General features: G+C 50.2%; 3 protein-coding genes across 19 annotated transcripts in view; 2 read left to right on the top strand and 1 right to left on the bottom strand.

Moving 5' to 3' along the window:
- Nucleotides 1-3,271, top strand: part of LYPD3 (LY6/PLAUR domain containing 3) — a 4,179-nt gene extending 908 nt beyond the window's left edge. Inside the window, exons 3-5 of the mRNA XM_015070779.3 lie at nucleotides 776-946; nucleotides 1,236-1,397; nucleotides 2,211-3,271. Coding sequence (XP_014926265.1) covers nucleotides 776-946; nucleotides 1,236-1,397; nucleotides 2,211-2,692 — 815 coding nt within the window. The 3' untranslated portion in view covers nucleotides 2,693-3,271. The remainder of the gene's footprint in view (nucleotides 1-775; nucleotides 947-1,235; nucleotides 1,398-2,210) is intronic.
- Nucleotides 3,272-28,268: 24,997 nt separating this feature from the next.
- Nucleotides 28,269-63,257, top strand: CD177 (CD177 molecule). Of its 16 annotated transcripts, none has more exons than XM_027037691.2 (12): nucleotides 44,449-44,589; nucleotides 44,920-45,175; nucleotides 51,713-51,899; nucleotides 56,699-56,812; nucleotides 57,421-57,561; nucleotides 58,012-58,197; nucleotides 59,130-59,249; nucleotides 59,448-59,564; nucleotides 61,275-61,412; nucleotides 62,080-62,265; nucleotides 62,399-62,533; nucleotides 62,787-63,257. In XM_027037691.2, the coding sequence occupies exons 4-12, from the start codon at nucleotides 56,776-56,778 to the stop codon at nucleotides 63,005-63,007; spliced, it is 1,281 nt and encodes a 426-aa protein (XP_026893492.1). In that variant the 5' UTR covers nucleotides 44,449-44,589; nucleotides 44,920-45,175; nucleotides 51,713-51,899; nucleotides 56,699-56,775; the 3' UTR covers nucleotides 63,008-63,257. The 16 variants fall into 16 exon arrangements, with proteins under 16 accessions (XP_053066709.1, XP_053066710.1, XP_053066711.1 ...); XM_053210737.1 differs by having other exon boundaries at nucleotides 44,920-45,249; XM_027037688.2 differs by having other exon boundaries at nucleotides 44,920-45,253.
- TEX101 (testis expressed 101) lies at nucleotides 41,181-43,856 on the bottom strand. Of its 2 annotated transcripts, none has more exons than XM_053210744.1 (5): nucleotides 43,724-43,856; nucleotides 43,456-43,599; nucleotides 43,144-43,338; nucleotides 41,724-41,852; nucleotides 41,181-41,565 (listed from the first exon to the last, which is right to left on the bottom strand). In XM_053210744.1, exons 1-5 carry the CDS (start codon nucleotides 43,785-43,787, stop codon nucleotides 41,354-41,356), a joined length of 744 nt encoding a protein of 247 aa, XP_053066719.1. In that variant the 5' UTR covers nucleotides 43,788-43,856; the 3' UTR covers nucleotides 41,181-41,353. The 2 variants fall into 2 exon arrangements, with proteins under 2 accessions (XP_053066719.1, XP_014926267.1); XM_015070781.3 differs by having other exon boundaries at nucleotides 41,181-41,484.
- Nucleotides 63,258-66,445: the final 3,188 nt, after the last annotated feature.

Genomic DNA, 66,445 nt, shown 5'->3' with positions numbered 1-66,445 from the left:
ATTCGTACCCCTTCGAAGCTCCTCCAGCCAGGCCCCGCCTCCTTTTGCCCCGCCCCTTCTTTTGAATTTGTCCGCACCCATTCAACGCCCTCCAGGACTCCCTTTCATCCTGGCTGGAGCCCTTTAACACCACTACCGTTAGGGCTTAGATGGGTGAAGGGGCTGCCGAGTAACTGACTGGGGTGAACTGGGAGATCCGGGATCGGGCACTTGGTCCCCTTCGAGGGCACACCCTATCCATTTCTGCTCCACCCCTGAGACCTCCCTACCCACTCTGTCCCTGCCAGAATCCTCTATCCAGGCAGGCCCGTGGTGTTGCAGACCTTTCTAGGGCTCTCCTCCTAGGTTCCCTAGACTGAGGCTCCGCCCCGCTGGCCCACCCCCGGGGGAAGCCCGCCCTTCTCTGAGGCTACAGTTCCCGGAGACCCCACCTCGGTCTGACCCGGTGCCCTTTCTGTCAGTCTCCCAGTTCCTTTATAGGATGCTTTCTGCGGTTCCGCCCCTCTGCCGCCGAGCCCCGTCCTAGCTCCACTCTTGGCCCTCCTCCTCGATTTTGTCCAGAGTCTGTCAGCCTGTCTGTTCCCTCGGACTCAGCTCTTTGAGGTTCTGCCCCTCCGTCTGTCGTCCTTCCCCCGGCGATCGGCTTTCTGAGGCCCCTGCCCTTCGACTCTGGCCTGGCTACCGTCTGGCCGTGGCGGGGGGAGGGGGAGGAGGAGGAGTCCACTCGAGGCCCCGCCCCCCCGCCTCCGCTCACCCCGCCCCTTCCTCCCCGCAGTCCACGGGCAGTTCTCGGTGGCAGTGCGGGGCTGCGGGTCCGGACTCCCGGGCAAGAATGACCGCGGACTGGATCTTCACGGGCTTCTGGCCTTTATGCAGCTGCAGCAATGCGCCCAGGACCGCTGCAACGCCAAACTCAACCTCACGTCGCGAGCGCTCAACCCCGCAGGTCGGTGGAGGCGGGCCCTAGGCCCGAGGGCGGAGCCACACCGCGGCTGAGCCACTGGGGTGATCCCCAGCTGGAGGCGGGAGAACTGCGCACGGGCCGGGGGCGGGGCCACGCGGCGGCAGGCGGGGCCTCGTCGCTGTAGGCAACGTAGCGGGGACGCTAAGCGCGGGGCCAGGCGCTGGGGCCCGGCTAGAGGCCGAGCTCGGTGTACTAGGCTGGAGGGACTTTGGGCGAAGCCGTGCTGCCTGAACCTTCTCGACCCCTTCCTTCCGTCGCGCTCCCCTCGCAGGCAATGAGAGTGCGTACCCGTCCAACGGTGCCGAGTGTTACAGCTGCGTGGGGCTGAGCCACGAGGCGTGCCGGGGCACGGCTCCACCTGTCGTGAGCTGCTACAACGCCAGCGAGCGCGTCTACAAGGGCTGTTTCGACGGTAACGTCACCCTGACGGCAGGTGAGCGAGCCGGGAGGAGGGGGCCTACAGTTGTGCCCTCTCTGGTCTCATGGGCGGTGGGTAGTCCCTTTACCCAGAGGGACCCATCTCCAATGCATTCTGGAAAATTGTAGGCCAAAGTTCTCGTCTCACCCTAGAGCGTCGTGAGAAATGCAGGCCTATCCCCAACGTAGCGTGGGGCTACGGTTGCTTTTGTCCTAGAGGTTTTTTTGGGAAATACATTTCCATAGAGGTCTGCCTGGTGCAGAGTGGGACGACGTGCTTTCGGAAATGGAAGCCTCCAAGCTTCTAGAATCCAGGGAGCCTAGTTGTGACTCCTCAAAACTCAAGGGGTCAGGGTCCCCACCCAGCCACCTAGGAGAGAGGCCACCTCCTGGCCTCTGTCTCAGGCAACCCTGGGAGACGTCCTTCAAACGCCTCTTCTGCCAGGTGTATTATGGGAGATGTAGTTCTGATTCTTAAGACTAAATTTTGGCAGGTGCAGGGAGATGGGAAATATGATGAGAGGGATGTTTGTTTTGCTGTTTGGTCTCATGAGAGGTGTATCTCTGTCCAAAGTCTCCAGACTTTCTTCCAAGGCATTGTGGGACTTGTAGTTCATCCTACACACCTTTCCTCTCTAAAATGGAAAATGTGGTCCACCAAGTGCCAAAGACAGTGGGACAGTGTTTCTCAAAGTGGCGCTTTTTGGATTAATGGATGTAGAGCCCCCTGTCCCCTGTTTTGGGGGTTCTTGCCCTGGTCTTGCCTTTAAGTTTCCTTCTGGCTCTGCAACCCTCCAACCACCGACCTCCCTGTGTCTCCCTCCTGCAGCTAATGTGACTGTATCCTTGCCTGTGCGGGGTTGTGTCCAGGACGAGTTCTGCACGCGGGATGCGGTGACAGGCCCAGGGTTCACACTCAGTGGCTCCTGCTGCCAGGGGTCCCGCTGTAACTCGGACCTCCACAACAAGACCTTTTTCTCCCCTCGGATCCCACCCCTTGTCCTGCTGCCCCCTCCTAAGCCCACCACTCAGGCCCCAACCACCTCTGTCACAACCTCTACTCCAGCCCCAACCACTCTTGTCTCTGCCACTAAACCCACCACGGCCAGCCAGACTTCCCCACGGGAAGTACATCCTGAGACCTCTCAGAAAGAGGAATCTAGCTTGGCTGGAGGTGCCGCTGGCCACCAGGACCGCAGGAATATGGGACAGCACCCTACAGGAGGGGGGGCCCATAATAAAGGCTCTTCAACTTCCTCGGCTGGGTTGGCAGCTCTAGTGTTGGCCTTGGCTGCTGGCACCCTACCATGAATTTTGCCATCTAGAAACTTCCGTCTTGCCTTATTCCCCAGCCCTGGGTACCCTCTCTTCCCATGACTTCCCTTTCTCCTCACTGGACTGGGCTGGCCCAGCCCCTCTTCTTCCAATCTCCCCCCCCCCGCCCACTATCCCCAGCTTCTGCTGCACTGGTTTGCGGCTTTGGGAAATAAATTTACCGTTGTATATATATCCTGCCAGGGTGTTGTAGCTTCTGGAAGGCAACAGGTGTATCTCCCTCTTCTTTGTCTCTCCCTGGTCTCCTCATGGTGTCTCTGGGCAGAGAAAAGTCAGGGCTGTCACAGGGAAGATGGGAGAAACACTGATAAGCTTTCTATTCACCTTCTTATAGCCAGTCCGGAATTTGGGGGGGGGGTGCGGAGCAGGATAATGGTTCCCTCCTCTGCTGGCTGGTGTCCCTGCTCCCCATCCCCTCTCTGTGGGAATCGGTTCAGCATCTGACTTCCTTATTAGACTGTGAGCTCCTCAAGGGCAGGGACCGCGCCTCAGGCCTCCATGTGGTCAGTTTCTGGCACATGAAGGTCTCAATAAAAGTTTAATTCCTTTGTATAAGCGTTTCGAAGGACTCATTTCTTATACTGACCTCTTAGTGTCGCCTCTTAGCTGAGCTAGGGCGGGAGTGTCAAGACCGGTCGCAGAGAAGCTGAGACCTGGAGCCACAGCCCAGGGGGGAGGTTGGGGTTGGAATTCCTGTGCTCTCCTGGGGTTTAGCCAGCTTGTGGGCGATCCCACCACTGGTGAAGGGGATGCCAGGTGACAGCGTTACGCAGTGGCGAGGGTGCCTGGGGCTTTTAGCAAGGTTTGGGCTCAGAGGGGAACTCTGCTTAATGGGTTGTCCTCCATTGCCAGGCCCCACCCACCTTGTCATCTGTTTGGTTTCCCAAGGATTGTGTGGTGGGCTTAGCCACTGCATCGCACCTGTCTAGAGGTCTCACTGGTGCCTCTGTCAGTCTGTGTTCGTCTAAGCTCCACCTCCTTCTCCTCCAATCAGATGAAGGTGTAGGGGCCCCAGGGAGGAAAAGCCTGGCTTGAGCCTGAGGCCCCGGCAGGCTTTGCAACTGCTTGATGGAAGGGGGACCAGATGTGGGCAGGAGCGAGATAGTAATAGTGATATTTCCGACATCACTATTTTAATTTTTTTTTTTAACGTTTATTTATTTTTGAGACAGAGAGAGACAGAGCATGAACGGGGGAGGGGCAGAGAGAGAGGGAGACACAGAATCGGAAACAGGCTCCAGGCTCTGAGCCATCAGCACAGAGCCCGACGCGGGGCTCGAACTCACATACCGCGAGATCGTGACCTGAGCCGAAGTGGGACACTTCACCGACTGAGCCACCCAGGCGCCCCTGATGGGGAGTAGTAGTATGACAAAACAATAGTAAATAATGATTACAGGGACAAAATAGAAAATAAGAGCACGAGCAACAGCAATAATAACTAGTTATGGAATGTTAATCATTTACTTTTTTAAAAGATTTTTAACGATTATTTTATTTATTTTTGAGAGACAAGAGCATGAGCGGGGGAGGGACAGGGAGAGAGGGAGACCCAGAATCCGAAGCAGGCTCCAGGCTCCGAGCTGACCGCACAGAGCCCGATGCGGGGCTTGAACCCATAAACCGTGAGATCCTGACCTGAGCCGAAATCGGACGCTTAACCGACGGAGCCACCCAGGTGCCCCAATTTTTTAAAAAGTCTTACCACGTGCCAGGCCTGTACCAAGGATGTTTGCGTCCACAGTCTTACTTTCCATTTACATTCTCAGAAGGGATGGCTGGGGAGACCAAAGCTCACAATTGGTAAAGTGATTTAGCACCACAGCAGACCATCCATGTATCTGGTACTGTGTTAAGTGCTGTACTTGCATTAACACACTTAATTTGTACAACCATTCTGTGAGGTAAGTATTAATCATCTGCATTTTACAAGATGAAGAGACGAGACCCAGAGAGGTTGAGACACTTGCCCCAGGTCACCCAGCTAAAAGTCACTGGAACCCAGATGTGAACCCAAGAGGTGTGGTTTGGCTTTACTGAGCGTGACCAAGATAGCTGTGACTTTTCCCTCAGCTCGACTAAACTTTAGATAGTCTTCTCTCTGTTTTTATTTTATTTAAAAGTTTTTTTTTTTTTTTTTTAGGGGCGCCTGGGTGGCTCAGTCGGTTAAGCGTCCGACTTCAGCTCAGGTCACGATCTCACAGACCGTGAGTTCGAGCCCCGTGTCGGGCTCTGGGCTGATGGCTCAGAGCTTGGAGCCTACTTCCGATTCTGTGTCTCCCTCTCTCTCTGCCCCTCCCCCATTCATGCTCTGTCTCTCTCTGTCCCTAAAATAAATAAACGTTAAAAAAAAAATTAAAAAAAAAATAAAAGTTTTTTTTTAACGTTTATTATTTTTGAGACAGAGAGAGACAGAGCATGAATGGGGGAGGGTCAGAGAGAGGAAGACACAGAATCCGAAGCAGCCTCCAGGCTCCGAGCTGTCAGCACAGAGCCCGACGCGGGGCTCGAACTCACCGAGTGTGAGATCATGACCTGAGCCGAAGTTGGATGCTCCACCAACTGAGCCACCCAGGCACCCCTACTTCTCTCTGTTTTTAAACCGCTGACCTCCCTCTCACCCAGGCCCTTCCCGAATCCACATGGCCTAGCCACAGGGGTCCCAGACCTCGCTTTTCTTAGAGCATTGACTTTAGAAAACTTGTCATTATAAATTCTTGCTCCATCCCTTTGAGAGATATGTAAATATCTTTCAAAGCCGCTTGCTTGCCAGTTTTACAATCCAGGAAATGTCGTCTCAGGGGACCTGGGAACCATCTCTTTGGAATGTAAACATCTAAGGAGATTGCCCCCCTAACTCCCAGTTTCCCTAAGGGGGTGAGAGCCTAACTTCTGTGGGCACCTTTTGCCCAGTTGTAAAACTGCCTCCTGTCACAGAGACACAAGCACATTTCCTTTTCCTTTGGGGAAAGCCAGTTAGCAAATGCAGGTTATCTAAGATCTCCCCTTAACTCCAGCTCTTAAAAACCCACCTTCTCGGGGCGCCTGGGTGGCGCAGTCAGTTGAGCGTCCGACTTCAGCCAGGTCACGATCTTGCGGTCCGTGAGTTTGAGCCCCGCGTCAGGCTCTGGGCTGATGGCTCAGAGCCTGGAGCCTGTTTCCGATTCTGTGTCTCCCTCTCTCTCTGCCCCTCCCCCATTCATGCTCTGTCTCTCTCTGTCCCAAAAATAAATAAACGTTGAAAAAAAAAATAAAAAAAAACCCCACCTTCTCTTTGTTTCAGTTGAGTTCAGACTGAGCGCTGGCTTCTTTTCCCTCCTGCAGTACCCCCCCCCCCCCCCCCCCCCGCAATAGAGTCCTCCTTCCCTGTTTAACGCAGTCAGGTGCACTTTTGTTGGGCAGAAATCATTTACATCCAAAATCCTTTGTGGCTTACCGAGAAAAATAGTCTGCAGTGTATCAATCTCCTTATCATTAGCAAAAATCATTTGCAGAGTTAAATCTAAACTTTACAGAGTCTGGGCCCTAATCAACAATAAATAGGACATCCAGGGGCGCCTGGGTGGCTCAGTCGGTTGAGTGTCCGACTTCAGCTCAGGTCATGATCTCATGGTTTGTGAGTTCGAGCTTCGCATTGGGCTCTGTGCTGACAGCTCAGAGCCTGGAGCCCGCTTCGGATTCTGTGTCTCCCTCTCTCTGCTCCTCCCCTACTCACGCTCTGTCTCTCTCTCCTACAAAAATAAATAAACATTCAAAAAAATTAAATAAATAAATACAAAGCTACATTAACCAGATAATCCTTGAGTGGTTCTGTGAGACAGCGCTCCAGTAAGATGTGAAAAATTTTTAAGGTTCTGCTTTTGTCTAATTTATACATTTTAGATCAAGCATTGCCCCACAGAAATACATTGCAAGACACACATAAGCTACATGTAATCTGGGGAGTTAAGCATCAGACTTCAGCTCAGTTCACGATCTCACCGTTTGTGAGTTCGAGCCCCGCATCGGGCTGTCTGCTGTTAGCGAAGAGCCTGCTTCAGATCCTCTGTCTCACTTTCTCTCTGCTCCTCCCCTGCTTGCTCTCTTTCTCTCTCTCAAAAATAAAATAAACATTAAAAAAATACACGTAATTAAACATTTTTCTAGTATCCACATTAAAGAAGTAAAAAGATGTGGTCAATTTTCGTAATTCATTCAACCTCATATATATGAACATTATCACTTACAAAGTTAATCAATATAAGACCATTATTAATGAGATATTTTGTGGGGTTTTTTATACTAAGCCTCTGGAATCCCGTGTGCATTTTATGCTTATATTACGTTTCAATTCACACTAGCCACATTTCAAGTGCTCAATATCAAAAGCTTTGGAACTTTGTATATAAGTGTAAGGCTTCACTTACTCAACGTGCTGTATATCATGGTTTGTTTATTCTTCTATTGATGGATACCTGTGCCGTGTCCAGTGTGGGGCTATTATGAATAAAGCTGCTAGGAATATTCTTGTGCACTTGCTTTTACAGACAGAAGCTGTCATTCTTCATGCATAACTTCTTAGGAGTAGACCTGCTACATTAGAGGATGTGGGTATGTTCAGCTATTAAGAAACTGCCAGAGGGTCACCTGGGTGGCTCAGTCGGTTAAGTGTCCAACTTGGCACAGGTCATGATCTCGCGGTTCGTGGGTTCGAGTCCCGCGTCAGGCTCTGTGCTGACAGCTCAGAGCCCGGAGCCTGCTTCAGATCCTATGTCTCCCTCTCTCTCTGCCCCTCCCCTGCTTGTGTGCACGCTCTTTCTCTCTTTCAAAATAAATAAATAAACATTAAAAAAAAAAAAAAAAAAAAGGATAGGGTTTGGAGAACTTCCGGGTTGGTGATCTCATGGCGATGTGGAGGGAGTGGTGCTCTCAGAGATTACGGGAGCTCCCCCTTACCTTGCCCTATGCCTCTCCTCCATCTGGCTGTTCTGAGTTATATCTTTTTATTATAAACCAGCGGTGCAGTAAGTAAAATGTAATCTTTGGGTTCTGTGAGCCATTCCAGCAAATTAATTGAACCCAAGGAGGGGTTTGTGGGAGCCGCCATCATAGCCAGTTGTGAGAAGCCCAGGTGACAGCCTGGACTTGTGACTGGCGTCTGAACTGGGGTTGTGTGGGGTTGTGGGACTGAGTCCGTCACCTGTGGGATCCGCTCTCCAGGTAGTTGGTGTCGAAATTGAGGTCATTGCTTGGTGATGTTGAAAAAAACAAATGATTGGGGCGCCTGGGTGGCTCAGTAGGTTAAACGTCCGACTTCGGCTCAGGTCACGATCTCACGGTCCGTGAGTTCCAGCCCTGCGTCGGCTCTGGGCTGATGGCTCAGAGCCTGGAGCCTGCTTCCGATTCTGTGTCTCCCTCTCTCTCTGCCCCTCCCCCGTTCATGCTCATGCTCTGTCTCTCTCTGTCTCAAAAATAAATAAACGTTAAAAAAAAAAAAAAAAGTAAAAAACAAGAAAAAAACAAATGATTGGGGCGCCTGGGTGGCTCAGTTGGTTAAGCGTCCGACTTCGGCTCAGGTCATGATCTTGCGGTCCGTCGGTTCGAGCCCCGCCTCAGGCTCGGTGCTGACAGCTCAGAGCCTGGAGCCTGTTTCAGATTCTGTGTCTCCCTCTTTCTCTGACCCTCCTCTGTTGATGCTCTCTCTCTGTCTCAAAAATAAATAAATGTTAAAAAAAAAATTAAAGGAAAAAAACAAACGATTGATGCTGACCTTAGTGGGTTTATGTTGGAGAAGTAACAGGATGTTTACATGGTCACAAATGATCTCCCTGTGAGATCTCCCTCACAGGAGGGAATATTGACATAAAAAGAAAATACCCTAGGGCACCTGGCCAGCTCAGTTGAGGAGCAGTGCGACTCTTGATCTCAGGGTTGTGAGTTCGAGCCCTGTGCTGGATGTAGAGATTACTTAAAGATAAAATCTGTAAAAAAAAGGGTTGGGGGGTGCCCCCGGTGGCTCTGTCGGCTGACCGTCCAACTCTTGATTTTGGCTCTGGTCATGATCCAGGGTCATGGGATCAAGCCCCGCATTGGGCTCCACGCTGAGTATAGAACCTGCTTAAGATTCTCTCTCTTGGGGTGCCTGGGTGGCTCAGTTGGTTAAGCGTCCAACTTCGGCTCAGGTTGTGAGCTCGTGGTTTGTGGGTTCGAGCCCCACATCGGGCTGTGTGCTGACAGCTCAGAGCCTGGGGCCTGCTTCAGATTCTGAGTCTCCCTCTCTCTCTGCCCCTCCCCTCCCCTCTCTTAAAAATAAACATTAAAAAAAAAAAAGATTCCCTCTCTCTCTCTTTCTCTCTCTCTCTCTCTCTCCCTCTGCCCCTCTCCTCAGCTCAAGTGCTCTCTCTGTCTAAAAATTAAAAAAAGAAAAGAAAAGAAAAGAAACGAAACCCCGGAAGGACCACTTTAACCGAATGATCAGAGTTAACATCACTAATAATGGGACGGACACACAGCTTGGACCTCCTGATACGATACCCGAGAAAGGACAGGCCTCACTTCTGTGCTATTAGGCAAAACGTGCCCAGCCTGAATCTAACCATGTAGAGGCATCAGACGAGCCCAAACTGAGGAACATTTGACAAAGTGGCTGACCTCTGCTCCTCAAAAATATCCCTGGCAGGAAACAAAGAATGACAGAGGCCCTGTTGTACATGCAAGGGGGATAAAGAGGCCTGACAACAGAGTGTGTGTATGAGTCAGGATTTTCTTTTGCTACAAGAGACATTATTTAAGCAATTGAAAAGAATCTCAAGGAAGTCCACAAATGAGATCATTTGTGTTCCGTGTTAATTGCCTGATTTAGATAGATACCCTATGCTTATGTAGGAGGAATGTCCTTGTTTTTAGGAAATCCACATCAACCTGTATTTAGAGGTCAAGGGGCAACATGTCTACCACTTACTGTCAGGCTGTTCAGGAAAAAAAATATTTATACAGAGATAGTGAAAGTGATAAAATAAATGTGGTAAAATGCTAACTCAGGGTAATGTGGTTGAAGGGTAGGTGGAAATTCTTTGTTGCATTGTTATAGTTTTTCCTGTAAGTCTGAAATTATGTCAAACACTTAAAAAAATTAAGAGGGAACCATAGTACCCCAGTAAAGCAAATAATAATAATGTACCTGCCTCAGAGAGTTGTGAGGATTAAAATAAGTTCATATATATAAACGGCTAGGACAGTACCTGGCATCTAGAAGGTGCTGGCTACGTGTTATTATTTCTTTGAAAAAAAATTTTTTTAACGTTTATTTACTTTTCAGAGACAGAGAGAGACAGCATGAGCAGGGGAGGGGCAGAGAGAGAGGGAGACACAGAATCCGAAGCAGGCTCCAGGCTCCGAGCTGTCAGCGCAGAGCCTGACGCGGGGCCTGACGCGGGGCTCGAACCCACAAACTGCAAGATCATGACCTGAGCCGAAGTCAGACGCTTAACCAACTGAGCCACCCAGGCGCCCCTATTATTTATTTTATCTTTATGCCTCTGGAACATTACAGAAAGTAGATGTTTGCCAGGTAAATGCTTGCTCCTTAAGGCATCCATTGTTTCTACGTGCCGGGCACTGAGGTAAGCATTTTATAGGCACCACTGAATGCCCTGCGCGGTCTTGTAGAATAGAGCTAGCATTGGTTTTCCAATTTTATTATAAAAAAAAAATCTCACCCAGACCAGTTAGAATGATCATGCAATGCACATTCCTTTGCGCTTCACTTAGATTCAGTAACTTCTAACATTTTTTCAGGCCCACTTAATGATGCTCCATTTTATAGATGCAAACACTGAGGTGCAAACAAGATTAAGTCGCTTCCTGAAGGTTTTCCTGAGCTGGGATTTGGACCCAGGGAATCTGACCCCAGAGGGTGCCCCCCAGATATATTTGACATTGCGGGACACAAATGGGGAGGCCCTGCCCTGACCTTCTACAGCTCCCTGTTTAGCGCAGCACCATTCAGTATGGTGGCCACTAGCCACGGGCAGTGTATGCTTTTAAGTCTAAATTCATTAAAGTTAAATACAATTTAAAATTCAGTTCCTCAGGGCGCCTGGGTGGCTCAGCCAGTTGAGTGTCTGACTCTTGATTTTGGCTCAGGTCATGATCATAGGGTCGTGAGGTCAAGTCCCGCTTCAGGTTCCACACTGAACCTGGAATGTGCTTGAGATTCTTTCTCTCTCTCCCTCTGCCCCTGTCCCCGACTCTCACGTGCACTCTCTCTCTCAAATAAAATAAAATAAAATAATAACTGGGGGTGCCTGGGTGGCTCAGTCAGTTAAGCGTCCGACTTCAGCTCAGGTCATGATCTCGTGGATTGTGAGTTCGAGCCCCACCGTATGGATGGCACAGATATCAAAATTCTCATTATTAGCACACTGGACTCCAGTGGAAAAGACCTGTGATTTCAACCCATGTGACAGTGGTAATGGCAGTGAGCGTCGGTTAGAGAATATAGTAGCACCAGACTGGGGGGAAATCTAACCAGCTGGACATTTCCTCCCCTCACTCTTCACTCTATTTTTAAACCTTCCATCTGCCCTCATATGCCTATTACTTTTTCCTAGTTTCCACCCTACCTCTGACCTATCATTAGTATGAATTCAGTCGTTAGCACGCTGTAATCCTTTCTTTTTTAAATGTGTATTTATTTTTGAGAGAGAGAGAGAGAGAGAGAGAGAGAGCAGGGGAGGAGCAGAGAGAGAGGGAGACACAGAATCCGAAGCAGGCTCCAGGCTCTGAGCCGTAAGCACAGAGCCTGATGTGGGGCTCGAACTCACAGACCGCGAGGTCATGACCTGAGCCGAAGTTGGACGCTTAACCGACTGAGTCCCCCGCCCCGGGGGGGCCCCAAGTGTGTTCTGTGCCAATGGTCGTGACTGAACTTTCCCAGCCTTCCTGTGGGCTGAGTCAGAATTGCTTTTGTGGCGGAATCCGTGTCTCTCCTGGGCTTGCTTTAGATTAGGTAACTCTATTCATGGGAAGAAGCAGGATGTGGAATTTGAGGTGGGACCGATCCAAGCTCATATTCTCTGTTTATTACCTGTGTGAATTTGGGCAGTGACTTCACTTCTGCGAGCCACCTGTCGTATCTGTAACACGGCTGTGATCACGCGTGCTTCCTAGGGGTAGCGTGAGAATGATGCTTAGGTCTGTGAACAGCCCTGGCTGGAAAGAGCGATTAGTTATCGGTCGCTGCTGAAACTCTGTTTCTGTTTTCTCCACTTGGAGTTCTTCAAGGCAATAGGTACCTTGTGTGACACACAATGTCAAATGCCAGAGCAAGATCCCGGGTTTCAGTGCAATGGATTAGAAATCTCCCAGGAGTGGGGGGCGGGGGGGGAGGGGGCGCCTGAGTGGCTCAGTCGGTTGAGCGTCCGACTTCGGCTCAGGTCATGATCTCATGGTGTCATGGGTCCGAGCCCCGAATCGGGTCTCTGCTGTCAGCACGGAGCCCGCTTCAGATCCTCTGTCCCCCTCTCTCTCTGCCCCTCCCCCCCACTCTCCTTCTCTCAAAAATAAAGAAACATTAAAAAAAAAAATCTACAAAGTGAGTGTTCATAGGTACCATCAGGTGTCATGACCATGGTTTGAAACCCACTGGGGGTTTGTGAGCCAGTGGGCATTGTCCCCTGACTTAACTCGTTTATGTGAAAAATCTGACAGTGTTACCTCAGTGCAAACACGATGGAATGTGGTTGTTAACCCCCCAGCCTGATAGAATGTGCTCTTGCATTTGTCATTTCATCAAATTTGTCATTTAATTAATCTGGAATACTCCATCCCCCTGCCCCCCTTTAGAAAGAATCATTGTTGAGCCCTTGAAAAGTAATCTCTAAAAAAAAAACAAAAACAAAAAACAAAAAACGACAAGAAAAGTAATTTCTAGATTCCACCCTAATAGAACTTCCTGTGGTGACAGAGATGTCCTGGAGTCTGTGATGTGCAGCCCAGTGGCTGTGAGCGCATGTTGAAAAGCAGTGAGAGGCGCCTGGCTGGCTCAGTCAGTGGACTGTGCAACTCTTGACCTCGGGGTGGTGAGTTTGAGCCCCACGTTAGGTGTAGAGATTACTTAAAAAAACAACAACAACGTGTTTTTATTTGAGAGAGAGAGAGAGAGCAGGAGTGGAGAAGAGTGGCAGAGGGAGAGAGAATCCCAAGCAGGCTCCATGCCCAGCGGGGAGCTCAATGCGGGGCTCGATCCCGTGACCCTGGGAGTATGCCCTGAGCCCAAATCAAGAGTGGGTTGCTTAACCGATTGAGTCACCCAGGTGCCCTGGGTATAGAGATTACTTTAATTTTTTTTTTGATGTTTATGTATTTTTGAGAGAGACAGAGACAGAATGAGAGTGGGTTGGGGCAGAGAGAGAGGGAGACACAGAATCCGAAGCGGACTCCAGGCTCCGAGCTGTCAGCACAGAGCCCGACGCGGGGCTCGAACTCACGAGCTGTGCGATCATGACCTGAGCCGAAGTCGGACGCTCAACCGACTGAGTCACCCAGGCGCCCCGTATAGAGATTACTTTAAAAAATAAAATAAAATCTTTAAAAAGAAAAGCAGGGCGCCTGGGTGGCTCAGTCAGTTAAGTGTCCAACTTTGACTCAGGTCCTGATCTCACCGTTCATGAGTTTGAGCTCTGTGCTGACAGCTCAGAGTCTGGGGCCTGCTTCCGATTCTGTGTCTCCCTCCCTGCCCCTCTCCCGTTCATGCTCTGTCTCTCTCAAAAATAAATAAACATTTTTTTTAATTTTAATTTTAATTGAAAGTTTTAATTTTAATTAATTAGAATTACATAGCCACATATGGCTAGTGGCTACTGTTTTGGATGGCAAAGCTCTAAACTGACCTCCTGGGTATTGGTGAAACTGACGTACTCTCTTCTCATAATTGGGTTCGATGAACAAATAGAGGTTCCTGAGCTGGGGTTTAACATGCACATCCTGTCTCCCTGACTCTGCCAGACTGTTCCTGGGGACTAGTCTATGCTTTTCAAAATCAGCATGGCTCTGGGCTGGCCATTTAGTTGCTCCGAAACTCAGTTACCCAGTCTGTCAAGTGGGGGATGACGTCCCTTCTGCAGGGTATTGTGAAGTCAGGCTAAAATTCTAAGCCAACCCCACCTTTTCCTAGTAATGTGAGTTTGGGCAAGTTGCTTAACCTTTCTGCAGCTTTGGTTTCATTAAGTTGGGAGTAAGACAGTCCCGAGGAGTAAGCAGTAGCTACAAAGTACTTACAACAGTGCCCGGGGCCTGAAGCAACCTATATACGTGTATGTCCTTATTATAATGTCCTTGCAAAAAGACTGGACAAAAATTGTAGGTCATGAAGTCAACTTAGTCTCCACCAGTGTTTTGGGGGTTTGTTTCTTCACTGGTTTCTCTTGGAGTTATTTTCCTGTGTTATGTTAATAATTTATAAAAAAAAAAAACCAACAACCCATATTTGATATTATCTTTCGAAGCAAGGATATGTTTCATTTTGTGACATTTTTATTTCAGTGTTGCAAATGTGTTTCACAGTAGTCTTGATGTCGGATCTATTTCTGACTCCCAGTGTGCTCAAACAAGTTTTAAAAGCACTGCTGTAATATTTTTTTTTTCAGTGGCAAGATCTCAAAATTACAGAAAAGTTGCAATTGTGTGGTACAAAGAAATGATCTTTCCTAAACTGTCCAAGAGTGAGTTGCCGGTGTTATGCCCCCATCACCCCTGGATAGGTTGTTCAATGTGTGTTTCCTACGAACCCAGACCTTCTCCTGTATAACCAAACTAGAGCCTCAAAAATGAAAAGTGTTAGCATCATTAAATTACTGCCACTCAATTTTTATACTCTAGTTTTTTCCACTTCTTATACTCCAGTTTTTGCTGGCTATCCCAATAATGGCTTCCGTGGCAAAGATTCTGATCTAGACTCTTGTATTTCCATTTCCCTGTCGTGACTCTCTTTAAAAAATTTTTGTAAGTTTATTTTGAGAGAGAGAGAGAGAGAGAGAGAGACCATGGAGGGGGGTCAGAGAGAGAGGGAGAGAGAGAGAATCCCAGGCAGGTTCCATGCTGTCAGCGCAGAGCCCGACGTGGGGCTCGATCTCATGAACCATGAAATCATGACCTGAGCTGAAACCAAGAGTCGGATGCTCAACCAACAGAGCCACCCAGGCGCCCCTCCTCCCTTGTCGTGGTCTGTATCTTCCTTTAGTCTGGAAACATTCTGCATTCTTTCCTTGACCTTCATGACTCCCGTGAACAACATTAAAGGCCAGTTTGGGGGTTGGTTGTCCATGAAATGTGTGTTCGCCTGGTATCTTCCCACAACCAGAGTCTGGTCAAGCGTCTTTGGCAGGAGTGGCACAGAAGCGATGTGGGGTCTTCTTATACCCCTATCGGGACTTGTGCTTTGCTACTTCAGGAAGGTGGCGTCTTCCAGGCCTCCCCACTGTAAAGTTACTCTTTCTCCCTTGGGAATTCGTGTGTGCTCTAGGGAGATATTTTCGGGCTATGCAAATATCCCATTCCTCATGCAAACTTTTGATTTATTCATTTAGTCCCCTCAAAAGAGACTCAGCATCAACGGATTCCAATGTATTATAACCATTGTTTACTTTGATGTTCAAAGTGTCCCCACTTGGACCAGAGGGAGCCCCTTGGAGCTGACTTTTGTGTCCTTTTGGCCTGACCCCCTCATTCTTGGAGCATTTCTTTGCTTCCTGGTGCAACAAGATGTGCTTTCCCACCCGGCCCAGTCCCGGAAGTAGCCTTCACCCCAAGAAGCCTTGCTATATTTTGCTGGAGACTGAGATTCAGAAACCTGAATTTGGCTGCTACGTGGGGTTGTTGCCATGGGCTCTTGCTGCACCCAGGCTCTCTCAGTGGACAGAGGTAGGGAATATATACTCATACACCTACATATATACATGTACCCAGACTTACGTCTATGTTTATTTCTGCATCTGTTTTTACACATCGAAAGCCATGAGCGTCCCCTGCTCTCTCCAATCCCACCCCCACACTGCACAGTCCATTCCCCTTTTCTCTGTTTGCATAATTGTAGCTCATGTCTCCATCGGTGAGAAATCTTTTTTCTTAAGTTTTATTTATTTTGAGAGAGAGAGAGAGAGAGAGGGAGAGAGAATGTGAACAGAAGAGGGGCAGAGAGAGAGAGAATCCCCAAGCAGGCTCCGCACTGTCAGCGCAGAGCCTGATGTGGGGTTTGAACTCACGAACCGTGAGATCACGACCCGAGCCAAAATCCAGAGTCGGATCCTTCACCGACTGAGTCACCCAGGCACCCCTCCATCAGTGAGAAATCTTAATACGTTTACTTATTTGCTTGATCCCCCTGAATGTAGCTAATCTCTTGTGGTTGCCATCCGCCCACGCCACCAGCCCCTGGGAGGTACGCCCTGCTGATCCCACTTGTCTCTGACACCCAATTCTGAACCCTGTGCCCCCTTGCTCTGATCTCTCTTCCAGACCTGCTTGCTTGGGTGCAGGAAGGGAAGGGAAAGGAAGAGATTAAAGTATTTAAAATAGAATAGATGATTGTTTTTGCTCTTTGATTTCTACTTCTAAGCTCCTAGCTCTGCTTTTCTTTCCTCTTTCTGGTGAAAAAAGGCCAGATTCTGCCTAACTTAAGGCTTCTTTTATTGAACTGGACATAGCTTCAAAACGTCTTCAGTCCAGTCCTCACCAAAACAGAGGTTTGAGCGAGAAGAAGAGGGAGGAGAAGGAAGAAGAACATAAGCAGAAGAATCTAGCTCAGATGAAAAGCAACAGAGGGTCACCTGGTGGCTCAGTTGGTTAAATGGCCGACTTCGGCTCAGGTCATGATCTCGCGGTTCATGGGTTCAAGCCCCGCATCGGGCTCTGTGCTGACAGCTCAGAGCCTGGAACCTGCTTCGATTTCTGTGTCTTCCTCTCTCTCTGCCCCTTCCCCTGCTCATGCTCTGTGTCTCTCTCTCAAAAATAAATAAACATTAAAAAAATTTTTTTTTAATTAAAAAAAAAAAAAGCAACAGAGGCAAAAATGGCGTCATCTCATCCCCGCATTTTCCCCAAGGTCTTTGAGGCCCATGTTTGTGCTTGAGAAATGGATTTCGCCATCAGGCAGGTCTTGCTGGAGACAAGGCAGGTGTGACAGGGGACAGGGTGGGAGGCTCTGAAGGGACTGGCCCTTCTGGTTTCTCTCCTTCCCAGGTTTGTGTTTTTAATGAAGGGCTTATTTAATTTTAATTACATAAGCAGTACGTGGATACCTTCTCCACGTGAAACATTTAAACAACACAGAGAGAGCCAAAGGCCCTTTTGAGAGACCGGCAGTCAACCAGCAGCAGAGGGGAGAATTTGGAGCGTAGCCAGCAAACCTTGTTCAAAATGACAAATGCACATCCCTTTGACTTGGCCGTCTTCCTCCAGGGAATCTGTTTTACAGGTGCGGCCTCGTGGCTGGCGGCTGGCGGAAGGTCTGCCCAAGTGACACTGATTCTAGCTCGGCTTCTAATGGCAGAAAACTAGGGATAGCCTCAATGTTTATTAACAGCGCGCCTGTTGGGGCTCTGGGGTGGCTCACTTGGTTAAGCGTCCAGCTCTTGATTTCGGCTCAGTTCATGATCTCGAGGTTCGTGAGTTCGAGGCCCACGTCCAGCTCTGTGCTGACAGCTCAGAGCCTGGAGCTTGTTTCTCTGCCCCTCCACCCCCCTCTCAAAAATATATACACATTAAAAAAAGAGGAGACTCTTTCATGTCTACGGGCATTAAGAAAACGCACATCTAGATGTATTAATCTGGAGAGATCGTGAAGATAATATCGCTCAGTGACAAATAAGGAAGATGCCGAGTAGGGTTCCACTTCTGTGTAAAAGCGATGATCCAGGCGTGAATGTTTATATAGCCTAAAATATTTCAGGAGATACCCCCAACGCAGTGAGTACCCTTGCCTCCGGAAAGGGAAAATTGGGTGGCCATGGGATTCATCCTTCCTGATGCATCCTTTCCGTTCTTCCTGTGTGATCTTGGACGGGTGGTGGGGCTTTTCTGAGCCTCAGTTTCCCCGTTTGGAAAGAGACGGTCATTAAAATGAGAGACCCGGGCTCTCGCTGGGGAGTTGTACACCAGGTGGGCCAATGAAGAGACAGGCCTTCCCACCCTGACCCTCCTGGATCTGGGCCTTCGTGGGGACTCCCTCCAACTTTCTGCTTCATCCCCCACAGTCCGTGGCACCATAGCCCGTGGTCTGCAGCCAGATGCACAGGGGATTTTCCTAAGTCCTGGGCGGTCTGGGGCAAGTGAGGGGGCAGGTGATCCAGTCCTTCCCCACGGCTCTTCATCCCACCCACTCCCCCATGCTTGGGTCCAGTGCAGTTTCTTCCGTTTCTCCAGGATCATCCTCTTCCTCTGCGGGGCCCTCCGGTGAGCGTGGGTGGGGGGTGCTTCCGGGGCTCTCGTTCACCCAGCCTGTGTACCAGCCCATCTGGGCTCCACATACAAGGAGCTCCATTGCCTGGGTCCAAAGCCCTCCTCCTCCCCCAGTTTGTGACTTTGAGCAAGTCGCTGCGTTTTCTGTGCCTCAGTTTCTTCATCTGTAAAATGGAAGCAGGAACTACTTTTTGGGCCGTCGTGAAGACACAGTAATTGGCGAATGTGTCTACATCTGCACTGTGCAATACGGTGGCCGCATGTGGCTACTGAGCCCTTGAAGAGTGACTGGTCGGAATAGAGATGTGCTGTGAATGTAAAATACCCTGCAGGTTGGTTGTTTTTTTTTTTTTTTTAAGTTTATTTATTTATTTTGAGAGAGACAAAGACAGTGTGAGTGGGGGAGGGACAGAGAGAGGGAGAGGGAGAGAGAGAATCCCAAGCAGGATCTGTCCCATCAACACAGAGCCCGATGCGTGGCTTGAACCCACGAACCACGAGATCGCGACCTGAGCCGAAACCAAGAGTCAGACGTTTAACTGACTGAGCCCCACCCCCACCCCGCCCCGGCGCGCCCCCACATTTCATTTTGAAGACTTAGCAGGAAAAATGAAAGAATGTAAAAGACTTCATTAATACTTTTTATATTGTTCACATTCTACAATGATAATGTTTTGGCCATGTTGGGTTGAACTGTGAGTAATCTCATCTGTTTCTTTGCTTTTTCTAACATGGTTACTAGAAAACTTAGAATTATACATGTGGCTCACATTATATTTCTCTTGGATGGTGATGGTCTATTTATTTTTTAAAGTTTATTGGGGCGCCAGGGTGGCTCAGTCGGTTAAGCGTCCGACTTCGGCTCAGGTCATGATCTCACGGTCAGTGGGTTTGAGCCCCACGTCGGGCTCTGTGCTGACAGCTCAGAGCCTGGAGCCTGCTTCAGATTCTGTGTCTCCCTCTCTCTCTGATCCTCCCCCATTCATGCTCTGTCTCTCTCTGTCTCAAAAATAAATAAACATTAAACAAAATTAAAAAAAATAATAAAGTTTATTTATTTATTTTGAGAGAGAGCGAGCGAGCACGAATAGGGGTGGGGCAGAGAGAGAGGGGAGGGGAGAGAGGGAATCCTAAGCAGGCCCTGCACCATCAGTGCAGAGGCTGACAGTGGGGCTCAGACCCACGAACTGTGAGATCATGACCTGAGCCAAAGTCAAAAGTCAGACACTCAACCGACTGAGCCATCCAGGTCCCCCCACCCCTCTTTTATTATTTATTTTTTTATTTTTTAAAGTTGGTTTCGGGTGGTGCTGGTTTAGACAAGTGCTGGGTGTACCAATTTTAGCTCCTGTCATGGGCAGCACTAGTCCATTTTTGTTTCAACAGCCACCTGATTGGCTTTTCCAGCTTTATTTAGGTATAGTTGATGATTAAAACTTGTATAGATTTCAGGTGCACAAAAGGATGATTTGACACACGTGTGCCTTGAAATGTACCACGTTCAAGTTAATTAACACGTCCGTCACCTCACATGGTTAACCACGTTTTGTATGTGTACTGAGAACGTTTAGGATTTACTCTCGTTGGGGCACCTGGGTGGCTCAGGCGGTTGAGCACCGGCTTCAGCTCAGGTCACGATCTCACCGTTCGTGAGTTCGAGCCCCGCGTCAGGCTCTGTGCTGACAGCTCAGAGCCTGGAACCTGTTTCGGATTCTGTGTCTCCCTCTCTCTCTGACCCTCCCCCATTCATGCTCTGTCTCTCTCTGTCTCAAAAATAAGTAAACGTTAAAAAAAAATTAAAAAAAAGATTTACTCTCGTTGACAAACAAAAAGCAGAGGCTCTTAAATACAGAGAACAAACTGGTGGTTTCCAGAGGGGAAGGGGGGGTGATGGGTGAAATAGGTGATGAGCACCAGGTGTGTATAGAAATCTTGAATCACTATATTACACACCTGAAACTAATATAACATTGAATGTTAATTATACTTCAGTTAAAAAAAGAAAAAAAGGGGGGCACCTGGGTGGCTCAGTTGGTGAAGCATCTGACTCTTGATCTTGGCTCAGGTCATGATCTCACGGTTCATGAGTTTTGAGCCTCGCATCGGGCTCTTTGCCGATAGCTTGGAGCCTGCTTCAGATTCTGTCTCCATCTCTCTCTCTGCCCCTCCCCCATGCGTACTCTGTCTCTCTCAAAAATAAATAAACATTAAAAAAAAATTTAAGACCTAGACACATAGTTCACTGTGAGCATCATGCCCTTCGGCACCCTCCTGCTTTCCCGTGTGCCGTTCCTTCTGCCCAGGATGCTTTTCCCTTGTCCTCCCCTCTCTCTACCTGGCCGATACCCCCTCCTTCTTCAAGACTCAGCTCTGACGTCCTCTCCAGCAAGAAGCCCTCTCTGACCTCCGTCTGGATCGGGCGCCTCCTCTGGGGCTCCCACAGTCCCTGGGCTTCCCCCATAGGTGTTCTGACACTCTAGATGGTCAGAGGAGTGAGTCTGGCTCTGCCACTGGACCCTGAGTCTCCTGAGGGCAGTGCCGGGCTGTGTTTTTAACACTGCCCAGCTCAGGACCAGGCACAGAGGAAGGTTTCAGTAAATGTTTGTTGAACGGGAAACAAATGAGCTCAGAAGTGAGACGGACCTCAGGACGTGATGGCGGGACTCCTGAGAAGTGGGAGCATTGTCTTCGCCCCTTCTCTTCGTTTTTCCTGCCATCAGGCTTCCTCAGGAGCCGAGGCTTGATGGTTGGCCTAATTCATCCCTGAACGCTGCAGGCTGTGGTTTCTGTGGAAAGTCCCAGTGAAATTCTTTTTTTCTTGGCTTCTCTCACCAATTCCGTCCACATTTCTTTGCTGACTCAACATCCTCCCCAGCTTTTATTTTTACATTTTCCCCAAACTCTTTTAATGAAAAATTTCAAACGTACAGAGGAGTCGGAATAATTTTACAGTGAAGTCTTGCATATCCGTTACTTAGATTCTACAGTTAACATTGTACTCTGCTCGCTGTATCACATCCACCCCTCTTTCCATCCCTCTGTCCACCACTCCTTCCCAGCCCCGGGGCTTCGGAGCCACCTTTTGTGGTTTCCCTGCTCACTGCCTCTGCTCTTGTGTTAGCCTCTAACTCTCCCCAGTCGCTCAACTTGAGTCTGCTGTTTGCTGCTGAAAAATAGTATATAACTAATAAATAAAAATAGTATAGCTAAAATAGTTAGTATAACTAAAAAATATTAGCATATAGCTAATAACTAAAAACAGTAAATAACTTAGGGATGCAGAAGCCAGCATGTGCTGAGAACGTCCTACGTGTCTGACACTTTTCCAAGTGCTTTATAGGAAACCATCCACTTAACCCACCTGACGACACTGTGTAGAACAGAGGCCTGGACAGGTGATGCCACTAGCTCAGAGTTTCAGAATAAGTGGCCCGCCCAGGATTTGAACCCAGCAGGTGTCTTAACTGGTAACCGGAAGAGCACCTGGGAGACACTGGGGGTTTTGAAACCAAGAGGGCCGGTTGGTGTTTTGAAAGCGCCCTCTGGTGGCTGCGAGGAGCATTGTCCGCTCCTGCCTTCTCTGGCTGACGCGGGGAAGACATTCAACTAAATCCTGGGGCAGAGACACTGTGTCCACTCGAGAGTGGCCCTGCCTGGGCTCTGGGATGTCTTCTTGGAGGAGGCGACGTTGGAACAGGGCCTTACCCCACACGTAGCAAAGGCGCGGGAGAACCCGCCTTGTTCTGGGAAGAGTGTGCAGCTTGGCGTGGGAGGGAGTCACCAGATGCGGCTGCAGAAATAGGCCACGGCCCATTTAGCTAAAGAACCTTGGCCTTGGGATTTTGTTCCGTCACCCAGTTTGGAGCTTGGGAGCCGGCAAATTGCGAAGACAAGATTGGAGGGTCATACATGGGATTGTCAGCTTTTTATGCTGCCAGTACAGACTTTAAAAAAGAAAGAGACTATTTCTGTTCATTCTAAAAGCTGTTATGGAGCACCTTCTGTTTGTTTCTTTTTAATTAATGTATTTATTTTGAGAGAGAGAATGAGTGGAGGAGGGGCAGAGAGAGGGAGAGAGAGAATCCCAAGCGCCCCGTGCTGTTAGCGCAGACCCCGATGCGGGGCTCGATCCCACGAACCGTGAGATGGTGACCTGAGCCAAAATCAAGAGTTGGGCACTTAATCGATTGAGTCACCTGGGTGCCCCATTTTGTTATTTTTTAAATCTCATAAATAATACATGGACTCAGTCTTTCTTAAAGGATTTTATTTTATTTACTTAAAAAAATGTTTATTTTTGAGAGAGAGACAGAGAGAAAGAGCATGAGCAGGGGAGGGGCAGAGAGAGGGGAGCGGGAAAGAGGATCGGAAGCGGGCTCTGTGCTGACAGCAGAGAGCCCCATGTGGGGCTCAAACTCACGAACCGAGAGATCATGACCTGAGCGGAAGTCACATGCTCAACCGACTAAGCCACCCAGGTTCCCTGACTCCTTATTTACTTTTTGCTTTATTTTAATTTATTTTAATTTATTTTTTATTTTTTTAATGTTTATTTTTGACAGAGAGAGAGAGACAGAGCGTGAGCGGGGGAGGGGCAGAGAGAGAGGGAGACAGAATCCGAAGCAGGCTCCAGGCTCTGAGTTGTCAGCACAGAACCCGATGCAGGTCTCCAACCCACAGACCGCAAGATCAGGACCTGAGCTGAAGTCGGACGCTCAACCGACTGAGCCACCCAGGCGCTCCTCCTTATTTACTTTTTAAAGTAGGCTCCATGCCCAACGTGGGGCTTGAACTCATGACTCAGAGATCAAGAGTCATAGGCTCTACTGACTGCGCCAGCCAGGCACCCCTGGACTCAGTCTTACAGGAACTCAAGCGTCACCAACTCAGAGTCAAAAGTGCATTTCCCTTGTCAGGATTCCCTCAGTGAGCCTCTTTCTCCTTAGTTCCAGGAAAGGGCAACCATCCCACAGGGATTTTCCTCTTAGGACCCCCGAGCAGGGAGACACCACATTTTGTGGATAAGGTGTGGATAGGAAAGTAAAGGCCGTCACTTCCTGGACACTCACCACGACCCAGGCCCTGTCCTGAGCGCTTCCCACATATTAACTGGTTTCACTTTCGCAACGACAATGTGCAAGCTCCTGGTTCCTCATGATCCCATCACTGCGGGCGCTCGGACACTCACTTCCTCCTGCCTCTCTGCTCCGTGCCCACCCCACCCCAGCCTTCTTCCGTCTCACCACCTGCACGCCCCCCTCCCGGCCTTTGCACTGGCTGTGTGCTCTGCTGGACAGCTCTCCCTCTCCAGCTGCACGTCGCTTCCTCTCCCTCTTCTTCCCGTGTCTGCTGGCAGGTCACCTCCTCCGAGTGGGCTTCCCTGACCACCTTATCAAAAGCAGCCTGCCTCCCTCACCCCCAGCCCCCCATCCCTTCGCTCGGCTGTACTTGTCTACACAGCAGTTCGCTCCACCTGACGTTTTCATGCACGTGCCCCGCTTGGGTGTCCCTTCGCGAGGGCCTTGTCTCCTACTCCTGACACGGTGCGGTAGGAACACCTCCTGAATGCCAAAACAACCCTTAGAACCACTACCACCCCATTTTACAGATGAGAACATCGTTTATTTATGCATGTATTTTGAGGGGGGGGGAGAGAGAGAAAACCCACGAGGGTGGGGGAGGGGCAGAGAGAGGGAGAGAGAGAGAACCCTACGCAGGCTCTGTGCTCAGCGCAGAGCCCGATGCAGGGCTCGATGCGGGGCTCGAACTCACGAGCTGCAAGATGATGATCTGAGCCGAAGTCGGACGCTCAACCGATTGAGCCACCCAGGCGCCCCTGGAGATGAAGAATCTTAAGACAACTCAGCTAAGAGTTAACTTGTGGAGATGAGATTCCCATCCGAGCAGCCCGGCCTAAAGGTTTGACCAGGGTCTGCAGGTTTCCCGCCGCAGGCTCTGTTGCTACGGTAAAATGCTCTGTAACAAACCGCCCCCACACTCGGTAGCCTTTATTTAAGCTCACAAGGTCACGGGTGGCCAGTTTCAGCGGGGACTGGATGGAGAGGTCTCCTGGACGCTCGTATGTCTGCGGGTCAGCTGCTCGCTGATCTAGCTTGGTCTCGGCTGGGGTGGCCGGGAGACTTGGTTTTACTCCAAGTGTCTGTCACCTTCCAATAGGCTAGCCTGGGCTTGTCCTCCCGGAGGTGGAGTGGAACCACCCAAGGCCCCTCACATGACACCTACAATTGTAAGCGGCGGTCTGTTACTTCCCCCTCGTGCTGTTGGCAAAGGCAAGTCACAAGGCCAAGCCAGGGTCCTGTAACCGTGGCGTTGGCGTTACATGGGGACCGACCGGGGCCAGCCGTGCAATCTACAGAGTTGGTCATCAGCTCAGGGTCTCTGGGGCGGAAGAGGTGGGAGGCCATTTGAGAGAAGACCCCAGGAGCTCCCGTGCAGGGCTTCTTTGAAGGGAACTCCCAGGCTCCAGGCGGACAGGCTTTGGGTGGGGGAAGGGAACCAAGCAGGAGAGGATGGCCGGGCAAAGAGGCTGTTGTGTGTGCATTTCTTACTTGGGTGTGGTTGTCTACAGGAAGTTGGCAGGAAGCTTTGAGAACATCCATGTTTGCTGGTTGATGAGTGACTGCCTTGATATTTAATTGTGGTCACTTCATTACCTGTTTTTGTGTTTTTCTTTTTAAGATTTTATTTTTTCAAGTAATCTCTGTACCCATTGTGGGGCTCGAACTCTCAACCCCGAGATCAAGAGTCACATGCTCCACCGACTGAGCCAGCCAGGCGCTCCTGGGATTTTTCTTTTTAATGTTCTTACTTACTTTTGAGAGGGAGAGAGAGAGAGAGCAGGGGAGGGGGCAGAGATAGAGGGAGACAGAGAATCCAAAGTGGGCTCTGTGCTGACAGCACAAAGCCCGATGTGGGGCTCAAACTTAAGAGCCGTGAGATCATGGCCTCAGCCAAAGTCAGATGCTTAATCCACTGAACTACCCAGGCACCCCGCCCCTGGGAGTTTTAATCTAGATTAATTTATATCTATCAAATATACATCAATCTAGGTTTTCCTGCATTCCTGTATTTCCTGTACTCCCGCCTGGTTCCGTGCACACGACGTGAGGAGGCCGCTTAATTGTCACAGAAGCTCTGTAGAGCCAGAACTATGATTAACTCCAGTTTACAAGTGAGAGATATTTAGAGGCTTGCACAAGAGTTTCCCAGGACTTTTGCCGCTTGTAAAAATAACTGGACCCAGATGGTCCTGGAATGTCTGTGGGTAAAGTGAGGCTGGCCGGGCTGTCACCAGCAGATTAGAGATGGCCTGAGGCCAGGCCCATGTCTTCAGCAACATGCAGAATAGAGCTGTCATTTTTTTTTCTTTTGAGAGAGGGAATGCGTGTGTGTGCACAAGTGGGGGAGGGGCAGAGAGAGAGAGAGAGAGAGAGAGAGAGAGAGAGAATCTCAAGCAGGCTCCATGCAGAGCCCAGCGCGGGGCTCCTTCTCACCAATCATGAGATCATGACTGAGCTGAAATCAAGAGTCAGACGCTCAACGGACTGAGCCACCCAGGCACCCCCTAGCTGTCATTCTTACAGTAACTCTGGGTGTGGGTTTTCCCCGGTTCCTGGTCTCCTGGAGTGGCCTCCCTATCCTCAAGGCTCATGCCTGTAATAACAGTGAAGCTTTTACAGCTGATGTGGCAAACCCAAACCCGGTCTTCCACATTTGGAAGATTTATCGTTCCTCCCGATGCATTTGGAGTGCTAATTAATTTCCCTGTGTTTTACCCATCGGAACTCGATTTTTCTGCTATGTCCTGGCCACTGAGGGATGGTATTCTGCCCCAGCGCTAACCACCTGGCTCAAGTGTTAGGCTTTTGCAATATTGAAGATACTCCTGGCTACCCCTTGCTCCATGGTGCCCATCACTGTGTCCCTAAGGGCGTCCCCAGCACTGACCATCGGACCGGGAACAAAGGTCCTGCACCCAGTCTGGAGCTGGGATGGACATTATGAGTTCTGACTCTGGCACCCTCAGCGTATGCCCACCAGCCTCCTGGGAAGGCTGCCGATTTGTAGGGACAGCCCACGGATTAGAAAGTGCTTCCAGACAGGGTCTTGAGGTAGCTGGCCTCTTGTGGTTTGGGCCCTGAATGTTCTACATTTCCCAGCTGTCAGGGGACAAGCTTCCGGCTCCCGGGCTGCATCTGCTGTGACTTTCCATGTCTCCTACAGTAGAGCCACACTGCTTGGGTCCAAATACCCGTTCGGCCCTCGTAAGCATGCCTTGGCATCTTGTTTAGATGACCCGTGCCTCAGTTTCCCCATCTGTGAAATGGGGATAATAAAGGCACTGACCTTATAGTGTTGCTGTGAAGATGAGATCAGGTGACATCCGGAAAGTGCTTCAAACCTCCCCCTCCGCCCTGCTCGTAACCACCCTAAATACTGAATGTTGATATTATAAGTGATTACTAAGGGTCATAGCCTTCCAGGCACCCCTCCCTGCTGTGAGCACCGAGAAGGGCAGATTCGGGGCCCAAGGTGGCCGCGTATTAAATGACGAGTGTGTTTCTTTATTCCACTGCCGACAGGCATTTGAGTCACTTCCAAATTTTGGCAACAACAAATAGCGGTGCTAGGAACGTTCTTGTAGAGGTCCTTTGGTGGACACACCTGTGCATTTCTGCCGAGAACGTAGGCAGAACGGGCAGTGCAGGGTCCAGGGGTATGCAGATGGTCAGCCAAGGTGGCTTACGTACTTACTGAATGTTGAACCATGTGATTGCATGTGCCGTTTTAATAAATGAAGGAAATTCAGATGTACAACTATAGATGCCACCGGGTTGCCCAGACATTGCTTGGACTCGAGTGTATTAGTTCCCAGTTGCTGCGTAACAAGCTGACCACAAGCTTAGCGGCTTAAACGAACACAGCTGTGCTACCTTATGGTTCCGGAGGTCCCAAATCTGAAATAGGTCTTACGGGGCTAATGTCAAAGGCTGTGTTTTGCCAGGGAGCAAGAATTCCTGTCCCTTTCTAGCTCCTTCTAGCTGGACTAAGAGTCAAATTGACATGAGACAGGCTAACAGGAGAAAATCAAATTTAACAGGTGTACATACAGGAAAGCCACACAGACATGGAGATTCCAGACACTCAGGCAAAAATGAGGTCTGTGTGTCCTTTTTTGTTTTGAATATTTACTCAGTTTTGAGAGAGAGACAGAGACAGAGTGTGAGTAGGGGAAGGGCAGAGAGAGAGAGAGAGAGGGAGACACAGAATCCAAAGCAGGCTCCAGGCTCTGAGCTGACAGCACAGAGTCTGACGTGGGACTTGAACCCACGAACCGTGAGATCATGACCTGAGCTGAAATCAGTCGCCCAACAAACTGAGCCACCCGGGCCCACCTCTATGTGTCCTTTTGAATGGAGGAGAAGGGAGCAGGCATGTCTGGGATTTCAGAGGAAAGGGATGCAATTCACACAACGATGAAACAAACAGTAATGTTTGGGAAACAAATGTTTGCTGGGCCACCCAGAAACAATGGGACAGAGAGAGGGCTTTGATCAGAGTGGCCTTGCCAGTAAGTTCCTGCCCACCATACCTAGTTCATATCATAATGTAATTATCTATTCTGATGTCTCTCTTCCTGCATCAGGTCCTTGATCTAAATTCTTTTTAGTCCACTGAGGGAAAATTACAGAGCCTGAATCTTCTGGGTTTCCATTGCTTTATTTTTTTTTAAGTTTTTATTTATTTATTTTGAGAGAGAGAGAGAGAGAGAGAGAGAGAGAAAGCAAGTGTGCGAGCTATGGGAGGAGGGGCAGAGAGAGAGAGAGAGAATCCCTTGGCACTTTCAGCGCAGAGCCCGATGCGGGGCTTGACCTCACGAACCGCGAGATCGTGACCGGAGTGGAAATCAAGAGTTAGACACTCAACCGACTGAACCACCCAGGCGCAGCCCCTCCATTGCTTTTTAATTCAAAAAGTCTCCATGGCAAAGATCTCGGGGCGGCCTGGCCCCCACAGTTCTTACAGAGGCTCTAGGGGAGAATCCGCTCCTTGTGTTTTCCAGCATCCAGCATCGGCCTGTGTTCCCTGGCTCCTAGCCGTATCACTCTGACTTCTGCGTCTGTTCTCGTTTCCACTTTTCTGATTCTGATCCTCCTGCCTCCCTCCTATAAGGACCCAGGTGATTACCTTGGATCTTTCTAGGTAATCCAGGGTAACTTCCACGTCTCAAGGTACTTAACGACACTGACAATGTCGCTTTTGCCCTGTCAGGTACCATATTCACAGGTCCGGAGGGGATGGGGGTGTAGAAATCTCTGGCGGGGACCGTTATTCTGCTTCCCACACTGAGGTACAGAGCTCTGAGAGCTACAGAAAGACCAGCCAAACCCCCTGAGCCACAGATCTGGACCGGTACTCGCTGGGGCCACCGTGAGTAGGTCATCAGGTTCTAGAAAAGACCATAGAAGCCAGAACAGACTCTCTTCATCTCCAGCTCAGCCGGGCCTCCAGTACCTGCTTGGTCCCCGAGGAAGTGAGATACCAGGTGTTCCCCTATCCGTTACTGACATTTTGTCTCTTAATATTAACTCAGGTAATGACATTGACCTCTTCCGTGCCGGGTGAGGTTCTGAGAGTTCCGTGAGGGTGAACCCGCTTCATGCCAACAACAGTAACAGCACCACCACCACCAACCACGCCACAAGGTACGCACTATTATTATTTCGACTGTACCAATGAGGAAACTGAGGCATAGAGACGTTAAGGAACATTCCCAAGGCCACAGAGCTAGAAAATGGCGGAACTGGGATTCGAGGCTTTGCTTTGAAAGGGCAATACTCTTCTGTAGTGAGGCCGCCGGCGTCATTACACAGCATTCTTGTCCCAGGTCGTCCCACACTGTGGTTTCCAGAGCACACACTCCTCCTCTTCCTGGGAGATTTCCTGAGTTTTCCCCAGAGGATCGGGAAGGAGACTTGAGGGGAGAGAGCCACCTTGTGGAGAGAGAGGGGATCCTAGAACCTGGCCCTGTTCTCCACGGGTACCTCACCAGGCCAGCCCTGCATTCTGGCGCTTCAGGTCTTGAAGGTACTAACAGTAGCAGCCATTATTCTATTTTCTTTATAATTTTTAAGAATTTTAACTTTTTTATTGGGGTATGACTTAAAGCACAAAGCTGAGGTGTGCAGCTCAAGGAATTTAGGTAATTGTATACATGTACATACATATGTGTATATATATATGTAATTACCACCTGGGTCAAGATATAGAATCTTCCTTTTCTTTAATTTTGTTTATTTATTTTGAGAGAGAGCAAGTGTGAGTGGGGGAGGAGCAGAGAGAGGGAGAGAGAGGGACTCAGAAGCAGGCTCCACACTGCTGTGGGGCTCGATCTCACAAACCATGAGATCGTGACCTGAGCTGAAATCCAGAGTGGAAAACCCACTGAGCCACCCGGGCACCACTAGAATATTCTAATATTCTAGAAGGTTCCCTCGTGCCCCCTCCTAGTCAACACCATCCAGAGCTAGCCACTTTCTGATTTCTCTCACCATGAATTGGGTTTGCTTGTTTCTGACATTTATATAAAAGGAATCATACAATTATGTATTCTTCTGTCTCTGGCTTCTTTCAACATTATGTCGTGAGGGTCCACCATGTTGTTGCATACGGCAGTATTGTTATTTTTAAAAAAATGCTGGGAAGCGTTTCATTTTACGAATATACCACATTTATTTCCCAAGTCTGTTGGTGGTGGACATTTGGGCTGTTTCTAGTTTTTAGCTATTATGAATAGAACTGCCGTGGGCATTCTTGTATGTGGATATACGCAATCACTTTTCTTGGGGATATACCCAGATGTGGAATTGGTAGGTCATAAGGCACCCATATGTATAGTCTTGGTAGGTCCTGCCAAACGGTCGTTCCAAAGTGCACACTGGTATTTTTGATTTCGTGATGTTAAGTATGTCGGTATTTTAAAAAGAGGTAGAAATCGGAGGCATCTGTCTGAAGACGTGCCCAGAAAATCAAACGCTGCTTTAAAAGTGTGCCTTGAACAAAGTTTGCTCATTTCTGCCCATCGCCTTCCCTTGTTTGTAAAGCTGCCAAAGTAACTTATTGTTTCGTTTGCATTTTGTGCGTTCCTAGGAGGAGAAAGTGCACACTTTTTCCAGTCTCCCAGCACACTGGACGATTTATGGGTGATGCCACGGTCCAAGGGCCTGGCCCCAGCGGCACCCTTCACAGACTCTGGCTCCCAGAGAGCGTCATTTACACAGACTGCTGGGCTAGGACCCTACCTCTCTTCCCTTAGGATATATATTTATACATATATATATATATATATATATATATATATATATATATGTATATATGTATATATACACACACACATATATATACATATACATATATATACATATACATATATGTACATATGTATATGTGTGTATATATATTATTATTATTATTATTATTATTTATTTATTATTATTTTTTTTTAATAAAGACTTTCGGGATGCCTGGGTGGCTCAGTTGGTTAAGTGTCTGACTCCAGCTCAGGTCATGATCTCACAGTTGAGCTTGAGCCCTGCATCGGGCTCTCTGCTTTTAGTGCAGAGCTCACTTAGGATCCTCTGTCCCCCTCTCTGCCCCTCCCTCACTTGTGCTCTCTCTCTCTCAAAAATAAACATTAAAAAAAAAAATCAAGGCTTTTTTCCCCCTAATTATCCCATCAGGACCTAACAGCTAACTTTTAACCCCGGAGGAATAGTGCAGTGGCCGAGGACACTGTACAGAAGACACTAGTGACCACAGTCATTGGATAAATATTGACTGGGCACTTATTCTGTTCCAGGCCCTTTCTAGTCACTGGGGCTACAGGAGGGAACAGAACAGACAGAAATCCCTGCTCTCGTGGGGCTTGTTTTAAGGAAAGAGACAGTACTGTAGACAAGCATGATGTATAATGGCAATGAGTACAAAAGAAAAAAAAAAAAAGATGGGGAAGAGGGAGTGTCTGGGTGGGGAGACAGGATGTTTGCAATTTTAAATGAGGGGCGGGGGTCAGAAAAGGCCTCATTGAGAAGGGGACATTTGTGTAAAGACCTGAAGGAGGTGGCATCATAGACCAGAAGGAGCGGTAAGTGCAAATGTCCTGAGGGGGGAGCATGCCTGGTGCATTGGTGGAACAGGACGGCTGCCAGTGTGACTGAAGTGGCCCAAAGGGTGTGACTTAGGAGATGAAGTCAGAGAGACAAAGGGTGGGAGGACAGAGAGTGTAGGACCTTGTAGGCCATTGTAAGAACTTTGAGTGAGAGGGAGAGCCATTGCAATGTTTTGAGAAGAAGTTTTAAAAATTGTTTTAATGGTTATTGATTTTTGAGAGACAGAGCACAAGTGGGGGAGGGGCAGAGAGAGGGAGACACAGAATCCGAAGCAGGCTCCAGGCTCTGAGCTATCAGCACAGAGCCCGATGCGGGGCTCGAACCCACGAACCGTGAGATCGTGACCTGAGCCGACGGACGCTCAACCGACTGAGCCATCCAGGCGCCCCTAGACTTATTTTTTAAAAGGATCACTCTGGCTGCTGTGTTGAGAACAGAATGGGGTTGAGGGAGGGCAAGGGCTAAAGCATGGAGACCATTAACTATTGCAATAATCAAGGGGGGAAATGGTGGTGCTTGGGTGGGGAAGCAGAGGTAATGCGAAATGGTCAGGTTCTAGAGGAATTCTGAATATCTGTAGGATATGCTAATGGGTTGGCCACATCATAGGAGAAGAAGAGATGATTAAGCGTAACTCCAATGTTGTGGTCTGAGTAGCACACTGAATAAACCTTTTTATTACAGACAATTTCAAACATGTACATAAGTAGACAAAAGGAGTGTAGGAGACCCCATGTAGCTACCAACAAGCTTCAATAATGATCACCTTATGGTCAATTTCATTTTCTCTATGCTCCACCCGTTCTCGCTCCCATATGGTACTGAAGCAAGTCTCAGTCTTATTTTCATTAAATATGTAAATCCTTCAATATATGCCTTCAAGGAGATAAACTTCCCCTTTTTAAAATAAACGTGGCACAAAAAACTATTATACCGGTTCACAGTTGACCCTCTTACAAAGACCACCAGAGTCACAGTGGTGCCACAGAAGGCAAAGTCAAGTAAGGCTGTTTGAGGCAGGCTCTTCATAGCAAGAAACTGGCTAGGATTAGGCAAGGATTGGGACAGAATAGTTTAGGATTAGGGGCACCTGGGTGGTGCGGTCAGTTAAGCATCTTGATCTCGACTCAGGTCATGATCTCACGGTTCGTGGGTTCGAGCCCCCCCATCGGGCTCTGTGCCGGCAGCTCAGAGCCCAGAGCCTGCTTTGGATTCTGTGTCTGTCTCTCTCTCTGCCCCTCCCCCTCTCACACTCTGTCTCTCTCAAAAATAAACGTTAAACATTAAAAAAAAAAGTTTAGGATTAGTGAACACAACAAATGGGGGTCTTGAAACAGTCTTGATAAACAAGCTGTTGTCTGATAAGTGAGTTTTTACAGCCTTTTCCTTCTAGGCAAGACTTTCAAGGAAAAAACCATTGTCATGTTGAAATACGTGGTTTTAGTTCTTATATCTAATAGAATTTAAAATATCTAAGATGGTTAAATAACCAGTCAATTAATAGATTTCCTTTTTGGTCTCATAAAAATATTTTTCCTGGTTTTTCAAGTCAGGCTCCAAATGAGGTCCACACATTGCACTTGGTTTTGTGTGTTTAAGTCTCTTTTAAGTTATAGCTTCCCATCTTTTTTTTTTTTTCTCTCCTGTAAACATAATTTTTTACAAAGCCAAGTCATTGTCTTGCAGAGTCCCCACAGTCTGGATTTTGCTGACTGTATACATTTGGTGTCACTTAACACATTCCTCTGCCCCACGAATGCCCTTTAACGTGGTAGTTAGGACTGTTGATCTAAGCTTACAAAAATATGACAAACCGGGGCGCCTGGGTGGCTCAGTCGGTTAAGTGACTGACTCTTGATTTTGGCTCAGGTCATGATCCCATGGTTTGTGAGATCGAGCCCACCTCAGGCTCCCGCTGACAGTGCCCAGTGCCCAGCCGGCTTGGGATTCTCTCTCTCTGCCCCTCCCCTGAGCACATGCTCAGGCCCTCTCTTTCTCTCAAATAAATAAAACTTAAAAAACATAAGACTAACAGTGGGAAGATGGAAGAATAGGAAGCACCAGGAATCTGTCTCTCCACCTAGACTACAATTGCACCGGCAGAATCTGTCTGATACGATTTTGGAACTCTGCAGAGTCCGTTGAAGGCTTTCAACTTCCAGGGGAGGGCTTGGAGGGTAAATTGTGGTTAAGTTTGGCCAGTTTTAGTTCTCAGCACAGTCGCGGCTACCCATCCACCACTCCCAGCCATGTGACAGGCTGTTGTGCGTGTGTTTCTGGAGCAACTTGTATGCAGCTGTGGGAGCCAGCGTGGGCAATAAGGGCTCTGTTCTCCAAATATTGGGGGTCTGTGCTCTGATCGCTGATTGCTGCTTCTGATAATGTGGTGGTCAAAGGAGAAAAAATAAACCAACAGAAACTGTCTTCAAAAAAGACCTAATGGCAGATATGTTAGGCAAAGACTTTAACTGTCTTAAAGATGCTCAGGGAATGTGGAGGAAGTCAGGAAGAGAGCGTGTGAACAAAATGAAAATTGCAGACAAAAGAGATGGGCAGTCATCGTTGTTGCACCTCCCTTTTGTCGTAAGCCCCTTTCTCTCCCACTGAAGTGACTTCTGGGGGATGTGAAGGGCTGACACCTTTCCTCCTCCCTTCATTTTCACTTTTTCTCCTTTGGGAGCTTGACATTAGACTAGGATATTCAGGGGCACCTGGGTGGCTCAGATGGTTAAGTGTTTGACTCTTGGTTTTGGCTCAGGTCATGATCTCATGGTTCACGAGTTCAAGCCCCACATCGGGCCCTGAGCTGACAGTGTGGAGCCAGCTTTGGATTCTCTCTCCCTCTCTCTGTCTCCATCTCTGTTCCTCCCTTGTTCATTCTCTCTCTCTCTCTCTCTCTCTCTCAAAATAAATAAATAAACTTAAAAAAAAGAAGACTAGGATATTCAAAAAATAACTACATATATGGGGAATATTACATGCACAAAGAAAGCCTCAGAAAAGACCCAAGAGGACCTAGAGTTTATACCTCAGGCTGACCCTCAGCAAAGAGACCATCTGCAACAATAAAAATATATATAAACAAAAACAATAAAAACAACAAACCCTACGAAAGGGGAGAATCTGATATCCAGAGTTACCATATTATTAGACTCAAATGTCCAGTGTTGAACAACAACAACGAACCATCACAGGGCATACAAAAAAACAGGATAATGTGGTACTCAAAGGAGAAACAATAAACCAACAGAAACTGTCTTCAAAAAGGACCTAATGGCAGATATGTTAGACAAAGACTTTAACTGTCTTAAAGATGCTCAAGGAATTAAAGGAGGATGTGGAGGAAGTCAAGAAGAGAGCATGGGAACAAAATGAAAATATCAATAAAGAGATAGAAAACCTAAAAAGAAACCAAAAAGAAATTCTGCAGCTGGAAGTTACAATAACTAAAATGAGAAATTCAGTAGAGGGATTTAAAGGCAAATTTGAGTAGGCAGAAGAAAGAACCAATGAACTTGAGTGTAGGATAATGGAAATTTTCAAGTCTGAGACAGGAAAAAAAAAAAGGTTGAAGAAAGGTAAACAGAACCTAAGAGTCCTGTGGGATACCAGCAAGTGAATAAATACACATGTTGTGGGAGTCCCAAAAGAAGGAGAGAGAGAGAAAGTAGTAAGAATATTTGAAGAAATACTGATGGACATTTGGGTTGTTTCCAAGTTGTGGCTGAAAACTTTCCAAATTTTGATGAAAGACATGAATATAAACATCCCAGAAGCTCAATAAACTCCAAATACAATGGACTTAAAGAGCCCCTCACTGAGACACATTATAACCAAGCATTCAGAAGTCAAAGACAAAGAGAAAATCTTGAAAGCACCAAGAGAAGCAAATCACCAATGCAAAGGATTCTCAATAAGATTACCAGTAGATCAGGGCGCCTGGGTGGCTCAGTCAGTTAAGCATCTGACTTCGACTCAGGTCATGATCTCACAGTTCGTGGTTTCAAGCCCCAAGTCAGGATCTGTGCTGACAGCTCAGAACCTGGAGTCTGCTTCGGATTCTGTGTCTCCCTCTCTGTCTGACCCTCCCCCCCTAGTGCTCTGTCCCTCCCTCCCTCAAAAATAAACAAACATTAAAAAATAAAATAAAACAAGCACCACGGTAAAGAATGGGCAACAGATTTGAATGGGTATTTCCTGTTGTTTAGACCTTTGTTGTCCATTGTGGTAGCCACTAGTTACCTGCAGATAGTGCGCTTGAAATGTGGGCAAATCCAAATTAGGATGAATGTAAAAGACTGCATTTTTAAGACTTAGTATGACAAGGATGCAAAACATCTCATTAAATTTTTATATGACACGTAGAAATGGCAATATTTTGGATATATTCAGTGAAATAAAATAGACCTCTTCTCAACAATTTTGCCATTTCAAGAATGTTACATAAGCATAGTTGTATAACATGTGACCTTTTGAGATTGACTTTTTCCATTCCGCCTAATGCCTTTGGGATCCACCCAAGTTGTTGTGTGTATCTTTAGTTCCTTAAAAAAAATTTTTTTTTAACGTTTATTTATTTTTGAGACAGAGAGAGACAGAGCATGAATGGGGGAGGGTCAGAGAGAGGGAGACACAGAATCCGAAACAGGCTCCAGGCTCTGAGCTGTCAGCACAGAGCCCGACGCGGGGCTCCAACTCACGGACCGTGAGATCATGACCTGAGCCGAAGTCGGCCGCCCAACCGACCGAGCCACCCAGATGCCCCTCTGTAGTTCCTTTTTAATTACTGAGGTTGTTTAACATCTACCTATTAGAAGGTGTTTTGACTATTACAAGCAAAGCTTCTATGATCAATCACGTACAGGATTTGGGAGGGACATAAATTTTCCTTTCTCTGGGATAAGTGCCTGGCGATTCTTTCAGTTTTTGTTTCATGGATTTAAAACTCTATTACCGAGGACATACATCTTTAATAGTTATGTCCTTGTGATGAATTGACTTGTTTGTCGTATGAGATGACCTTCTTTATCCTTGATGGTGTTCTCTGGTGTGAAATACACTTTGCTAATAGTAAAATAGCCACTCCAGCTTTCTTATAACTAATAGTAGCATGGACATTGTGAATTTTACCTTTGTTTGGTGCTCAATATTTTTGTGTACCTGTAAGTCTTCTTGACCCTTGTTCTAGAATTCGGTTTAGCTATTTGGAAACAGTTTGATACTTTTGGGTCTTGCTTTTATGATTTGTTAGGCAGGTCTGGAACACTGCTTGCCTGGGGCTAATTATTTCTATTACTGAGGCAAGAGGTTCCTGAGTCCAGTGCCCCAGGGGTTATGAATATTTCAATTCTGGCAAATCAGGGGTTATGAATCAATTCAATTCAATACTCTGGCAACAGTCATTATTCCCTGCCCTACGTGAGTGCCAGGACTCATGTCTGATCCTTTCAGGTTGTTTTTACCCCAGTCCTGCTAGTTTTCTCACACATATGTGATGATTAGCACTCAGCTGCACGGTCAAGGGGGACCCTCTGCGGATCTCCAGAGTTCTCTCTCTACATTGTTCTCTCCGCAGTGGCATTCTGTCCTGCAAACTCTAGCTGCCTCGATTTCCTTAGATTCTGAGTTCTGGATTATCCTCAACTCAGACAGGGAGCCAGGCACCCCCTGAGTTCTCGCTCCCTGTACCATGGTCTGGAAACTCTCAAGACAGAAAGTTGATGTAATTGATAGGGTTTGCCTTGTTTCCTTTCCCATTTCTCAAGGATTACTGTCCTTTGTTGTTTTTAAATTGTTATTTCAGGGTGCCTGGGTGGCTCAGTCAGTTAAGCATCCAACTTCAGCTCAGGTCATGATCTCATGGCTTGTGGGTTCGAGCCCCGCATCAGGCTCTGTGCCGACAGCTCAGAGCCTGGAGCCTGCTTCGGATTCTGTGTCTCCATTTCTCTCTTGTCTCTCTCTCTCTCAAAAATAAACACTAAAAAAATGTTTTAAAAGAAAATTATTATTTCATGTATTTTCTCTGCTTTTTTGGCTGTTTTATGTAGGAAAATAAATCCAGTCCCTGTTACTCCATTTGAGGTAGAAGTACAAGTGTAGCATTTTATCATTTTGCTTCTCTCCTACCTGCATCATTGTATTTGCAATGATTTCTTATAGACAGTTTATGGTTGGCTCATGTTTTTAATCTATTCTGATTATTGATCTTTTAATAATAGGTCTCTTGTAATTTTAACTTACTGGTCTTTTATAATAATTGGTCATTAATAATTACCCTTGTGTCATATTTCTAGTGATTGCTCAAGGGAGTATAATATTCATACTTAACTTTTCACAATCTCTTTAGAATCAGAATTTTACCATTTCAAGCATAATGTAGAAATTTTACCACTATACAGATCCTATTACTCTCTTCCTTTATATTATAGTTGTTCAATGTGGGAGGCATTTAATTGACATTTCAAGGTTGGTACATTCTTTTCTTTTCTTTCTGCTTTAATAGCCCCTTCCATATTTATTTTTATTTTTATTTTTTTAATATAATTTATTGTCAGACTGGCTAACATACAGTGTGTGAAGTGTGCTTTTGGTTTTTGGGGTAGATTCCTGTGGTTTGTCACCCACATACAACACCCAGTGCTCATCCCAACAAGCGCCCTCCTCAATGCCCATCACCCATTCCTCCCCTCCCCATCCACTCTCAGTTTGTTCTCTGTATTTAAGAGTCTCTTGTGATTTGCCTCCCTCCCTCTCTGTTTGTAACTATTTTTTCCCCTTCCCTTCCCCCATGGTCTTCTGTTAAGTGTCTCAAGATCCACATATGAGTGAAAACATATGACATCTGTCTTTCTCCGACTGACTTATTTCACTCAGCCTAATACTTTCCAGTTCCATCCACGTTGCTGCAAATGGCAGGATTTCATTCTTTCTCATTGCCAAGTAGTATTCCATGGTACAGTATTTTCAATGGACTTGTGATGACAATGAGGAAGAGGACAGAAAGAAAAAGGTCAGTAGAGGGGAGGTGGTTAAGGAGAGAGAGCCAGGTACTGAGTAGTAACAGTAAATAATGGAGAAGAAGGCAGTGGGCAAGTGTGAAGTTATAAACTGATGAAAGGACTTCTATTTTTTTTTTTAATTAAAAAAATTGTTTAATGTTTATTTTTGAGAGAGAGAGAGAGTGTGTGTGCACACACGAGAGCGGGAGAAGGGCAGAGAGAGGAAGACAGAGGATCTGAAATGGGCTCCACCCCTGACAGCAGAGGACCCGATGTGGGGCTCAAACTCAGGAGCCATGAGATAATGACCTGAGCCAAAATCGCGCTTAACAGACCGAGCCACCCAGGCGCCCCTGATGAAGGGGCTTTTAAAGGAGATTGGTTGGTGCTGACGACAAGGAAACGTAGCATGTGATCGCGTGATGCTGAAGGCACAGAAGCAAAACACCGGCGAGTGATATTTGATTAGGACCAGAGACTCCACGTTCTCAGGCTAGACACACGCTGAGATTATGGTTTTGGCCTAGGATGTGGGAGCACATGGAGGACCTTCAGTTCTGGGATGGCACCAAGAAATGCCGAGATACCGCGCAGTGTTGTTCCACACGGCCGACGGAAGGTTAAGGAGGAATGGACGCAAGGAAGTGCTGCCGATTCACAGAAGGGAGCCCTTCGGTCGCCTCCCGAGGCCAGGCCGACGCTGGCTTTGAGAGCAGAGAAGTGGAGGGGAACATCCCGGAGATTTTCCTGTGTTGAGAAGAAGCCAGTTGACTCACTGGGGACAGTAGGAAGGAACGGGATGGCTTGGCATCTGGCAGGCCAGCGAACACAGAGTTAATTTTCTTGGTGTAACAGCCCTCTCCTCCATCTCTGCTCTCACTCGTCAAGAAATGGTAATTTAAGGAAGGACTGAGAAACAAACTGTTACCGTGTGACGGTTGGTGCTCGCTTTCTTTTTGGTTTTTACAACTTTATGGAGGCGTGATGGCCAAGCAGTGTACTGCATATATTCAGAGCATAACACTTGATGACTTTTGACCTGTGTATACCTTGAGAAGCTTCACTCTTACCACAGTCAAGATTAGGGACATACCCACCACTCCGAAAGTTTCCTATGCTCCTGAAGCACCGCGGTGGCACTCGAAAGCCATTGGGAGAGACCCCGATGTAGCCGAAAGGGATGACAGAGCCGAGGGGACCCGCGTGGGTGCCCATTGGTGCCCAGACAGGTTTGGAGGTTCCCGGTGGGCACCAACAGGAACGGGAGCCAGCTGCCAGGCAACCGCAGGCACTTGGACATGAGCAGCAGAGAGGCGAAAACCAGACCCTCACCTCCTTCCCACCAGTCCTGTAGCCACGCCCCGAGTGAGGAGGGTAGAAAAGGAGAAAGCCCTGAACTGACGGAGCTGAAATTGGAAGTGACTGGAGAAAACCCCGGGGCGGCTGAGTTTATTCAAACTGGTTGAGTTTCTGCCTACCACTGGGTTGGATGAGGGATCGTGATAAACAAAGGTATCCTAAAAATAAATAATATATTGTAATATTCTTACATTATGTATATTTACCTAAATATGTTATTGGAAAGTTTACACACTTGGGTTTGTGCCCTGAGAAATTTGCCCATGCTGCCTGAAGTTCTGTGGCATATGATACATAGGATTTGCAAGATACCAGAATAATCCACAGGCCAGCTTTTAGAAAATGGTGTCATTCTTCCATCCACTCAGGGATTTCTCCTGTCACTGTCTTCAGTGCCATCAGAAAGCCATTGTCCTATGGGAAACGTCTACTTGGCTTTTTTGTTTTTTGTTTTCTTTATTTTTATTTTTTTGCTCTAGATGGCGTTTGCCAGCCATGGCTCTGAATACTTATCGTTCAGAAACTCTTAAGTCCCCTCATGAACAAATCTGAGTTGTTTGTGATTTCTTCTGCAAACTGGCAAACTGACACAATGGGGAGCTGGAGGCCTAGTGACAAAGATGAAGAATTAGCTGGAGTGGGGTTCTAACTCAAAAAGAGTTGGTTTAGAACCAGAGAACTTTCTAGAAAGAACTTGGCTGGACTATACTATGGCCAGACTCCCCTGTCCTTTGTGGGAGGGGTCAATCGTTCACATTAAGTCTCCTTCCACCCCTGGTGCAATTGACTATGTCAATTAAGCCTCGATAAAGCTATTCAAAGAAAACAATAAATATCTGTTCCTCCTTACCCTTACCCCACCTTTTTATTTTACTTTTCTCTATAAGCTCCTATGTCATTGGAGTCTTTTCTAAGATGGGTTTTATGTGTTCTTGAGTAATAAATAAACAAGCATGAGAAGCTCAAAACAAGTCTTAAGAGTCCCAGGCCCCCAGTCCTCATACCCTGCTAGGCCCCAGCTGCCTCCTGCGTTCCCTCTGCCCACTGAAGATGATGATGTAGGCAGCAGAGAAGGGAAGGGATGATGTAAAGGGGCAAGAGACAGGACATAGGAGAGGGGGCCCGTTATGTAACGGAAGAGTTTGGAGTCTGATTTTTCAAACTCTGCTATACCTCCCAGGGAAATGTTAGAACCAAAACAGCCAACTGTGGCCGTAAGGTTGGGCCGGGAGTGCTCTGGAGGAGTCTGATGCCGATCTCTTGCCCAGCCAGCAAGAGAAGGTGACCAATAAAGCGAAAGCAAAACCAGACTTTAGGTCGAAGTATCAAAGTTCTGGTCTTGCTCTGCCCAGAGCTACATCCGTGTGAGAAACTCACTAAAGTTTTCCAGATCTCTGCCTCCCTTTCTGCAAAACGTGTGGGTTGGATACGATGAATTTTAAGGGCCCTTTCAGCACTAAAATTCCACTTCTAGTCTTGAGGTATACACAAATTACAGTAGAAACTTTATTAGAAATATAAAACACAACCACAAGAACGCTCCTTTCTTCAAACCTCAACTTGTTGGTGACCAGCAGTCAGAAGGCTCCCGGTCAAAAGAGGTGTCCTGTGATCCAGGACCAGAAGTGTCTCCACAGGAACAATGGACAAGTTAGTTATTGCAGTAACAGCAGCAGCAGCAGCTCGAACCTCCAAACTGAAACAGGAAGCCTGGTGGCCCCATTTTCAGTCTTTCGGGGTTGAGGGAGAGACTGGTACGGACAAACTTCCTTCACCCACATGGGTCCTATGGTAAAGAACCCAGCCATCAGCCTGCAACCAGTTATGGATGTACAACCTTTCACCTCCAAAAAAGAATTGATGCCTCCTGTGGAAGAAGAAAGGTCGGGGAGACACATAGATGTTTTGGGAAATCAGAGAGGAATCATTCCTCCCTCATTCCTAGAACCCTGAGTATCAGAACCTCTTGGATCCACTCAGATGTCTGGGTTTCCAGCCTCTGAAACCACCAGATGTTCAGTTTACCTCCAGTGATCTGAAGTCTTCCTTGGTAGCACTGAGTTGTATCATTGGGACAGGGAAGGGAAGGAGCAGTCACACAGGTCCCCAAAGCCACACAGGTTGGGCAGTAGAAGGGTACTGATGTACTGGGAGCTGGAGGGGAAACAGAGGGACAATCAGGGTGTGTCTGGCCTCTGGAGTTGTCTCTTCTTGCTTCCCTTCCTTTCCCAAGTCTTTGCTGCTGACACCACAGCAGTCACGACCTATCACTGCCACCTCCCCCCACCCTGTACCCCCCCCCCCCCCCGCCCCGCCGCTGGCTTCTCCAGCTGTTTTTCTTCGCTGTCAGAACCCATCCATTGTGACTTCCAAACTGTGTGCTTGGGTGTGGAGACAGAGATGAAAAGGACACGGTTCCTGCCATCGAGGACCCTTGTCTAGAAGGAGAAGGATGTGTCAGGAATTATAATACATCTCAGTAGGCACTGCATCCAAGGTATGATGGCAAAGGAGTGGAGGACAACCTAACTCTCCGGAACAATTTGCCGAGTATTTTCGCAGAGTGGACACCTGAGTTGAGGTGAAGGGTGAACAGAGGTTAGTTAGCTGCGTGAAAGTGGAGGGGTGGGTGGGGTAGCAAAGGAATCGGCGAGGACAAAGGCCCGGAGGTGGGAGCCAGCCGGGTGGCTTTCCGGGACTGGGAGACACTGCAGGGCTGGCAGTGGTTGGTGGGCACAGGAGGGCTGGGCCGGTCTTTGTGGCCAGCACCCATTCTGGTTGGGCCAGGACCGGATCTACACTTCAGCATTTTGAATACCAGCCCCCCTCCCCCCACTGGACCACAGTAAAGGGGGAGGAGAGAGAAGGAAGTGAGCTGAGAGCAGGCAGGGCCAGATTGCTATAGGCCCCCGGCCACATTGGCCACATTGGGGAACTGGGGAAGCAGTAACTGCCAGACTGATTAGGCCACCCCGCCCTGCTCAGAAACCTCCACGGACACTTTATTGCTTAATAAATACAAAAGCCATGGGGCACCTGGTGGCTCAGTCGCTTAAGCAGCCAGGTCATGATCTCACTGTTCCTGAGCCTGAGACCCTCATGGGGCTCTGAGCTGTCAGCTGCAGATTCTGCTTCAGATTCTGTGTCTCCCTCTCCCTCTGCCCCTCCCCCGCTCGCACACGGTTTCTGTTTGTTTCCCAAAAATAAATAAACGTTAAAAAAATAAATAAATAAATAAACACAAAAGCCAACTTATACCCCAGCCTTCGTTGACGTCCCGGTGCTCCGAGTGGCGTTTAGACCCAAGAAAAAGCCTGGCGGAAGGTCTGAGGTTCTTTTTCTGTGTGTGGCCCCCCAAGGGCCTGAGCCAAATAAGGACACAGAGAAAGGAGGCATACCATCTTTGCAGGGGCTCAGATGGTTTCTCCGCGTCCCCATCTCTCACCTCTCGAGGCTTCTAGGGTCTCTGCCGGCCTCCAGAGCTCCTGGAGGTCCTTTCTGCCGTTGCAAAAGGAATCCTCACAATAGCTGGTGTAGGAGACTGTGATTATGCCTGGGGGTGGGGAGTGCTGGACATACGTCACCGCCTGCGTCCCATCGTAGATGCAGCCCTTAGTGGCCAAAACTGCGGTCTTGGCCCCTGTTAGGAGACGGGGTGGGGAAGAAAGCGGAGGGTGGGCCTGAGGTTTCGGGGAGTGGGTGGGAGCAGCACTGACCCGGACATACTCACCCCTCCTCCCGCCCTTTCTCATTTCACCTGCTTTGACCATCAGAAGGGATTCCTGGCAGAATGACCCGCCCTCACAACTCTCAACCTTCTCCGTGGTCCAGTTAAACATACTGCTTGGGTCCTCTTCTATACTGGTGAACACGCCCTTGTGACAATTTAAGTTTTGCACCGCTGGGGAGAAAAGGAGATCTGGGTGAGCGCCTGCTCTTCTCTGTGGGGCCCCCGTCAGCCCTCCTTTACCAGCGATCCATCCCCTGTGAACCAGCTCTCCCCACCCCCTGGCCCCCGTTCTTACAGGCCAAGGAGGCGGCTCCCAGGAGGAGAAGGAACAACAAACTCTGGGCACGACGGGTACCCATGGCGTCCTTTAGAGAGGGCTGGAAGCGCGGCTCAGGATCAGAAAACGAGATTGCAGGGACCGTCTGGCAAGTACGGGCGCGTCTGCGCTACAGAAGACCGTGACCTCCAGCGTCGGCGTGTCCCGGTCGAGCCTGCAAGTTTGCACCACATAACGCGTTCACTGCGCCTCAGTTTCCGCAGCTGCAACTCTCCGACCCAAACACCTGTCCCCCGAGGACAGAGGACGTCAACAACTCAGTACCCTCCAACCACGGGATCCGGGAGTCCGGCCCACAGGCCCCTGCTCCCGCACACTGGGGAGGCCGGGTTCAAACCTACGTTCTCCCGAGGCCGGGGATTCTCAGCCCCCAGTCCCCACCCCCCGAACTCGGAATTCTGAGATCCCCGCCCTGTTCTATCTAGGGATCCAGGCGTTTGGGTTCCAGCCGCCGCCATTTCCCGCAGGGCCCCCAGCCTCCACCCCTCTCAGGCCCAAGAGTCCTGGCGCCCACCTTCCTCCTTCCTCAGGACCCAGGATCCCCAGCCCCCCCCCCCCCTTTTCTCTTTAAGGGACCCAAATTCCACCTGGCTTTGGATAATCTCACAAGAATCCTAACAGAGCCGAAGGAACGGCCCGGAACGGCTTTCTCGTTCCACTTGGCCTTCGTTTTGCCTCTCGGAGGCACGGAAGGCGGGGCCAGCTTCGCCCAGCGGGTCACTCGAAGCCCCATTGGTCGATGTGAAAGCATCTGATGAGCTCATTGGATGAACCCGAAGGAAGGCCGCGCCCCCTTGGCCCCGGAGAAGAGGCAGGCCTGGGAGGTGCGCATGCGCAGGCTGGCACGCGGCGAGCAAACGGGAGGCGGGTGGGGTGTGAGCCCAGGGACGTAGCCGGTGTTTGTGGTACGCGTCGTGCGAGGCAAGATGGGCAGCCCGTCCTCAAGAGGCCTCGTTGACACTTTTCTCTCATTGAGCTGTGGAATCTCTTCTTCTCCAGCCAGGCTAGGAGGTCAGACCCTTGGCCATCACCCACTGAAGTTCTCTCCCTGTCCGAATGGCCTCCCATGTTCCCAGTCTGGCTCCTGCCCCAGCACCCACCCGGTGGCCATAGGCACTGGGGAGGCAACGTGATCTCATCACCCTCACTTGCAGTGGTTCCTGCCCAGCCCGGGCGCCTCCCTCTGATCACATCACAGCACCGGCCCCTCCATGGCCTTCTGGAAGGCCGAAGAGAGAAATGCCGGCTTCAGGGTTCCTTCCAGCATCCCCGAATGTGTGCATGAGCCTCAACTCTGAAGGCGCAGATTGCCGTTATGGCCGACCCACGTGGCCCTGCCACTGCCACGACTAAGACGTGCCTTTCATTCAGATTTCTTGTTCCTGGCTGAAAATTCTATTTCGTCTATAGGTGAGCTTTCCAGATATGTATGCAACAAGAAGCAAAGGTGCCCTTTTTGTGCTTTCCGACTTGGTGCTGTTTCTGTAAGTGAGTTTTTATTTTGAATCGAGAAAATACTACAATGAGAACTGAAACAACTAGGAACAGTTAATGCAAATGTGAAGCGAAAACAATTTGTCTAGATTAGGAAGAGTATTCTGACCTTTTAGAAACCACCCCCCCAAAATTTTTTTTAATGTTTGTTTATTTTTGGGGGGGTGGGGGAGGGGTAGAGAGAGAGACACAGCGGATCCAAAGCGGGCTCGTTGCTGACAGCAGCGAGCCCAACGTGGGGCCCCAACTCCCCAACTGTGAGATCACGACATGAGCCGAAGTTGGATGCTTAATCGACTGAGCCACTCAGGCACCCCCCAAAATGTTTTCAAAGATTAATCCAGGACAAAAAAAAAAAAAAAGCTGCCATTAGGTTATAGTGTAGCTCTAATTATTTCATGTGTTAACGCTCAAAACACTAAGAAGAGGCATGTGATTCATGGGATGAAAAATAATTAGGTGTCAGATGCCTTTAAGTCCTGGACTACAGGACAGGCTGGGTTGGGATCATTAGGAGGCAGGAAAAATAAAGCACCTTACAGCAGGGCCATGGCCAGTCCCAGCCTTGCCCCAGCAACCAGTCTGGGGGTAGAGCCCACAGATTTCAGGGGAGGAAGTCTGTCTGTTATGATGGTGGGGAGCCTAGCTATTCTGTCCACACTGTCTGGTCGGAATACCCTGGAACATTTGGCGGTTCTTAGAATAAACGAAGGGACCGTCTTGGTTGATGCCTCTTAACAAGGAGCAGACTTACGGGATAAGCAGTTTTTAGTGCTTACTGTGGTTTTGATCCCACCCCCAGGAGCAAAGAGAAAAGATAGCAAGAAATTCACTTCAAACACGGGGTCCCTGATGCCTCGCCCCGAGTTTTCTCATCTCTCAGGACTCTGAGGGTCCCTATTCCCAGCCCTCTCCTCCCTTGGACCCAGGAGTCCAGGCCCCCAGCCCCTCCTCCCTCAGACCCAGGGGTCCTGCCCCCAGCCTACTGTCACCTGGACCCAGAAACCCAAGCCACTACCCACCTCAACTCTCAGCATCTAAATGTAACATAAAAATAAGGTACCCTTTGTGAACTTTCAGGATTGGTACTATTTCTGGAAGTAAAGCTATATAAATGAATACTTTTTAAATTAATTAATTAAATTAATTATATTTTAGAGAGAGAGAGAGAGATAGTGGGGGAGAGGGCCAGAGGGAGACGGAAAGAGAATCTTAAGAAGGCCCCACATCCAGCGTGGAGCCGGACACAGGACTCGATCCCACGATCCTGGGATCATGACCTGAGCCGAAATCGAGAGTCAGATGCTCACCCGACTGAGCCACCCGGGTGCCCCATGAATATTTATTTTTAATAGAGAAAATGCCTCAGTAAGAACGGTGTTAGTAAAAGCTCTTAATTTTATGTAAACATATATTAAGAACTTTCAATTGGGGACAGTTAGTATTAAATATAATTACTAATATGTTATTAATGAAGACATTTGGGACAGTGAATATAAACATGAAGAGGTAGCTCTGGTCCCAAGGACCCTGTCCCTTAGGCCCTGGGGGTCTGAGCCACCCTCCCATCTTTTCAGGACTCAGGCTCCAGTGCTCACAGCTCTCGGTCTCTAACAGTGCTGCACTGTGTAACTACGGGGGGAGGGGCTGGGTCCCAGTGTTCAGTCACAACTGCCAGTATGGGACCAATGGGGTCAGAGGGAACCAGAGGGCAGAGAGGGTGGTTGGGAGCTACACAGCCACCTGCTTCGAGCTCCAGAATCTTATCTCTGTGCCCTCATCCCTCCCCATCCCTCTGACTAGCACTTGTCCTGCCTTCTGTCCTGGTCCCACAGCTGGCTTCTAGTTTCTGTCATGAACATCATCTTAAATTGGCTCTTGGCCTGGGAATTTGTTTGTTGGGGTCGTAGTAACTAAGTGCCACCACCTGGGAGGCTTTGGTTTTGGAGAAGGGTAATGTCTCTCACAGTTCTGGAGTCTGGAAGCCCACAGTCAAGGTGCTGGCAGGGTCGGTTCCTTCTGAGGGGTGGGAGGGAAGGATCTGTCCCAGATCTCTCTCTTTGGCTTGTGGCTGGCTGTCTTCTCCCTGTGTCTTCACATCCTCTGCCCTCCATGTGTGTTTGTGTGCAGATTTCCCCCTTTGTATAAGGACACCAGTCATGGGGCACCTGGGTGGCTCCGTCAGTTAAGCGTCTGACTTCAGCTCAGGTCATGATCTCACAGTTCATGGGTTTGAGCCCCGCATCAGGCTCTGTGCTGATGGCTCACAGCTCAGAGCCTGGAGTCTGCTTCAGATTCTGTCTGTCTCTCTCTCTCTCTCTCTCTCTCTCTCTCTCTGCCCCTCCCTGCTCTCTCTCTCTAAATATAAATAAACATTCAAAAATTTTTTTTAAAAAAGGACACTAGTCATACTGGCTTGGGCCCCACCCTAATGACCTCATCTTAATTTGATTGCGTCTGTAAAGACCTTGTCTCTAAATAAGGTCACTTTTGGGGGTCCTGGGGGTTAGGACCGCAACATATGAATTTGGGAAGAGGGGGGACACAGTTCAAGCTATCTCAGACTGTTCGATTTGTGTTGCAGTCGAAGTGGTTGAGGGTGGGATAGCGCTCCACGGGGGTCCCAGTGCTGTTTTTCATTCCTTCTGTCTTAGCATCATTCCTGATGCAGCCTTTGCCTCCCAAGGAGGCTGCCTTGGTGAGGGATGGCGTGAAGACACAGGATCAAGGGGGCATCCCTGGAGCAAGTCAGGGGCCCAGGGGCTGCGCTCAGGGATCCCAAATTAGCCAGCAAGCGGTGAGCTGAATTCAAGGTTCTGTCAACACAGGATGTATGTAGTGCCTCCCAGTGGGTGACTGTGCAGAGATCATCCCTTCCTGTCCCAGCCTTTCACCCGATTCCATTGTGAGATGAGTGATGGGAGACAGCTTCCAGGCACTAGGTCTGATTTTGAGGGGATGCTGCGGGATTTCACCTGCCTGCAGCTCTGCTCCATCTTTGACATCTTTGAACCGTGACATAGTGAAGCATCTGCGATCAGCCCATGTCTGTCCCTCCAGGTTCCAGGCTTGCAAAGGTGATCATATTCTTGAGTCACGGTCCAGGTGACCTGACCACAGAGTCCCTCAATCTTGGATTTAAAAGGGAACTTGGGGGCACCTGGGTGGCTCACTCGGTTGGGCGTCTGACTCTTGGTTTTGGTTCAGGTCATGATCTCACGGTTTCGTGAGTTCAGGCCCCACATCCGGCTTTGCAATGACAGCATGGATCCTGCTAGAGATTCTCTCTCTCTCCCTACCCCTCCCCTGCTCGTTCTCTCTCTCTCAAAATAAATAAAATTTTAAAAAATATTAAATTTTGTTTAATCTTTATTTATTTTTGAGAGAGAGAGAGAGACAGAGGGTGAGCAGGGGAGGAACAGAGAGAGAAGGAGACACAGAATCCGAAGCAGGCTCCAGGCTCTGGGCTGTCCGCACAGAGCCCGACGCAGGGCTCGATCCCACGAACTGCGAGATCATGACCTGAGCCGAAGTCGGACGCTTAACCGACTGAGCCACCCAGGCGCCCGAAAATTTTAAAAAATATTAAAAAAATAAAATAAAAGGGAACTTGGACCTCTTTTTAAGAACACATGTAGCACCACTATTGTTCACCTGGAGTATTGCAACAGGCCCTCCCCCTGCCCCACGGTGATCTATTCCCTACCTGGTATCAGAATGATCTGTTTAAATATAAGCCTGATTGTGTCACTTCTCTGTTTAAAGACTTCCAATGGTTTTTCCCATTTTACAGAAAGGGAAGGAAGGAAGGAAGGAAGGAAGGAAGGAAGGAAGGAAGGAAGGAAGGAAGGGGGGAAGGAGGGAAGGTGGGAAGGAAGGAAGGAAGGAAGGAAGGAAGGAAGGAAGGAAGGAAGGGGGGGAAGGAGGGAAGGTGGGAAGGAAGGAAGGAAGGAAGGGGGGAAGGAAGGGAGGGAGGGAAAGATTCTAAATACTTGAAATGGCCTTGAAGGTTCTCCACATCTTGCCTCCCCTGCCTCCTCATCTCCATGTTCTGCCCTGCTTTTCCTCATTCTGCTCCAGCCACACTGGTCTTTCGGCTGTTCCTTGGATTCATGGCAGGCACATATCCATCTCAGGTCCTTTGCATATGCTTCCCCCACTCCCTGAAGGGGCAGAGAGAGAGGGAGAGAGGGAGAATCCCAAGAAGGCTCCATACTCAGCCCGGAGCCTGGTGTGGGGCTCAATCCCACAACCATGAGAACATGACCTGAGCCCATATCAAGAGTCAGACACTTAACCGCCTAAGCCACCTGGGCACCCTGCAAATGGTATTTTATTTTATTTTAAGATTTTATTTTTAAGTAGTCTCTACATCCATCGTGGGGCTTGAACTCACAACCCCAAGGTCAAGAGTAGCATGCTCCACCAACCAAGCCAGCCAGCCACACCCCTGCAAGTGGTATTTAAAAAATACATATTTCACTTTCCAGTTGTTCATTGCTACTATCTGGAAATATTTAAGAATATGTAATACAGAATAGTGTGGAATATTTAAATTTTTTTAGCATGGATATAGACTAGTTTAGCCCTACTCCTAAGGTATAACTTTTCTGGGGTCTCTACTGAATGTCCTATATGTTCATTGAGGTCTGTCTGCTCTGGTTTATTGGAATTTGAATGTTTTCTTTCTGCGTGAGCTTTGGATATTGTTCTACATATAGCCCCCTGGAAGGTTTTTTAGGTTTATACCAGAATTCACAAACTTAGATAAGGGGCTTCCCCCGCTCCCGCATTCTAAAGTAAATTGCCTGTATGTATCCGCTTGCTTAACCCTAGTCAGGTAGCATGGCATTTTTATTTGTGGCTTTTTAAATTCATTTTTGGCATTGTAAAGATAGCCCCGACCCACTTCTATATCACGAACACAAAAGGAGGCATTCAGAGTTAGTGTGGGTTTAAAACTTTATTCACTGATGTCAATAAAGTAACAGTAGATCTTTCCTGAGGTTCAGTTTTTAAAACCATCAAAAACTCGGTGGAAATTCTTAATAGTAAAGATGACAAAGAGGGCAAAGGGGAGTCAATGAATTCATTCCCCTTTGGCCTCAGGTAATTCAGATTTTACGTTCTTTGAGTGAAGTGTTCGCAAATCTCCGGAACTCTCTGGAACTCAAGGAGCCGAAGAGAATTCTATAAAATGCCAGCTCTCTGTGTCAGGAGATAGCTACAGAAAACACACTCACCTCTTCAATTAAAACTCTTACATAGTTAGGGGCACCTGGGTGGCTTAGTTGGTTGAGCATCTGACTCTTGGTTTCGGCTCAGGTCATGAGCCCAGCGTCCCTGACAGCACAAAACCTGATGTGGGGCTCGATCTCATGAACCAAACTGTGAGATCCTGACTGATCCACCTAGGCGCCCCTATTACCTATGTTCTTGAGGTTATTTTTATAAATCTATTATATCTGTAAGTAGAAATATTATATGATGGTTGCCACGGGGCATTTCTTCCCAACTCCCTGTTCTGTGACATCGTGGTAACTTGAAATCAGTCATGGTGGGAATATTTACACCATGGGAATAGGCAAACACTACAAGTCAGAGCTTTTATTTCTCCCCTCAGGGAAGCAGTTAAACATTTACCAGCACACCATGAGGGTGCTTGGCCTTATGTTCAGAGGCAGATATATGTAGAAGGGAGCTTTCTCCCCGTTTCAGTATTGAGCCTTTTCATACAGGTTATATATCTATGACGTGCATCGCGTCCCCTAGATGGAGAGCATTTGTGCAGTGCACAACCTGACCTACGTTCTCAGTGGTGCTGACTCTTTGTTATATATTGTCACAGCAGACAACATATTTGAAATACAGTCTTGGGGCGCCTGGGTGGCGCAGTCGGTTAAGCGTCCGACTTCTGCCAGGTCACGATCTCGCCGTCCGTGAGTTCGAGCCCCGCGTCAGGCTCTGGGCTGATGGTTCGGAGCCTGGAGCCTGTTTCCGATTCTGTGTCTCCCTCTCTCTCTGCCCCTCCCCCGTTCATTCTCTGTCCCAAAAATAATACAGGCTTGCTCCCAACTCTTGCCCATCCTTTGTGTTTCCCTGGATCCAGCCTTACCATTGTAAGCAGCAGTTTCTTTAATAAATTCTGCTCAAATCACCCAAGTTGGGGTTGTACCATTCATTTCCTTCTGGGACCGTGACCAATTCAACAATCAGTAGGATCAGGAAACAAATCTGCATTCGGGGCGGGGTATTCTACCACACGGAAGAAGCACAGGCAGAGCTCGACCGGGGGTCTGATGAAGCACAGGTAACGCCAGTCCTATGATCATTTCACAGTTGCTCAAATGATCACTTGGTGGTGGCAGTGACAGAAGCGGAAAGTGCAGTATTGGGGGGTGCGGTGGCTGTGGCACCGTTCCTGCGGCAACGGTGGTGAATGTGTTGGTGCAGGCGTCAGCCGGTTCCTTCGGATGACCCCACAGAGCAAACACGGAGCAACCGGAACATGAGAATGTCCAACTGGAAAAGCGATGGGCGGTCAGAAAGCTTCCTTGGCGGAGTGTCCCTTCCTGCTCGGCAACTCTCCATGGCTCCCTGCCCTCCGGAGACAGGCCGACCCCTCCGTCTGGCTTTGCAGGTACTTGACCAGCCCCGGCCCCCGCCACTAGCCATTCCCAAGGTCGTTGCTGCCTCCTTGACCCTGCACTGCTGTTCCTTCTGCTTAGAATGGCTCTCCCTTTGTTGCCCACACCCACCTTGTCTACCTGGAAAACTCGTAATCACCCCAGTTCCAGCTGCACCCCATCCTCTTGATGATCCCTTCTCAGGCAGACCCTTTTTTTTCTTTTAAAGTTTATTTACTTTGAGAAAAAGAGCGAGCACACAAGGGGGGCAGGGGCAGAGAGAAGGAGAGACAGAACCCCAAGCAGGCTTTGTGCCATCAGCGCAGAGCCGGATGCGGGGCTCAAACTCACAAACTGTGAGATCATGACCTGAGCCGAGATCAAGGGTCAGAGGCTTCACCGACTGCGCCCCCCAGGCGCCCCTCAGGCAGACTCTTCATGAAAACAGCAGGCTTGCTCTTTCCTCCAGGTCTTTGACGTGCTGTTTCCTCTGCCTGTTACCATCCTTCCTTCTGCCAATAAACTGCAGCTTATCTGTAAGACACAGCTCACGGGTCACCTCCTCTGTGAAGCCCTCCTTAATGCTCCCCCCTACCCGGGACATCAGTAGCTTCCTCCCCTGAGCTCTCCCAGACTCCCTTCACCACAGCCTTATGACCACCTGTATCTCTGATGTCTCCCCTCCTCCTGGAAGCCCCTTTGGAGCAAGGACGAGGTCTGAGTCCTCTGGGGTCTTCAGGAGACCTTGGAATCCTTTATGAACTCACTTCCCATCCACAGAGAGGAATGTTGGCTGAACTCTCTGGGCACCTGTGTGTGTGTGTGTGTGTGTGTGTGTGTGTGTGTGTGTGTGTGTAGGGGGGTTCAGAGCTGGAGGGTGTGGGCAGCTTCTTGTAGTAGTTGTCAGGACACATGGACGCAGAGGCTGGGGGCTGCCCTGGGCTCCGGGACGTGGGCCTCCTGGCCCACTGCCACGGCGCAGCCCTTGGTGAATACTACGTTTCACCACCTGCAGGATTTCCCTACATCTTTCAGGGCCACCCGAGTGCCGTGCTAACCCAGCAGCTACCCACTGCCTGGCCCCGGCCCACCGTACAGATCTGCCCTTAAACCTGGGCTGTTTTACCCCTTCTCTGTAAACAGATCACAGAGTAGCCTCGTGAACCCGCAGGTGCGTGTGGAGGGACGGGCGGCCGAAGCGGGTACCGTGGGCACCTGAGCCACCTGCCGAGGCGTTCACCTGTGTCCCCCACCCCGTGAGAGCCTGATCCCATACGCACCTTTTCCCTGGGTGGTGGCTGACCCCGTGCCTGGCCGGGGTCATGGTTTGGTAGCTCAGACACTACCCAGCAGGTGATGTGCAGTGTAGGTCACTATGGTGTCCCATAGGGCAGTAGCCAGACTCCCCTGGGACACGGTAATAAGCCAGGAGCTGCTCTCTAACTGGAGGATAGTTATTTGCAAAAGGAGACATACGTACCCTTTGCTCCCAAACCCCGACTTTCTCACTTATCCTCTTAGCTCTTTCTGTCACAGAAACTTTTCAAAGCCGTTGGGTCTGTTGGGTCATATGACTTTCGTTCCAGACCCTTCCTACTCTAGGATCTACTCAAAACTGGCGGTCTTGTGGTTTCCCTCAAAAGTGAGTAGGAGTAACACGTCAAAATGTGCTACATTTCTGTCCCCCACCCCCCAAATCTTTAGGGACCTATCTTTGTTCTAAAGGCAGCCGCATAAGGTGTAGCAAATTGTCTCAGAAAGAATGCTGCAGTTTCAGTTACCTGCCGTAAGCCGTGGTCTGGAAGCAGCTGATCCCCCTTCTGACACAGGGTCAGAAGGTCGGTCCTCGCTTAACACCCTGTCTCAGTCCCCGAGTCATTCCCCTGACTCATCACGGGGGCATGTTATCATCTCACATCATCACACAGAGAAGGGTGAGCCCAGTACAGTAAGATATTTTGAGAGACACGTTCACATGACTTCTCTTACAGTATATTGTTACGATTGTTCTATGTAAACATTAGTCATTGTTGTTAATCTCGTATTGCACCTAATTTATAAATTAAACTTTAGCGTGGGGGGTGCCTGGGTGGCTCCGTCGGTTAGGCGTCTGAATCTTGATTTCGGCTCAGGTTGTGATCTCACGGTTCGTGGGTTCGAGCCCCGTGTTGGGCTCCGGGTTAGCAGCGCAGAGCCTGCTTGGGATTCTCTCTCTCCCTGCCCCTCCGCCACCCCTCAAAATAAATAAACTTAAAAAAATGAAACTTTAGCATAGGTATGTATGGGTAGGAAAGGAACAGTATACAGAGAGCTTGGAACCACCGTGCATTCAGGCATCCACTGGGGGCTTTGGAATGTATCCTCCGTGGATATGGGGGGGGGGGCTGCTGTTTGGGGACATGCCCTAGACCTATGGGGCCCCAGGGTTTACACCAATATGATGGGGTTGCTGGATGTGGCCCCGTTGATCTCTCAGCCTCTGGCACACACATGTCTCATTTACTGAATCATCAAGGGTGTTTGCTACCTCTTGTTCACTGTGCCCGAGTCAATAACACAAATCCATCAATGCAGTGGGTGAGTGTGATGTTCTGTAGAAAATCAGATGATCAAGGTCCCTCTGAACCATATTATAGGACAGAGCAGGAGAGCCGACCTCCTTCATGGCGGGGATTAACGTCCACCCAGAGCCATCATCCAAATAGTCCCTGCAAGGTCTGAGCATTTATTTGCCTTTGACCGGTGCCCAGCTGCCCCGGATAAATAGCCTCCAGTCTTTCTGGTATGGGGGATCAGTCACTGTCTACACCCGCGGTGGCATTGCAGGGTCCTTCTCAAATGGATCCGGCCTCCCCCACCTCATTTGTGAAGTCCCAGGTCTATGAACAACCCATGAGCTGAGGATAATCATCACCCTTTCTGTACAGAAGAGGGTGAAGCAATTGGAAGGGGGGGAAGGGAATGACCCAAGGCTACACAATCAGGGAGCGACAAGATCCGGCCTGGTAGCAAACAGAGTTTCACACACCCGAAACTGTAAGCCTTTTTGCTAAATAGCTCCACGCCCAGCCTTGCATTTGCTACTTGAAATACACAGGACTCCCAGGAAGGTTGCCTTAATATCCTGACTCGGTCCTGCCTTGCCAGGCCCCTGCCAACCTGCCACTCTCAACACCCACTACCTCCTCCTTGCTCCAGCCTAGCCGCCTGCTTTCTTTCTAATCCTCTCCATAAACCAGGCATGGGCCCACCCCAGGGCCTTTGCACCTGCTCTCGCCTCTGCCTGGAATGCATTTCGTGCATGTCTTCCATGGTAAGCTCTTTCTTTTCATCCTGCTCTCAGCTCACAGGCCACCTCCTCCTGGAGACCTTCCCTGATCCCAGTTCAGTCACTTAACTTTCACATCACTTGGTCTTCACCCTGCCCAGCACCCAGCACCATTTGCGTGTGTGTGTGTATGCTCATGTGTTTGCTCCATGTCTCTCTCTCTCAATCAGGCGTGAGCTGAGCAGAAGCTGGGCCTCATTCTTGTTGGTCTTCCTGAATCCCCAACAACTGGGATGGTGCCTTGCACAGAGTCCAGCTTTAATAAATATATGTTGACTAAAAGCAAGACATCGAATTGACTACCTATGACCCTATGTGCCTCTTTGCCCACCCTTCCTTCTCTTCCTCCAGAAACACTGCTTCAGAGGGGTGCCTAGGTGGCTCAGGTGGTTAAGGGCCCAACTTCAGATCAGGTCATGATCTCACAGTTTGTGAGTTCGAGCCCCGGCGTCAAGCTTCCGCTCTCCGTGGGGAGCCTGCTTTGGGTCCTCTGTCCTCCCTCTCTGCCCCTCCTCTGCTCACTCAGAAACACTGCTTCAGGCCATGCACATCTCCAGAGGGCGCCATTATTCCCACAGCAACAATGTGACTCATTGGGGAGGGGGTGGTGTTTCTAAGGCCCACAACCCGTACAGATGCAGTGATGGCTCTCTGGCCATCTTTCACCGTGCATTCATTCATTCATCATTCATTCATTCGTTTATCCAATCAGTATTTATTGAACACTCATTGTATACCCCATTGGTAGTGTCGATGCACTGAGAGATGGGGAAATGTGACTGCCTGTGTGGCAAAGTTTAAACGTGAAATAGAATGTATAAAGATGTCAAAAATAAACATAGAGTTGTAAGTTACACGTTAGTCTCTTTCTCCTCTGCTACGGCTCCTCCCACTTTCCTCTTCCTCATGCACACGCGGGCAGATAGCCCTTATTCCTCCCCGGCCCCTCCTACCCAGTGTGCTAGAGCTGGTTTGTACAGGCTTGCAAAAGCCGATTGTTAAATATTTCAGAATGTTTCCAGCTATTTGTTAAATGACTGGTAGCTTGAAATCAGACATGGCAGAACTATTTATACCACAGAAATAGGCCCACGTTGGAACGCCTGGGTGGCGCAGTCGGTTGAGCATGGGACTCTTGATTTCGGCTCTGGTCATGATCCCAGGGTTATGTGATTGAGCCTCGCATTGGGCTCCCCGTGGAGCTTGCTTGAGATTCTGTCTCTCTCTCTCTCTCTCTCTCTGCCCCTCTCCTTTGCTCATACTCTCTCTGTCTGTAAAATTTAAAAAAAAAAAAAAGGTAAATAAAAAAGAAATAGGTCGACGTTACAAGGCACAGCGTTGAGGCTGTTTTTCTGAATAGCTGCTTTTCTAGCACATCCCCCTCCCCATCTCTCTCTGGCAAAGAAACGTGTTGTTGTCAAGGAATATCCTGTCTTGGACAGAGATTTACTTTCCACTACAACCCCTCCACTCGCCATACTTCAGCTCCCCAGTGGGTGGGTGGCCGGGAGGTGGAGACGCGGGCCTGGATTGCTACCAGTGGGGAAAACAGCGGAAGAGAAATGCATGAGGGAAAATCATGGAGAAGGGAACATAAAGGTAAACAATGGAAGAAAGAAGTGAGAAGCCAGAATTCGCATTGGGCAGAGGTTAAAGTAGAGAGTAGCCAGTATGCGCCCAACAATGTCCTCATGGGCTGTTGGGCTATTTCCCCACGTGGGGCCAGGTTGCAGTGAGGAAACCGCCTTCCCAAACTACCCTGAGAAGGGTGGGGGAGGGCAGCCTTATAGCTGGGCTCGGAGGAAAGGGGGCGAAGTGGCTGGACCAGTGGGGCCTGGGGGCCCGGATGTTTCTGATTGCTGGTGGGGGGGGGGGGGGCGGGGTCAGGGAGCCTGGACCCCTGGGTCCGGGGAAGGAGGGAGGATCCGGATTTCTTATCCAGTGAGATTCAGAGGGTGGGCCCAGACCTCCTCTCTCAAGGCCCTGCCTCCCGCCCTTTCCTGGCTGCCTGGGGTGTGAAGAGATATAAAAGGTCTGGGCCCCCAGAAGAAGAAGGAGCCAGAGTCCCAGCTGCCCTGACCATGAGCCCTGCGCTGCAGCTGGCTCTCCTGGGCGCCACCCTCGTGTTGCCCCGTGAGTGAGGACCCCGACCTGGGAGGGCGTTTTCCTGGAGGATGGGCTCAGACGGATTTCTCTCCCCGTCTCAGGAGCGCAGGCCCTGACCTGTCAGAGGGCGACACGTGAGTTTCTGGTTAATGTATCGGAAATGCCCTTTCCGTGGAAGGCGGACCATGAGGTATGTGCCAACGGCTGGGGCTGCCAAGACACGCTGATCCTCATTGACAATGGTGAGAAGAGCCCCGTGGGCCTCAAGGGTGACTCTCACCCTTCCCTGGGAGAGACATCCCTCCCGTCCCAGTCCTACTGTGTTGTGTAGGGACTCAGCCAAGGAGCCGTCCCCTCGGCAGGAACAGCCCCTGGGGCTCCCAGTCGCCTCTCCAGCCTCTCACCCCAGACTACCATCAGACCCTCCCTCTAGGACCCAGGATCCAGGGCCCCAGCCCCTCCTCCTCTCTCAGACCCAGGGGTCCAGGTTTCCAGCCCCTCCCCTCTCAGACCGAGGCGTTCTGGCCCCCAGCCCCCTCCTGCCTCAGACCCAGGGATCCAACTTTCTAGTCCCTCTTCCCTCAGACCCAGGATTCAGACCCCCGGCCCCTCCTCCCTCCTGGGTCCAGGGCCCCCAGGCCCTCCTCCCTCAGACCCAGGGGTCCAGGGCCTGCCTCTCTCTCTTGGTGCAGGACTTCAAGTGAACATAGTACTCACCAAGGGCTGCACCCCGGTGGGGAATCAGGATGCCCGCATCACGGAGCACAGGGCAGGCCCCGGCCTCTCCATCCTCTCCTACACCCACGTATGCCGCCACGGAGACAACTGCAACAACTTGTCCACCACCCTCCCACTCTGGGCCCTGCCCTCCACCGCAGGTGCGGGGCTGCGTGGGGAGGCGGGACTCGGGAGGCACAGGGGGCGAGAGGGGCTGTCAGGAGCCCTGGGAGCCGGGAGCAGCAGGGCTGAGGGGCAGACGTGAGCACAGAGGGACCCTCCATTTAGCTCCCTCTTCCCTCCCTCCTCCCTGTCCACTCCCCCTGCGGCTCCCTCCCTCAGCACCCCTTCTGTCCGTCCTGGAGCAGCAAACCGCACTCATTTTCTGGTGTTCGAGCACCTAGCATGGCCTTCACCTGGCGCCTGCTCCTTTCTCCTCCTTGTTTCTTTTCCTCTTCAGAATTTGGTCCACTCACGTTTTATTTAGGCTTTTGGCATTCCCTCTTTCAAAGTGAAATGGGCCCGTGACATTTTTTTTTTTTTTTTGAGTCGAGCTGACACACAGCATGACGTTAGTTTCGGCCGTACAGCACAGGGATTGGACAACTCTGGACCTTACGCTGTGCCCACCGCAAACGTAGCTCCCACCTGTCGCCATACATCGCTATCACAGCGCCATTGACTATATTCCTATCCCTGCCTGCCCTGTGTCACCAGTCAGGTCTGGGGCCACGTGGTGTGTTTCTCTACCCTCTGGAATCATTTGTGAACTTAGGTGTCTGATGTTCTTGCACTGTTTCGTGGACCCCGGGGGGTGAACCACCTGGGTTCCTCCCAGGGCACCCCTCCCCCACCGCACCCCCTCCTGTACTCGGGCCCAGGCGCCCCTCCACGGTCCTCTGGTTCCTTCCCTTCCTTCCTTCCTTGCTCTTTCCCTTACCACCCGCCCCTGATTCCCTGGCGTGTCTGCAGAGAGGAGCCTGGGAGGGCACACCGGTGGGAGACTGGGGAGGTCGCTCCTTGGGACCAGCAAAGCCAGGGTGGAGAGTCGTGGGTCCCCATCCAAATCCAGAGCCCTCCGTCCCCTCACCAGGCCCGGGCTCCCTGCGGTGTCCAGTCTGCTTGTCTAAACAGGACTGCGAGTCTGCGACAAAGGTGACCTGCCCGGCCGGGAGCACGCACTGCTACCGTGGCTCAATCCAGCTCAGGGGAGGTGAGCCAGGACAGGAGGTCCCCGTGGGGCGCTAAACCGGTGGTGGGGGAAGGGTCTGAAGACCGAGATCTGGTTCTCTGGTGGGTGCCAGGGGAAGCCGAGACCTGAGAAGGGTGGGTCTGGCCTCCGGGAGCCGCGCCACCCCCCCCCCCTCCAAGGGCAAAGCCTCCCTCACCCTCTCCCTGCCCCTGTCCACAGGGGGTGTCTTCACCGTTCTGAGAGTCCAAGGATGCATGTCCCAAGATGGCTGCAACGTGCTTAATGGGACTCGGGAAATCGGGTCCATCGTTGTGAGTGAGGACTGCAGCCCTAACGGTGAGTGTCACCAGAGAAGCGCAGCCTTGGGCGCGAGGACCCGCTGGTAACCTAAATGTTTGGTTTTGGTTTTGTTTTGAGAGAGAGAGAGACAGACAGAGAGACAGAGCACGAGCAGGGGAGGGGCAGAGAGAGAGGGAGACCCAGAATCCGAAGCAGGCTCCAGGCTCCGAGCCGTCGACACAGAGACCGACGCGGGGCTCGAACCCACGAACGGCGAGACCACAACCTGAGCCGAAGTCGGACGCTTAACCGACTGAGCCACGCAGGCGCCCCCTCTAAATGTTTATTAAGGCCAGATTGCGTGGGTCTTTGGAGTTACAGTTTAGGGACTAGGGATTTTATTCGGAGAGGGATGGGGACCTTTTTGGATGGAGCCTTCTGAGCAGAGGAGCTTGAATCGGCTTTCCCCTTACGAGGGGTGCTGCTGGGGGGCGTGGGCCAGAAATCAGGGTGGGGGAGCAGGTGAGGGCGTGTGGTCCCGGGCCTGGCGGAAGCAGTGGAGATGGTGAGAAGCCGTCAGGTTCTGGAGGTAGGTTTGCAGCTTGAGCCACAGGATTTCCTGATGGGTGCAACCCAAGAGGAAGGCAGTTGTCGAGGATGACGGCAATGTTTTACCGGAGCAGCTGCCTTTGGCCAAGATGGGGAGGACGGGGCCCAGAGAAGCGGGTCCGGGCTCGGGGCAGGCAGCAGAGGGTGATTTGGTCGTCTGCGTGGTGGGAAGATGGGCAGGCCTCCCTCGTGGGCTTGTGGCGAAGGTCACGTGTGTGGATGCTGCCTCGCCAGCCCAGGTGTTTCAAGGGACACATCCCTCCTGGCCACATGAGGGCCAAAGAGAAGGTCTAGGCTCATGGTTTTCAAAGGGACTCCTGAGGGCGCAGGGGCCCAGGTAGCCGAGGACAGCCGTCACCCCCCCCCCCCCCCGCCCCGAGGAGCCAGAACACCTGAGTTCCCAGCTCAGCTCTGCCAGTGACCTGTGGTGGGACACGGGGCAAGCTACTTAACGAGTCCTCTACCTCTGTTTCCCATCTTTTTTTTTTTTTTTTAATGATTATTTGTGTATTTTTGAGAGGGAGCTGGGGAGGGGCAGAGAAAGAGGAGAGAGGGAATCTCAAGCGGGTTCGGTGATGTCCCACATGGGGCTCGATCCCACAAACCGTGAGATCGCGCCCGGAGCCAAACCCGAGAGACAGACAGTTAACCGACTGAGCCACCCAGGTGCCCTGTTTCCCACCTGGACAATGGGACGATGATGGTGGCTGGAGGTGGCTGTGAGGTAATCCCGGTGGCCGCAGGGGGGCGGGGGGGGGGGTGGCTCAGACGCAGAGTAAAGGCTCCGTACGCCCTAGGCATTTTGAGTATTTTGCTCTGGAACACAGGGTTTCTCAGTTGAAAGAAATCTATGGGGGCAGGCTCCCCTCCTCATCCAGGTGAGAGCCCTGAGTGCCACACAGGAAGTGGAGCCGTTGTCCCCGTCACACCCAATAGCCTTCCTCAAGGGTCGTGGAGAAAGGCTCCTGCAGACGTTCGGGCAAAAACAGGGCGAAGGATGTGGATGGGACTCCGACTTCCAAGGTCCCTCCTAAATCTAAGGTGGCAGGACTCTGTGGCCAGGTCACCTGGAGAATGCCTCGGGGACGCACGGGACCCGGAGGGAAGGCGTGGCCGATTCCCTGGCTTACACGGACCCTGCCATCTCCTTCTCTGCAGCTTTTCTGACCTGTGAATGGGGGAGCGAGTTACACACTGGTCGAAACCTGTCTCGGATGCCCATCAGGTGGACCACAACTCAGAAGATTTGTGACCCTGGGGAGGTGTGTGAGGAGACTCTTCTGCTGGTGGAGGCAGGTGCGTGGGCTGCGGCAGAGGGCGAGTCTGGGCTCCCGAGTCTCCCCGCCCTGGGTCAGTTCCCCCAGCTTCCTGCCTGGTTCCCCTCACGCTCAGGCCTGCCTTCCTCTTTCCGTGCCTGGGTTCCCCCTTCTGGGAACGGGGCAAAGTGACAGCAGCGATAGTACCGCCCTTGCTACCTCGCAAGAGGCCACGTGAGGGAGATGGAGAACGGAGCGGGCACAGAGTGACCTCGCCGGTCTCCCTCGAGATCTATCGAGCGCCTGCCGTGTGCCAGGCACTGTTGGTGGCACCGTGGACCCTTCGTATCCTCCTTCCTCCAGCGTTACGTGCCAGTGGGGAGGCAGCGAGAAATACAAACGCAGCAGAGTAAGGTATGGGAGTGAAGACAAGAGCAACCCGGCCAGGAAAGGAGGCAGGGAGAGCGAGGTGAAGGCTGCCGTTGGAAAACAGGTGCTCTTGGGAGGCCGTACCGAGCGAGTGACATTCGAGGAAGAATGAAAACGCCACAGAGCTGACTCTGGCCCCAGCCTTCACCCTACACTCCGTGTGCCCTGTGTTCAGGCACTGGCATTACCCCTCCACCCGCCTGCCGGGCGTCAGGGAGCCCCTGGCTCATCAGAGCCCCACTCCCCCAGCCCAGCTTCTGCTCTCTCTCACCCCTCAGGACAGAGCTCAGTCATAGTGGGAAGCAAAGGCTGCACCAAGGGCAGGCCGCAGGATGCCCCAACTGTCTCCATACACTCGGGGCCCCCTGGAGTGCTGGTCGCCTCCTATGCCCATTTCTGCTCCTCCAACAGGTGCAACAGGGCCAGGAGTACCAGCGTCCTACTGAACTCTCTCCCTCGTCCAGGTATGGAATCCCAGGGGGTCGGGTGGGACTGGGGACACTGAGAGATGGGGAGGCACAGAGACTCTGGGGATCGAGGAGGGTGGCTACAGCTAGGAGCAGAGCCGTGCGCCCCAGCCTTCTCTCTACTTTTCAGCTGCCCCCACCCCGGGAGACTTGCAGTGCCCCATCTGTGTGCGGGGCTCTGCCCCGTGCCCAGGAAACCCGGAAAACGTTACATGCCCTAACGGCACGACTCACTGTTACAACGGTTACATTAGGCTCTATGGAGGTGAGTCCTGATGGCCAGGTCCCAAGCATGCAGGGTTGAGGGCCTGGATTCCGTGGTTCTGAGGTGGGAGGGTGCTTGAGGCCCTGACTCATGGGTCTGAGGGTACAGGGGCCTGGGAACTCAGGTTTCTAGCTCTGAGGGAGGAGGGGACTAAGCCCTGCCTCCTGATCTGAGGGGGCTGGGATTCCGTGGGTCTCAGGAATTTAAGGGTATGGTCCTTTGAAACCTCTCTGACTCAATCTTCACTCTCTAGGTGGGATCACCTCTAAAATCCATATTCAGGGCTGCGTGACCGAAGCTTCCAGCTCCTTGTTGAACCATACACAGAAAATTGGGATCTTCTCCGTGGCTGAGAATTCGGAGGAACCGCTCGAGCCCTTTCTCCAAGATGGAGCTGTCCCCACCCGCCTACTGGCTTGGGTGGTGGGACTTGGCTTGTCCCTAGCCCTCTGGTGTGGGATGCCTCTCTGCTGAGCCCATTTCCCGATGATTCTCAGCGCCTTGCTGATTCCCCGAGCCAACTTTTCCTCTGACCTCATAACCAAACAGCCTTGGGCGTTGAATGATTTCCTTGTCCTCTCCATGAATGATCATCCCTCGACACCCCCACAGACCTCCGTGACCTGGTAACAACACGCCGCTGGGAGCGGCTGAACTTGCCCTCTGGGAGAGTCAAGGAGTGGCCACTTGTGTCCGATAATAAAGGCATCGTCCTTTCCCTGAATGCTGGCGTCTGTCTATGACAGGGGAGGGCAGGACCCGCAGAGATCTGACATGGGGAGGACAGGAGCTCGGTGAGAGATTCACCATCTCAAGCCCTTCCTTCACCGGCCTGCTGCCCGTGCCTCATTCCAGACTGAGTGGCAGCAGGGGCGTCAGGATGTTCCGGCCCAAGGAATCTGGGCATCACCATGACCTGAGAGGAGGCGTTGCACTACAACCCGTGAGGCTTCTCTCTGAGCAGGCAGGGCCTCAGCACAAAGGGGGCTCAGCCCGCCTGAGGAACTTGACTTAGGGTTTGTGCGGAGTAGAGAAACAAAAGGTTGGTGCGGTTTCCTGAGGCTGATCTCACTGGGTCTCTGTCGTCCCCCTGGGCCCCGAGAAGGGCGAGGAGAAGTCATTACCATTACTGGACTCTGTAGGGAGAAGGGTAGGTGGGGGAGGTCGAGAGAGGGCTGCCTTGTAGGCGCTCTGATCTCAGGCTAAAAGGGCACCTGGGCGACTCAGTCGGTTAAGCGGCCGACTTTGGCTCAGGTCGTGATCTCTCGCGGTTCATGAGTTTGAGCCCCACGTCAGGCTCTGAGCTGACAGCTTGGAGCCTGGAGTCCGCTTCAGATTCCGTGTCTCCCTCTCTCTCTGTCCGTCCCCCGCTCGTGCCCTGTCTCTCTCTCAAAAGTGAATAAAATTAAAAAAAAAAAAAGCCACCCAGATCGCTCTGTAGGGAGGGAGCTGAGGAATTACCACCCCAGCCTTACTCAGTGTCCTCCCTCTGGTCTCCTGTTAGGGGCTTCTGTTGACTGAGCCCTCCTATAGGAGGTCCCATGGATCTGCCGTGCAAGGCGCAGAGCAGGGGGAGAAGGGGAGACGGAATCTGGAGAAGGAAGCCAAGTGTCCAGCCCGGTCCACGCTCTTCCCTCCTTTCCTTTGTCCAGGTGAAAACCAGAGCCCTCAATTTAGAAGACACGCAATTCTCATCCATTACTTAACCACAGGAACACGGTGTGCTAATGACGATGCGTCGGACTCTCACAGTGATAGACACCTGTTTCTTCAAGTGCTGCGGGGAGAGGAAGATGGGGGGAGGGGGAGAAGGTCACGTAAAACGAAGCTGCAAAGGTCCTGGGTGCATAGCGGGAGGTGATCAGAACTGCCTTCTCCCCCCGCACGCTCCATATCCTCTTGCCACCTGCCAACGCCTACTCACAACAAATTGCTGTGTGACACAAATCATTCTTACGAGGGGTGGGTGTCTGATGATCTCATTTTCATTGGCTGTCTGCAGTTTTCCATCGAGCAGGGCCACTGGCCCCTGAAATACGAAGTTGTCATCCGGTTTCCACCCTCTGGTGGTCAGGTTCCATCTGGCGACCAGCAGAATGACCCCACCTTCTGTTACAGCGGCGCGGGTAAGCACAAAATGGCGAGGTTGCAGTCGTGGCTTCCAGTTGCTTAGAACTACAATGGATTCCCCACCCACCTCAATCCCCAGGCCACAGAGGCCAGAAGCAAGAATCCTTTTTTTTTTATTTGTTTATTTTGAGAGAGAGAGACCACGCAAGTGGGGAAGAGACAGAGAGAGAGAGAGGGAGGGAGAGAGAGAACCCCAAGCAGGCTCCACACCACCCCACAGAGCCTGATGCAGGGCTCGAACTCACAAACCGCGAGATCGCGACCTGAGCCGAAGCCACACACTTAACCGACTGAGCCACCCAAGCGCCTGGCAAGAATTCTTTAAGTGGGTCATCGAGTGCACTGGTGGGAGGGGCTCTCCCTCATTCTTTTTTTTTTTTTTTTTTTTGACATTTATTCATCTTTAAGAGACAGAGAGAGACAGAGCGCGAGTGGGGGAGGAGCAGAGAGAGAGGGAGACCCAGAGTCCGAAGCAGGCTCCAGGCTCTGAGCTGTCAGCACAGAGCCCCATGCGGGACTCCAATTCACTGACCGTGAGATCATGACCTGAGCCGAAGTCAGACGCTTAACCGACTGAGCCACCCAGGCTCCCCATCCCTCATTCTGATCTTGTTTCACGGGACCCCTGCATGCTGGCTCTGGGGGATATCGCACCATAGACTGAGCACTGGTTTGAGACGTCCATTTCTGATAGATGACAGGGTGCTGTCTCTCACCTGGTGTCCTCCTAAGCCATCGTAGGCAGTTCCATCATTCCGATGAGCCACCCGTCTCTGTGTAATGGGGCACCTGGGAAGGTCTTGAGCTCCATGGTTGTGTAAGTTAGTTACCTCACTACCTCGTGGGATACTGTAGGCATTTTCTTTTAAAAAAAAAATTTTTTTTTAACGTTTATTTTTGAGACAGAGAGAGACAGCATGAACGGGGGAGGGCCAGAGAGAGGGGGAGACACAGAATCCGAAACAGGCTCCAGGCTCTGAGCTGTCAGCACAGAGCCTGATGCGGGGCTCAAACCCACGGACCACGAGACCATGACCTGAGCCGAAGTCAGCCGCTTAACCGACTGAGCCACCCAGGCGCCCCTGTAGGCATTTTCTAAGTTCCCAAATGGTAGTGTTGGCAGAAGCACTGAGTACAAGGAAGGCAAATGGGAACCCATGGTATGTGCCAGTCCCTATAAGGGTGAAGCTTAGCCCTCTCCACGATGGGGTATGTCCTGTGTAGTCCTGCTGTAAAACGACACCATGAGGCACTTCGCACTGGCCTCTGCCTCTGTTGGTTTGGGCCCTGAGTTCAGTCAACACCCAGGTCGGCCTTGAGGAGAGGTAGCCCATGTGTTGTAACCGTGTGGAGCTTCCACCCCTGCCCATGGGACCGCTCCTCAGTGCGTGCATTCTGGTGGGCATCGGCGTGGGTCGTGAAGATTCACGCTCCGTGTCTACCCCCAGAGGACCATCCACGTATCTTCCCCAGTATCCATTTTATCCTTTTAGTCTTTTCTTTCTTTTATATACTTTTATTCTTTCCAAGTCCTTGGCTAGGTGGCTCATATGGATCCGTGCATCAGTGGACCTAAGGACGTCCCTCTGTCCCGTAAGGTGGAGCCCTGAGGTTTTGCCACCCGAAGGACTTCCCTACATTATTCTTTCAGGACCACATGGGTGCAGGGCTAACCCAGCATCTACCCACTGCCCGGTGCCAGCCCATCGTACAGATCTATCTATAAACCTGGTCTATTATTTCTCTTCTCTGGGATCACAGGGAATATCCGTAAGCCCATAG

The sequence above is a fragment of the Acinonyx jubatus genome, chromosome E2 (assembly GCF_027475565.1).
Source record: "Acinonyx jubatus isolate Ajub_Pintada_27869175 chromosome E2, VMU_Ajub_asm_v1.0, whole genome shotgun sequence".
Lineage (NCBI taxonomy): Eukaryota > Metazoa > Chordata > Mammalia > Carnivora > Felidae > Acinonyx > Acinonyx jubatus.
The sequence above is the reverse complement of the archived record's forward strand: the minus strand, read 5'-3'. Positions and strand labels throughout refer to the sequence as shown.

Bases quoted from the DNA above. Each gene is read 5' to 3' on its own strand.
- TEX101 (XM_053210744.1), bottom strand. From the start codon at position 43,787: ATGGGTACCCGTCGTGCCCAGAGTTTGTTGTTCCTTCTCCTCCTGGGA. The intron at 41,853-43,143 runs GTGAGAGATGGG...TTTCCCCTCCAG, and splicing joins GACCCTAGAAGCCTCGAGAG to CTCCCAGTACATCAGTACCC. The intron at 41,566-41,723 runs GTAAACTGAACA...CTTCTTCCACAG, and splicing joins AAGACTTCAGATCACTGGAG to GAGGCATCAATTCTTTTTTG.
- CD177 (XM_027037687.2), top strand. From the start codon at position 57,295: ATGAGCCCTGCGCTGCAGCTGGCTCTCCTGGGCGCCACCCTCGTGTTG. The intron at 57,347-57,420 runs GTGAGTGAGGAC...TCCCCGTCTCAG, and splicing joins CGCCACCCTCGTGTTGCCCC to GAGCGCAGGCCCTGACCTGT. The intron at 62,266-62,398 runs GTATGGAATCCC...TCTACTTTTCAG, and splicing joins GAACTCTCTCCCTCGTCCAG to CTGCCCCCACCCCGGGAGAC.